The 56311-nt window shown below is 51.8% G+C and overlaps 4 protein-coding genes across 4 annotated transcripts; all 4 read left to right on the top strand.

Moving 5' to 3' along the window:
* Positions 1–22426: 22426 nt before the first annotated feature.
* Positions 22427–25317, top strand: LOC117015138 (protein S100-A7-like). The gene is made up of 3 exons (XM_033093556.1): positions 22427–22526; positions 24042–24199; positions 25100–25317. The coding sequence occupies exons 2-3, from the start codon at positions 24059–24061 to the stop codon at positions 25262–25264; spliced, it is 306 nt and encodes a 101-aa protein (XP_032949447.1). The 5' UTR covers positions 22427–22526; positions 24042–24058; the 3' UTR covers positions 25265–25317.
* Positions 25318–32799: 7482 nt separating this feature from the next.
* Positions 32800–36109, top strand: LOC117015245 (protein S100-A15A). Its single transcript, XM_033093772.1, has 3 exons — positions 32800–32956; positions 34165–34390; positions 35813–36109. Exons 2-3 carry the CDS (start codon positions 34241–34243, stop codon positions 35987–35989), a joined length of 327 nt encoding a protein of 108 aa, XP_032949663.1. The 5' UTR covers positions 32800–32956; positions 34165–34240; the 3' UTR covers positions 35990–36109.
* A 5588-nt stretch (positions 36110–41697) lies between these two features.
* S100A8 (S100 calcium binding protein A8) lies at positions 41698–42811 on the top strand. Its single transcript, XM_033093199.1, has 3 exons — positions 41698–41851; positions 42340–42502; positions 42609–42811. Exons 2-3 carry the CDS (start codon positions 42362–42364, stop codon positions 42735–42737), a joined length of 270 nt encoding a protein of 89 aa, XP_032949090.1. The 5' UTR covers positions 41698–41851; positions 42340–42361; the 3' UTR covers positions 42738–42811.
* Positions 42812–53267: 10456 nt separating this feature from the next.
* On the top strand, positions 53268–54988 carry S100A12 (S100 calcium binding protein A12). Its single transcript, XM_033093065.1, has 3 exons — positions 53268–53423; positions 54123–54281; positions 54765–54988. The coding sequence occupies exons 2-3, from the start codon at positions 54144–54146 to the stop codon at positions 54903–54905; spliced, it is 279 nt and encodes a 92-aa protein (XP_032948956.1). The 5' UTR covers positions 53268–53423; positions 54123–54143; the 3' UTR covers positions 54906–54988.
* The last annotated feature ends 1323 nt before the right edge of the window (positions 54989–56311 follow it).

Here is a 56311-nt window from a genome sequence, read left to right as displayed (position 1 = left end):
TTTCTTTTTGCTGTTACAATTGGGTGTTTTCTACTACTTTGTCTTCCAAATCACTGATTTGATTCTCTGCCTCATCTAGTCTTCTAGTGATTCCTTCTAGTGCATTCTTCATTTCAGTTATTGTATTCTTCATTTCTGACTAGTTCTTTTTTATCGTTCCTATGTCTGTTTTTATGCTTGCCATCTCTCTGTTGAAGTTCTCACTAAGTTCCTTGAACGTCCTTATAACCATTGTTTTGAACTCTGCCTCTGGTAGTTTGCCTGACTCCATTTTGTTTGTTTATTTATTTATTTATTTTGAGTTTTCTTCTGTTTTTTTCATTTGGGACTTATTTGTTTGTTTCCTCATTTTGGCTGCCTCTCTTTGTTCCTATGTATTAGGTAGGGCTGCTATGTTTCCTATTCTTGACGGGTGGCCTTATAGTAGGTGTCCTGTGGGGCCCAGTCACAGTCTCCCTGGTCACCTGAGCCAGGTGCTCCAGGAGTGTCCCTTGTATGGGTTGTGTGTGCCCTCCTGTCTGCTCTTGGCATGTCAGTGGGTGGGATTGACCCTCAGGCTGACTGGCTGTGAGATTTGGCCACGTCCACAGCTTATAGGCTGCTGTGCAGGGGGCTTATCTCATGGAGCAGGATTTGCCCCAGCAGGTTCTGGTACATGTTCAGACTTCCCTTTGTGTGTGCCTCTTGTGGAGCTAATTGGGTGGTGCTCTGCTGTGGTCTGAAGACAACCTCCAAATATATTGGTTCTGGGGCCACTTGGGAAGGGCTCCAGTGCAGGCCCAGGTCAGCCACTGCCTGAGACTGACCAGGGACTACCTGGTAGGAGCTACAAAGCAATCCACAGTTGGTCACTGCCTGTGCTGTACCGAGGATGGATGCCACCAGTACCGGGTCTGGGGTAGCTCTGCAAAAAGCCAGGACACTCTGAGGCCTGCTGCCACCTGCCAGCTCTCATAAGGGTTAGCAGCTGGTAAAGCCTCCTGCTGTGCCAAATTGGGTGAGGAGGGTCTCAATGAGTCAGCAGGGTTGAGCATTGGAGCTCAACAGGCCAATCCGATTCAGATTTTGCCGGTTGGGGGCGGGCTCAATACAGGAAAGATGGCGCCCGCCTGCAGGCTGCATGCGAGGAGGACCCCTCACAGGAAAATGGGGACTGTCCCTCCAGTGCTGGCTCGAAGTTACACCACTCAGTCTCTCACCATATGTCACGTCCCCCCGCTGGAGCCCAAGGTGAGTGCCTGCGAGCGAGTGAGTCTGTGCAAGGGCAATTTAAGAGGACGGCTGGGTTTTCTGCCGCCTTCCGTCCCACCTGGATGGTCGGAATCCCTACTGTTTTTCACAGCCAGATGTTGTGGGGGCTCCTCTTCTAGGCACCAGTACTCTGAGCTCGGGAGCCTGGTGTTGGCCTGGGGTCCCTCGCTACTTTGTTGGGAACTTCTGTGGCTGAGATATCTCTCCTTGATTTTCACCGTCACATGCAGGTATGCGGCTGGTTCCGTGTCTCCGCCCCTCCTAGCAGTCTCCACATGGCTTTTTCTTTATATTTTTAGTTATAGGAGTTCTGTTTGACTAAACCATAAATGGTTTTCCAGGTTGATTGTTCTATACTTTAGCTGTAATTTTGATGTGTTCACGGGATGAGGCAAGAACAGTGTTTACCTACTCCGCCATCTTGGATCTCCTTCCTTATGTTCTAATTTATGTGCTTTTGTATAGTCCAGATTTTCTGTACTCAGGATGGATTACTTTTTATAATTAATGAAAGAAAAGAAGATTGAAAACATGAAAAAAACCTCTTATGATCAGACTAAATGTCAGACTGCAACTCTGGGAGGGCAAAGATCCTGTCTTTCTGTCTGTATTTATTTATTTATTTATTATTAATTTCAGGTGTATAAAACAATGTAATAGTTAGACATTTATCATTTATATCCCTCACACAATGATAAACCCTTTCCCTCCATCTGCTACCCCTCTGACATTGCATATAGCCGTTACATTTCCACTATGTCCATTCCTAATGCTGTACTCCACTTCTTGTAACTATATATATATATATATATATATATATATATATATATATATATAAAATTATAGTTGACATTCATTATTGTTCAGCTTCAGCTTCAGGTGTACAGTGCAGTGATCAGGCATCTACATCATCCCTGAGGTGGTCTCCCTAATGAGACAAGTGTCCGTCGGATACCCTACAAAATCTTTACAACATTATTGATTACATTCCCCAAGTTGACTTTCGTATCCCCGTGGCCATCTTGTGGTTACCAATTGTGCTTTCTGATCCCCTCACCTTCCCCCTTATCCCTCCCCCATGTAGCAACCCTCAGTTTTTCCTCTATGTCTCTGAGACTGTTTCTGGTTAGTTTATTCATTTATTCTTTTCTTTAGATTCCAGATAGAAGTGAGATCATATGGTATTTGTCTTTCTCTGTCTGACTTATTTCACTTAGCATAATGTTCTCTAGGTCCATCCATATTGTTGCAAATGGTAAGATTTCATTCTTCTTTATGGCTGTGTAATACTCCATTGTATAAATGTACCACAGTTTCTTAATCCAGCTGTCTACCTGTCTGTCTTGATGTCTCTGCTTCTCCAGTGCCGGGGGCAGCCTAGCCCCCTGCAGGTGCTACGTGAATTGAATGCAGGAAGACAGACCCTGGGAGAGCAGGCATTTGGGAGAGAAGGGAGGCAGTGATGGGCCTCAGCTCTCATCTGAGTTGGCTGGAAACTTGATCCCTTCCCTGCTGGCCTGTCAGAACCTCCAAACTGTTTTGAGGTCTTTGGATCCTCCAAGCTGGATTTGGGGGCGTCCTCTTGCTGAGATCCCTCAAAGATCCCTGGTATCTGTGTCTACCATAGCCTGTGTGGCTGATTCATGATGTTTCCTGGGAGCATAGACTGATATGGCGGAGGGGATGGAATGGGAGTGGGGGTGAAGCACGGGCCACTGGGGTGACAAAGGCACTGGGCCCTCGGGAAAGGTGAGCTCGGTGGCTGCTCTCATGGGAGGTGGGTGGGGAAGCCACAAGCACTCAGGGAAGAGCTTACATGCTTCACAGTTTAATAATGGGACTAATCCCTTAGACAAATCCAACACACCTTGGGAGTGGATCCTCTTTGTCTCAACAAAGTTCAGAGCAGGTGTGACCCCAGCCTGTCCTTGGGACCAGCCCGTCCTCACCAGCTGGGATCCTTCCTACCAGGTTCACCTTCCCTTGCTGCTGGACAGTTGACGGGCAGCCCCTCTGTTCCATTGGCTTTCCCTTGGTCAGCCTGAGGAACCAGAAGGAAGGTGATGGCTTTAACCACAGGGTCACCCGCAAGAAGCTAAGGGGGGAGAGCTGAGTCCTGCCCTGAGCGGGAGACAGCTCCTGTCCCCTGGAGTTGCCAGTCTAATGGTAAGATAGGGCTTGTCTCTGGGTCGGTCAGAGCGAGCCCAACATGGATCTCTCCCTTGCCCTTCCAGTCTGATGCCAAGAAGATAATGAAGTGTCCTTGGCCTTCTGGGAGCAGCAGTTGGAGGGTGGGCTGTGTGTGAGGGGTAGGGACATGAGCCTTTTCAATTCAGAAAGCAGGCAGGACAAGGGTAGTCCCGGGCCATTGCCAAGACAGGCCAGCAGAGGGCAGTAGTGCTTCTTTGGAAGGAGGGAGGGCAGGTGCAAGAGGGAGGGGAAAAGGCGGGAAGTTGGTTCAGATCCCGGGGGCTCTCAGGAAGAGGGTGGGGAACGGTTTGGTGGGGGCTGGTAGACACAGAGGTGAGCTGGGCTAGCAAGGTGCCCCTCCTGATTCACATCTTGGCCTCGGGATGGGTGGGTTGCATGGTTTTCTGGGCTCTGTGCACCAGAAATGCATAGTCTCTGTGTTACGGGATTCCAGGTGGGGGAGGTTGACTTTTCCTCCGCCTCCACCCACTCCTGGTGGCACCTGGTCCTGATGAAGAATGCACTCTTCCAGTGCATTCTGACTTTTCTCTCAGATAAGCTGGTTGGCTTTTCTTTCTTGACTGATGAGATCGTTCCCTGAGACGCTCCCTTCCAAATATTTAGCAACGTCATTTACATGCACGAGTGCTTTGTATGGCTTTCATTTGTTGCTGTGTTTTGTTTGGGGTGGAAATTGAGGAAAAGGTTGCCTCTCACGTGTGACTCATGGTATAGGATATTTCGTGCGTGAAAACAGGCCCCAGAGGCAGAGATAAACAAGAGGATATGAAGTCTCCTAGAATTTGTAGGAATCTCGGAGAGGGCTTCGAACATATGTGGGGTGAGGGGGATGGAATCCAGACAGGGACAGTCGTAGCAATGGACAGGGAGACCCCTGTGGACAGCTAGGTAACAAATGCAATTCAGAAATTTTCATGTACAGATTCCGCTTGGGGAAAAATACATAAGACTTAAAATATTTTGGCGTAAGTGCTGGAAAAGTTTGAAACGGCTGGAGATGGTGTTTGTGGTGTGTCAGACCCGTGAACAGCAGATGCCAAGCTGTCCTGGTGTGTCAGAGATACTAGGTGTCATTTTTGGGATGTGCTGCTTTGGATGATGGCAGATCAGGACTGCATTGGGAAGGTTCGGGAGAACGTGTTGTTTCCAAACACAGTTGTTGCGAACCTGTCCTCCTTTGAGTCAGAATTGAAACAGGCAGAGCCTGCTCCATAGGCTGGGGAATCTGCAAGCCAGGGTGGTTTCTATGCCCTCTGTCCTCTGGGGCCATGACTCTGGGAGGAGGGTCCTGGTTTTTGTGACAGGCAGTGGAGGTTCATGGCAGTGAAATGAGGATGATTGTACTTCTGGCCTGAGCGATATGACGGAGGAAGTAAATCCCAAGCCTTGGTGGAAGGACTTGGTCAGCGGGGTTGCTGGGGTGAGGGAGGCTGCAGGGAGCCAGCGGGACTTGATCCGAGCTTGGGAGGTGGAGGCCCGTGGGTGGGCGAGAGCAGGAGGAAGGACATGCGTTCAGGGACACAGCCTGCAGGAGGGTGTGGGTGGGACCCCTCACACCACAGCAGAGCGAGCTGGGGTGGGCTGTGGAAGAAGGCCTCAAATGCAAGGACAGACGGGAGTTAGAACTGTCTGGTCAGAAGCAATGATCTCAGAAGAAGAAAGTTCCAGCGGGAAGCGGTCACATTTAGAAGATAGTAGAAATACACTTACATTATTTAGAAGATAGCAGAAATATGACACCCAGCTGCGTCTGTGGAAAAAGCCCAACGGGGCACCATCTCTGTCTCATCTCCCTGGACCTCCCTTTGGGATCTGACGATCTGATCCAAGGCTCAGGTTTCCATGTGTTTGCTCAGTCTTTTTCTTCCTTTAGTGACACAACCAGGGGGCCGAAGTCCAGCCCCAGGGGGTCCCTGGGCCAGAGCGTGACTGGGTGGGACTTCAGGATGATGTCTCATTTCTGGCAGCTACAAGGAGAGCGGCTGGAGATTAAGTGTGCCTTCATCGCTGGCCTTGGGAAGAGGAACTTCGTATCAGTTATGGGGAGCCCTTTGATTGCAGAAACACAGCGTAACTGATTTATAGTGACTTATAAACAGAGACTTATTCTCTCCTATAACAACAAAATCTAGATGTCAGAGGTTCCTGGTTTGGTCCATTCTGCTGCTCCGCCATGCCAGTTTCTCTGTAATTCTTTCCACTCCCCTCAGGAAAGGTGCTCCAGTGACAACAAACATAGCTCCTCCAATGACAACAGCTAAAGGGGATGTTTTCTTCCGGCATCTTTTTCTTACCAAGGCAGGAAATCTTTCTCATAAGCTTCTCAGAAGACTTCTTCACATCACCGGTTCGGAGGGGCCACTTCCAGATACAAAGGAATCTTTGAGATGTTTTTGGCATTTTCAGCCTTTGTCATGGAAGGTGGGTTCGGCCAACACGGAGAAAGGATAGGGAGGGGACTGGTGGATGGTTGGTAAAGATGGAGACTGCTTTTACCAGAGGACCAAGGGCAGTGGAGTGGCTGCCCAGGAGGGGAAGAAAAAAGACCAAGTCCTTGGGGCTTGAAGAAAGAAGAGGAGGAGAGCTGTTAGGGCTAAGAATGGCCTATGTGTTGGGGACCAAAGCGTAACCTCGGGTTGAGCTGTGGGAGTGAGGGATGCCCCACCCGGACCGCACCGGTGCTGGGATTTACTTGAATGTGAGATCAAAGCCACCTCAGTCCCTGCTGGTTTCAACCGCAAGGACTCACCTTGAAACCACAGGGCGGAGGCTGGCATTGTACCATTGTAGCCTCCTCGGTGGGGAAAGCCCCCCCGGAGGCCAGGCACTCCTGGAGGAGGGTGGGAATGAAGAACTGGGACCGGCACACTGCTCTGTCCTGATGTCCCCATCAGAACAAGTGCCCTTCGCAGCCGCGGGAGGAGATCCGTGCAGATGGTGAAGAGCCTGCCCTCAGCCAGTTTCCACCTTTGGGAAAGCGAGTGGCCTGGGCTGGAAGTCAGGGGTGTCACCGCGGGGAGGCTTTGGGGGGATGTGAGTCTGGATGGGGGTGCTCAGCAGAGAAAAGGCCTGTCGGGGGGGATTCAAGGAACGGACCCAAAGGGCTAGAGGAAGAGTTTGGGCAGCAAAATAGCAAGGCTCCAAAAGTCAGCCCATTTTCCCACCTCAGGCGTTCCCAGAGCTCCTGTGGGGCCAGTGGGTGCACCTTACTGTCACTGTCCTGGGCAGGGCTGAGCACACAGTTGGATGGAGGTGAGGTGACTCACCCGAGGCTTAAGATGGGGCTCGGCAAGCATGTTTGGGGGTGAGCATGCATTTTCCTCCAGAACACGACCCCATATGCTGGGATCTCCCACCTTGAGGCCACACCTCAGGGTCTCCTCTCCTTGGCCTGCCAACTCAGGGGTCAGCACATTGCACAGGTGTTGCCTCTCTCAGGAGTACATAGAGCCCCCCACTCCCCTAAAGAAGGCTCCTGGGTCTGGGTTCAGGAGCCCCGAGTTGAGACTTGGTTCTGTCCTCACCAGCAGTGTAGACTTGGGCGAGTCGCTTGCTCTCTGCCAGCCTCCATCTCATCACCTGTAAAGCAGCAGCGAGCGTCCTGGGCTGTAAGGGGCCTGACTCCAGCGGGACCCGCCGCGCAGCCTGTGAGCTGCGTGGCTTCAGACAGACTGGCCTGTTGGTGCACGGCTTCCTCACATGGGGTTGTTTCGAGTTAGAGCGGTGCCTCGCACGCACGCGGTCGGCACTCACTGACCGGGGGCTCGCCCCCTCTTCCTGCTGAGTTCTTGTTCCGGGTCTTCAGCCGTCTCCACCTGTGAGTTGGGCTAACTTTGGCCAGGAGCAGGGTTAACAGCGGCCGCCGCAGCAGTGCCAAACCAACACAACACGGGTCACGACTCATTCAGTGGTGAAGAGGGATTAACATTTAAGTGTGGAGCTGGCTGGGAACCAGACGGAGTTAAATCACCCCTCTGACTATTGTCATGAGGCTTAAATGGGATTAAGAGGGTTTGGAATCCGTGAAAGGCATGGGGACAGATGGAAGAATTAATCTCCAGGAAAGAGGCCCAAATGGTGGCATTTCAGACAAGGTGATGGTGATTGATTGTATTCTCTGCTTGGCTGAGATGGAGGAGGAATGTGGGGTGGGGTGAGGAAATGGGGAAGCAGCTCTCGGCCCCTCATGTTCTCTTTAGCCATGTTCTCCACCCAGCTGCACTTGGCCTGGTGGGTTCTGCACCTTCTCCTCTCTGGGCCCAGAAGAAAAAGGACAACTGGACTTTTAGGGTCCAGGGAGAACTTCCATGAATTTCAAGTTTCGATTTTAGAGCCCTCAGGTTTGGCCGTTTCACTCTAGTGGTTGAATGTCCCCGTTCATGTCCTTGAACTCTGATTATGATTTACTCTCTTGCCCCCACCATCCAACTGCCACCCACTGCCACTTCTGCTACTGTGGCGTCGTGGCTCCCAAAGAAGGTAGCATGAGACCTAAAAAGAAGCATAGTTACCATAGGTAGCAGAGGCCAGCATTAAGAGCATAGACTCTGGAGCTAGACTGTCCGAGTTCAAATCCAGGCTCTGCCATTTACTGCCTGTGAGATCTTGGGCAAGTTACTTACCCCCACTGTGCCTCAGTTTCCACATCTGTAAAGTGGGGGTGGCCATAACAGTTCCTACCTCTTCGTTGTGAGGATTACATGAATTTGTATACCTACAAAGACGTAGGATAGCACCTGGCACCAAGTAAACCCTACTTAAGTGTTAGCTACTCCTGTCCTTGGACGCCCCTTCCAGAATGCTGTTCCATTGGAGGCTGACATACTGTTTCTCAACAAGTCTAACACAGACCTGGATTTCAGCTGTTGAGAAAGGTGGCCGTTTCCTCAGAGGAGCTCCAGGTGAGGTCACTTGGCTGGGGTTGGGGTGCCATGTTGCATGACGGAGACGTTTCTTTATCATTGATGACATTCTCTGTTCATTAAGATGACCCCCGCCCCCCCCCCCGTCCCCCACGGGAATCAAGGTGACCCAAGGAGCTGTGGTTTCCCTTTCTTGTCTCACACCTGGGCAGAATCTCTAGCGCTATTTTAATTGGCTCTTTCCTTAGACATAGATGGAGTTGAATGGAAGGCTGATGACATCATACCACCCTGTTATTGTTGCCACAATTCCACCGCACATCAGACCATCTATTGAGGGCTCCCTCTGTGCTGGGCGCTATCTAAGTGTCGCCTTGTTTAATCCTGACCAACTCTGCAAAATGAATATTGCTATCCACATGTCACAGGTGAGGAGCCCAAGGCTCAGAGAAGTAACTTGGCAAGGCCACATAGCTAGGGAGTAAAGGAACTAAAATTCAAACCTATGTCTGCTTGGCCCCCCCAAGGCCGGTGCTGTTCGCCGTGAGGTCACACCCACCAGCTCGGGGACAGTGTCCCCATGTCGTTTCATCACACAAAGCCCTTATGTCATGAGCCTGGCACTTGACACGTGTGATTTTAATACAGTGAAGACATTGGTACATCTGGGCTTGCTTCCAGAGTATGCCTGCTTTCCAGAGTGTTCTGATTGTAATTTCTATAAAATGTTCAAGCCCTTGCATCAGAGGCCCAACTCCGGGTTTCTTCTTTCCTGGTGACTCCGTGGGAGGGGAGTGTCATCCTGTCCACACAGAGGTCAGGTTCACCTCTCTGAGTCCCATCATTTGGGAAGGGCTTCTAGCTCAGCGCTGTTGGCGTTCTGGGTGGTTAGCTCTCGAATGGGGGCAAACACCCCCATGCTTTAGATGAGACATGCCCGCTACTTGCTTTTACCTCTGAGACAGAGAAGCAGGTAACTCCTTCAATAAGATACACACAAATTGATTCCTAGGTAGAAGAACCCGAAACCTTTATGGATAGTTTGACGAGACCTCATCTCATATGGTCCAAGAAAAGGGGGAGGACACATACGCACTATGGCAAATAGCACAATGAATGCCCAGTTACCCACCAGCTTAACACATAAACCATTGCCAATGACCTAAATGTCAGAGCTGAAACTATGAAACTCGTAAGAAAACATGACACGGGGGAGCTTCGTGACATTGGTTTTGACAATGATTTCTTGGATATGACACCAAGAGCTCATGCAACAACAACAACAACAAAAAAATAGATAAATGAGACTACATTAAAACTGGCATCAAAGGACACAATCAAAAGAGAATGAAAAGGTGGGGCCGCCGGATAGTTCAGTTGGTTAGAGCGTGAGCTCTGAACAACATGGTTGCCGGTTCGATTCCCACATGGGCCAGTGAGCTGTGCCCTCCACAACTAGATTGAAGGACAACGACTTGGAGCTGATGGACCCTAGAGAAACACACTGTTCCCCAATATTCTCCAATAAAAAAAAAAATTAAAAAAAAAAAAAAAAAAAAGAGAATGAAAAGGTAACCCATGAGACGGGAGACAATATTTACAAATCACATATCTGATAGGGGGTTAGTATCCAGACTATATAAAGAAGTCTTGTAATTCAACAACGACAAAACAAATGAAAAATGGGCAAAGGACTTGAAGAGACATTTCTCCAAAGAAGATATGCAAATAGTCAACATGCATATGAAAAGATGCTCCATATCATTAATCATAAAGGAAATGCAAATGCAAATCCAAACCACAATGAAATACTACCTCATACCATAACGATGGCTAATATGCAAAAACAAGAAAAACCAAGTGTTCATAAGGATGTGAACGAATTGGAACTCTTACGCTCTGTTGTAGGAATGCAAAATGGTGTTACATTATTTTTCATGTTAGTGTGTAGGAGTTATTTCTCTATGTTGGATATTATATCTATGTCAGTTATCTGTGTCACACATATTTTCTCCCAGTCTATGGCCTGTTTTTTTTTTTTCAATGGTATCTTTTGATGGGCATAAATTTTAAATTTAAATGTAGTGAAGTCCTTTCTTTTCTGGGTTATGTTCTTTTTCTCTTTGCTTAAGAAAACCTCACTGCCCTGTAGTCCTAAAAAAATCTTTTCTTCTATTTTCTTTTAAAAGCTTTCAAGTTTTCTTTTTTATATTTAAGTTTTTGTATATTAAGTGATGTAGATGGAATCCAGTTCTATTGCATTTCTCCATGGGGATAATTAATTATTCCAGACTGTCTAGACTGTCACTTCTCATTGATTTACAACGTCCTTCTCTCACAGATCAGGTTTCCATTCATGTGGGTGTCCGTTTCTGGGGTCTCTGTTTTATTCTGCTTCTCTGTTTTGGGATCATTACTTCAATTTCTTAATGATCACTGCTTTATAATAACTCTTCTCTCTGGTAGGGAAGCGCACTATCTTGAACCCCTTCTTCGAAATTACCTATGCTTTTCCATATACATTTCGGAATTGGTGTTTTTCTGTTTAGGTTGATTCCTAGATATTTAATTTGTGTTCTAGAACAAATGGCATTGTTCATTTCCCCCCAACTATGCCTAGTATTTATACAGCTGCCCTGCACCTTGCGGGGTACGCTGCACTTATGTCTGCAGTCATGCAATTGTGAGGTGTCTCTGCTCTCCGGGGGCGGGGGAGAGGGGGCTGCTGGAGGAACGGAAGTCCTGCAGGTGACTTTTGGCTAGGAATGGCAGTGTGGTGAAGGGCCAGGGGGTGGGGAGAGAGATATGGCAGTGAGGGTCCTGGATGAGAGAGCTGGAGAGATTTTTGTGCTGAGTCAGTGGGGTTTCGGGGAGAGGCAATGGCTTCTGGTAAAAATTTCTGGGAAGATTTCTTTATAGTACTTTGGGTAAATCCCAGGTTGAGCCCTTTAAGAAAACCTATAGCTGCCCCTGTAGTCAGAGTTTTGTCTCCTCTGACTGTAGCTGCCTGCAAATCCAGCCAAGTTGGTGAGGTGGGGTGTTGAGGAAGAGTCAGTGCTAATTGGATTGGACCTGGCACTGAGAAGCTTGTCAATCATTGCTGATGGAGCGATCCCCTCTTTGTCAGTCCTGGAAAGCTGGCTGCTCATCTCCTTTCTTTGCTGGAGTGATGGGGTCCTCCTCCCCACAACCTTTGATCCCTGAGACGCTAGGATGAGGGCACTGTCTCCTTTCCTGGGCATTCTCTACCTGGAGGCCTGAAGCAGGGCCTAGGAAGGGTCAGAGGCAGAAGAGGTCCCCAGGGACCCCCCAGTCTGAATGGGGAGCCTGAACCCTGCCCTGAATAAGCTGCCAGCTGAGGAGGGACACAGCCCACTCCTGAGGACCACCCAGGGAGCGCTCTCACCTCCCAGGCCACCTGGTGGGAGGGAGAAGGCAGCCTCTACTGAGAAGGCATGAGACGAAACAATCTGGGCAGCAGGGCAAGCAGGGCAGCAGGTGGGTGTAGGTTGGGGGCCGGAGGTCATGAGCAGAGCTCCTGGAGGGGGCACAATGTGGGGTGGGGAAAGGCTGGAGCAAGGCCTGGCTGGGAGACACATGGCTGGGAGGCAGCAAGGGGCTGAGACTGGGCGGCACAGTGGCAGATTGTGCTGAGGTAGTACGAGCCTAGAGCTCACCAGCTTCGGTGCCAACATCCAAGTACTAACCTTTCGCAAGAACCCCTCCCAAGTCGGGTGGGGCCTGTGGCGTGGCAGGTCTAGCCAAGATGCTGGGCTGCACGCAATGGTGTGGAGGGCCAGGGTCCTGATTCCCAGGGTGAGGAGGGTTTTAAGAACTGCTTAGGGGTGCCAGTGGTTTCTCCAGAGTCCTTCTTCCTACAGTAGAGCTGAGGAGGAGGCAGAATAGCTCCTTGGACCCCGCCCATCTCTCCTTTCAGGACCTCCATCCAATCCCCTCCGCACCCCCAAACCTGCTGTGTCTTTCCAGAGCCTTGCTGTCACCTGGATGCTAATTCATCTGCACCAAGTGTCAGCAGACAATAAAGGAATATTTATATTTTAATGATTTAGTTAATTCAGCGAGTGACTTTGATCTCACTCTGGGGCAGACCCTCTGCTGACTGCTGGTTAGTTATACAGCCAGGAAGAAACAAGATACTCTTCCTATAGACAGGTCCCCCCCAGGAGTCTTTACTAGAGGGTGGGGTTTCAGGGAAGGTCCTCCCGACAGATACCTAACACACAGCTTAGCCAGGAAGGAGGGAGGGTGGAAGAGTGTTCTGGGCATGTGGAATAGCACGGGGGTGCCTCTGCTGTGGGAAGAACATGGTTTGTGATGAGGGAGCCGGAGGAGGCCAGAGCAGCTGGAGTGTGGTGGGGGTGGGGGGCGGTAAGGTGGGGGGAAGAGAGACCTGAGCCTGGAGGGCAGGGGCCAGATCACCCTGAGCTTTGAACGGTGTGGGGTTTGTACTTTCCTCAAAGAGGGATGGGAAGCCTGGGCATCTTTTTTCCGGGGGGGTGACCAACTCATTCTGGTTTGCTGGGGACGGTCAGGTTTTGGCAATGAAAGTCCTGTGTCCGGGAAACCCTTCAGTCCCCAGCAAATTGGAATGGCCTTGATTGATTAGGTTTATGTTTCAAAAAGGTCACGCTGATGGAAGGATGAATAGTGGGATTGAAAATGGCAAGAGAGGATGAGAGAGAGCACGTCAGAAACTGGGGAAGAGAAGTGGGTAAAAAACATCTAGTACTTATTAAAGTTTGTTATGTGTCAGCCGCTCTTCCAAGCACTTTACATTCATTATGCTATTTAATATTCAAAAAAAGGCTACAAGCCAGGTACAATTTTCATTTTTATAAATGAGGAAAAGGCTTAGGGAAGTTGGGTAATTTGTCTGGGGGTTGGTTATGGGAGGTGGGACCAAACCAAGTTGGTTCTGTACTCCAACCTGTGCCGGATCCTGACATGAAGGGTCTCAGACCCATGGGTGGGCTGGCATGGCATGTGGCAGCTGAGAAGGAGGCAGGTGCAGTCCCAGGGTGGAGGCGCTGGGGGCAGGGGAGACACTGAGGGGGCTGGGCCTGGGCTGGAGGAAGAGGAGGACACAGGGGGACTGCACGAGGAGGAGTGGGGAGCGTCGGCTCACATAAATGTGTCCCAAAGGGTCTAGAACCATGTCCGGTACAGAATAGGTGCTCAGCGAATATTTGTTGAACGATCGCATTCTCGCAAATTGCTGCAGTGTTGCTTTCCAGTGTGCCCTCTAACCGTGGACCCGTCTCCTCCATCGGAACAAATATTTGCCTAGCGAGGAGATGCGTTCACTAAATGTTATGTTTTTAAAACTTGTTATGTCCTAGGAACCATTCTAGAGTTTGGGGATACAGCAATGAACGAAATAGATAGAGATCGCTGCTCTGGCGTGGTGTTCTGTCTCAGAGAAAGTAGACGAGATCGGAGGGCTTAGCTCACTTAATCCTCTCAGCTACACGGAGGAGATCCTGCTAATTCCCCTGGCTTACCGAAGATGCAGCTGAGACAAAGAGAGGTTAGGTAACTGCTCAAGGTTACGCAACTCATACACACGTGGCTGGGATTTGAACCGGGATGTCTGGGCTGCAGGGCCGAGGCACTCCTGCCACCGCGCTATATGCCTTTGCAATCTTGCTCCCCTTCCCCAAGGGGAACAGGGAGGGGAGTTTCTAACACAAACCCGCCACAGACTCCGCACTGTGGCGCCCTGTAGGGGAGAGAAAGCCTGTGCACCTGTCAGGGGAATGGAGAGAAGGGCTAGGTGGGGAGTGGAATTGCTGGGCCCATCAGCTGCTCACTCCAGAGAATGTGCACAGCCCTCTCGCTACAAATCAAACCCTGATCTTTACTCCTGCTTCTCCACCGTGCTGGGGGAAATGGGCACATGCCTTAGACGGAGGAAAAAAAGCAACTCTCGGCTCGATTTCATATGGACAGAATTTGGGCGCTGACAGTACTCGAAGGGCGGGATTCGGTGTGGAGAGCAGCACAGTTTATAATTTTCATGGTAATTTCATTGTTTGCCTCCGGCTGATTTACACAAGTGCTTAATTGGGGAGCTCACACTGATGAGTAGGCTGGACTAGGGACGCGGCCGTGTGCTGAGAATAATCCAGGAAGTCAAGTTCACCGCAGGGCTGAGCTCTGGCCTCAGAACAGTCGGGGTTGCTGGGCTCCAGCTCCGCATTGTTTGGTTGACATTAATCTTTCCATTGAGTTGCTGTTACACCCTGTGGAAGCTGAAATTGCAGTGCCACCGCCCAGTTCTGTAAACGGGGTTATGGCCGGTGAGGGGAGAACTTCACTCCGTGTTTCTTCCAAGCAAATCTGAATCTTTCGGCAGTCATCATACCGCCCCCTATACGTAAATAGCACTTTCTACCTTCCCAGGTGCTTCCACAAGCCATTATCTCTGTGAAGCGGGTAATTCGTCTCGCCATTTGGCAGATGAGAAGACAAAGACTTCTCAGAGACAAAAGAAATATGGATTTTGCCCGGTGTCACACAAACAGAACCTGCTCTCTTGGTCCCAGGGCCATTGTGTTAGCACCAGTCCCTCCATCACCCGGCCAGCCTAGCTGGCCGCCACAGTCCCATTCCCTGTGACTGTGAGACCCCAGAGAGCCCCCTCACCCCTTCTGCCATGTGAAGACATAGGGAGAAGACGACCGTCTGTGAACCAGACACCAAATCTGCCAGTGCCTTTACTTTGGACTCCCCAGCCTACAGAGCGGGGAGAAAGAAATGTTCGTTGTTTAAGCCGCCCGGTGGAGGCTGTGTTTGTCGAGTTGACCAAATGGACTAAGAGAGGTCCTCACCGCATCCGAGCCAGACTCTGATTCCTCAGATGTGAAGCCCGGGTGCAATATCTGCAACGTGAGGGGAACTGCCTGTAGGAACAGGTCGCGAGCCTGTGTCAGCTCACCAGCTCTGTCAGCAGCTAGGCAGTGTGACCTCGGGTGAATCAACCCCTCCCTGTGCCCCAGTGTGTTTATCTGTAAAATCAGGGTGTTGGGCTACACCCGTCCCAGCTCAGAAGTTGATACGATGAGTCTCCAGTCATGGGGAGCCGCTGGGGAAATGCCTTCGATAGGAGCTGAGTTCACAGCCAACATAGGATGAGCAGTGTTCACTAACCTGCCTTCCTCCTTGATTTTTCTCAACATCCTGGGCTTGAGGTTTACCAGAATTCCCAGGGAAGTACTTGGAGGCCAGCTCAGTCGTTCTGATATTCCCACTTGCCCCTAGCTTTGGGGTCCCTTAGCTCTTTGTCCTGGCCACACTCTTCCTTGTTCTAGAAAGAGGTCAGTCCACAAGCCTGTGAGGGCAAGACCGCATCACTCTCTAGGCACAGATTCTTGTTCTCCCCACGTGACTGTGAAAGTCACCTCCTCAGGAGGGTCCTGGATCTTTCCTCCAACTGAGTCACCAACGTGTGGGTTTGATTCTCTTTGGGAAGACATTTTGTCTGTTGTCAATTGTCCACACTCATGACCCGAATGAAAAGAGGGTGCTCTCGTAGGGAGCTCTTGGGGATCAAGGTGCCATTGTTATTTTTCTTTCCCTGGACCCAGCCCAACCTAAGTACTCACCAGTATCATGTGGTATAATCACGTACACACATCTCCGTAACAACCCGCTTTCCTGAGTCCAGACGAGAGGCTGACCCACTTGAAAGCCCGGTGTCTGGGAAACTCCTCAGTCCCAGGCAGAAAGGATAGTTGCTTCTCCTAGCAGACCTTTTCTTAGAACACTTAGGCCTTTGATTTGGCTGATGGAGAGGAGAGCAGAGGCAGCGGTGGTTGACCGAAAGGTGTCTGAGCCCTCTCCCGGGTCAAGACACTTGGCATGCATTTCTTCTGATTTCCAGTCTGGACTGAAGAGCGGTTACGACCTCCCTTCAAAGCGTCATGTTTCTCCTTAGTGTTTCTAGAATGTTTATTCCTGCTCACACTCACGCACGACAGGAGGCAGTCAGACCACTGAAGTGCTAGTTGTGTGGGGTGGGGGCTGCACCAAAGTGAGCCGTGCTGCTGGTGTGTATGCGTGTTTGTGTGCACGCGTGTGCACGAGTATGTGTGTTGGGAGGAAGAGTTCCAGGAATCTCAGGGGGCCGGTCCGTCATGGACCGTGTCACATTCCTCAGGACTGTTCCTTGCTGGGTCCATGAGACACCAACCCTGGCTTTCCAGACGGTTGGGGAGATTTTGCTGCCAGACCTGAGCGTCCAGTTGGAGAGGACATGCAGTGCTGGGCTGGAGAGCTTTCTCCTGTGTTGTTCACCACGCATTGTCCCAACACCCTGCCTCCAGAGCCCTGCAGGCTCCCACAGTCCACAGGACGCCAGCTCTCTGCCTCCTTTGTGCATAGAAAGCGTCACCGCCTTCCCCTGCGTCACCCCAGGGGCCTCAGGGGGCTCAGCGGTCCCAGCTCCCAGGACAGGGCCTAATATCGTGCCCTGCCAGCACTGCATGTCTCTCCGGGCATTACTTAACCTTTGTTCTCTGTGGAGCAACACGAATGATATTGTCCCGAGATGTGCAAGGGGGGTGGCCCTGCTACTCCCCCTCATTCATTTGGATCAAAATTAAAAATAAATTTGGTTCAGCTCTCAGCACTTCCCTCCCACCTCTTACACCCTCCTTCTCTCAAGATCCTTGCCGACCTGTTTTGTCCATCAACCTTATTCTCCCCTTGCAGACTCACACCTTGTGAAACAACAGTTTATTATTTTGTCCAGTAGCCCTTTGGAAACAAACATGAGCAATACTTACGAGAAGTTTGTGATGGTATGATTGGTTTATTTCACAACATCCAAGAAGATGGTGCACCGGCTGTCAGCTCTGCTGAAAATGATGAAGGAGAATTCATTTCCCGGGATCCATGTGGGTTTTGTGAGCGCAGGTCTTGCTAGGGCTGAGGCTGGGCGAGATGGCAGGACAGGAAGGACCCACAGGCACCGGTGGGCTGATCCTGAACTTGGTGGTCCCTCCCTCACTTACCTCCCTCAGAGTGACATCGTGGTGACCAGATGGGATGAGCAAGAGAAGGCTGTTACTCTGGATCTTGGGGAGACACATGCTTCAAAGATTCGGGGACCTGCTGTTCTAGTTAAGTTTTTAGGGGTCCAGTGGTCAGGGGGTGGCCCGGGGTATCTCATCCAGAATAAAAGACAAATTGCTGCATCTTGCTTCCCCCACTACAAACAAGGAAACACGTGCCTGGTAGGCCTCGCTGGGTTCTGGAGGCAGCATGTTCCACGCTGGGGAATATTGCTCTGGCCCATATAGTATGGAATACTGAAGGCCGCCAGGTCTGAGCGGGCCGGGGTGGGGGGGGGCCTGTCTGCGGGCGTCAGTCGTGGGGAGGGCGGGGGTCCGGGCTACAGTGCGAGGTCATATGGCATGTGGGCCATCTGATCTGGCAGACCCTAAGATATTAGAAGTTTCAGAAGTGGGAAAAGACACGATGGTGCTTATGGGAGAACTGCAAGGCCGGTCCTTTGGATTCTGGAATCAGGCTTTGCCATCCACAGCAGAGAATTCTATGTTTTTTGGGAAACAGCCCCTGTCACGTTCTTGGGCCCTGTTAGTGATGAATATCTGACCGTGGGACACGAGATGATGATGCAGCTGGGACTGCCCACCGTGGGCTGTGTTCTATTGGACCTGGGAAGTCATCAAATGGGCCCAGGAGCACCCATCACAAGATAGAAATGGTGCATTCCGGACGGAGTCTCAGCACCACCGGAGGGCACGAGCCGACCTGTTTTATCCATCAACCTTATTCTCCCCTTATTCTCCCCTAGGCTGCATGGCACACAGCCCAGGACTCCGTGTCTTCCGGCAGAGCTGCACCACCGCCTCTCCCTCAGCTCAGACTTTCAGCTACGTGGGGTGAGGGTTCTTGTAGGATCAGTTAAAGGAGGACAAGGCCTGAGTGTGGTTTGTGGGCGTTCAGCTCGGGACACGAGTGGCAGCTCCATTAGAGCCACATTCCGGTTGGCCTGGAGAGACAGTCACCGAAATTCTTCCCCAGTGGGTAAACATGTGAGCAGTGTACTTTGTCACCCACGAGCTAGTTTCACTTTGGAAAGCAAAGACAGAGGAATAGGCACGGAAATGATGGAGGCTCTGGGGGTGCGTGGGGGTGAACGGCACTCACGTGGTAAGCGTTAGGGGGCTGCTGGTGAAGAACCAGGAGGTCTCTGGAAGAACTGGGGAGGCTAAGAAAAAGGTCCCAGGTGGAAGAAGATGCCAGAGGGTCCCGGGCAAATGACTATGAGAGAGTCCACATCACAGGAAATTGGAGGGTGATGCTGAGGCAGAGACGAGAGTGGGATCCAGCCCCAGAAGGCTTTCGGCCACTCCCGGGAGCAGTGAGAGAGCTGGGCAAGGCTGAGGGTGGACGCCTTCAGGAAACTGTCCGGTAAATGAGGGTCCTCTGCAGGACAGTTAACCAAGCTACATTGCTCACAGAAGGTTTCCTGACCTCCAAGTCTCCGAAGTCAGAAAGAGATGATAGATAGATCACTCAAATGAGTACAAAGAAGTATCATAAAACTGGCCTGGGAGAGAGAGATAAAGAGAGCGTGTGCATCATGGTGGACCACAGATCAGGAACGCTGTCAAGGGCTCGTGCGGTCATGGAATAAAGCAAAGGAACCAGCTGTTTATTAGGACACACTGAACGTGTGAAAGCCATGGATTCGTAATGATACAGAGACAAAAGGAATGAGGGAAAGAGGGAAGGAAGGTGGGGTTGGGGGAGAGAGAGAGAGAGAGAGAGAAGACTTAATGTATACCAGAATATCACTGGACGTTGTTAGGTACCAACTCAATACTCTGGAAACTGAGAATTAAAGGGAAGGAATTAAGCATTTCTTTCTGCTTCTCTGGTATGAGTTGTATTTCAGAATAACCAAATATCCTAGTACTGGATGAGAGAACGTTTTTCTATTCAGAAGAATCCTAGATCATAAATGTGTAAAGAATGATATAATTACGAATCCCCATTTGGAATCTCTAATAAAAAAAAACAGTTCCGGCAGCGACGTCCTTGGACGCACCCTTCATCTCTGCTCTAATCTATAGTCTTCTGTTACTTTTACTCGGTCCCTTGGGGCTTGTGATGGGACAAAGGTTTTGGGTGAGTTGGCCCCAGGCGGAGCAGGCACTGGCGGGCCCTGAGGTCCTGGTGGGAAATTCTGGGCTGGGCTGCCATGCTCTGGGAGCCAGGTAGACAGCCAGGGTTCGTGGCCGGAGGCACGAGGCCAGCTCTGAGCCTCACAGAAGATGCTGTTCTTTTGCCCAAATCCACACTTTCCTTGGGTCTTTCTGCTCCTCTGGCTTTGTGACGGGCTGGTGATTAGGGTCTGCCCCTTTGCTTCGTCCAGTGTAACACTCGAGGCGCCAGCCTGCTCTGCTGCCCACTCAGAAAGTGCAACGATACTCTAAGCTCCTACCTTAGGAAACTCAACCACTGGCCCCGTACTGATCGTCAATGGTGGTTCTTGTATTATTAGCTCCATGCCTGGATGGGGGACCAGAAACCATCTCCCTTCCCAGATCCCCAAAGCTTCAGAGATGGTTCCAAGATAGTCTGGCCTGGATGTGTAGCCCAAGGTGACAAAGGCCTCTTTGCCTAAGGCAACAAGGAAAATTTCTAGAGCCCTTCCGGGGGAGGTGAGTGATAAGGGAGATGTTGGCGCGTTGGCTTTTGTCACAATGGCTGCAAACACTGACCTCTTTGCCTGCGAACAGGGCTGATGTGGAATTGGTCCCTGGGCTCTGTGTCCTGAGGCTCATCCCTTCCTCATTCCTGAAACACTCAGGACTGTCACAAGCAGGTCCTGCCCTGGGCCCTTCCATACACCTCACCAGAAAGGGTGACTGGTCCCTGAGCGGCAAACCATCTCAGAGGACAACGAGACAAGAGTGAGTGGTATCTGAGTCAGAGTTGTTGCAAATCATGTCACATTCATACAAACGCATACTGTCATGGAGAAAGCCGACGGATTCCACAGTGAGCAAAAGAAGGCAGACGCTGAAGAATGAAAAGAGTAGGTTTCCGTTCATGCAAAGTTTAGAAAGCTAGCAAAACGGCAGTGTTTAGGGATGTATGCTTAGGGGGTAAAATAGAAAGAAAATGAAGAGAGAGCCTTCTCCTGACCGTTCAGATGGTGGTTGCGGAGAAGAGGGATAGGCAGGGACGGCAGGGGGTGGCGGCCATGATCTGTTGTCTGACCTGGGTGACAGTCACGGGCGTTAGACGTAGTTCATTGGGCTGTATATTATTGTTTGTTGTACTTTTCGGTATGATTGATCAAATAAAAAGCACAAATAGAAGATGAACCAAAAGAACTATTCATATTTGCAAGAATGCATACAAAGAAGCAGAAAAAAATATTGCTTCTTTTTTGGGGGGGAAATTGAATGGGGATGGAGATTAGAGGAAAGTCAATGAATAAATGAGCGACCCGACCACAGAGCCGTAATGTTGAGATTCTGGGAGCTGAAGATTCTGAATAGCTCAGCCTCTGAAACTGAGGCTGCGAACTGAACAAAAGCAAAAGTTAAATATAAAAATTAAGAACTGTAAGTCTTTGGACATGGTTCGAAATTCAGAAGCGACACCAGGGCTAGGGGGGGGAATGGAATCCCAGGTTCCCTACCTGAAGACACCCCATTCCCGTTTCCTGTGCATCCTTTCTGGAGGTGTTGAGTGGGGTGAGAATGGATTACATGGGTGAGTCAGGGAGGGCTGGCGCTGGAGGGAATGTGGCATCACTGGGGAACGAAAGTCCAGGCCGCGGCGTGGAAGTCCAGGGCGTTGGGAGCGCCTGGCCCGGGCTCCATGTGGGGCTGGTCCCGGGGCGTCTTGCCTGCAGTTTCCCCACTCCATGGGAGGGTGTCCTAAGGGGAGCAGAGAGCAGGAACAAGAAGTCCTTGTGAGTCAGCAGGGCAGATCCCAAAGATCCCCAGGCTTCCTCCTGACCTCCAAACTCCTGTTTCCTGCGCCTGAACCAGCCTTCCCCAGCAGGTTGGGACATAGCCGACCCACGGGCGTGGCCACTCACTCCTGAGGAGACTGTTCTGCTTTGAGAGGAGGAAGTCCCCCGAACTCTCCATGGGAAGTCAGTGTCATGGGTGGGGGGCCCACTTTGCCCAGTCCCCGGCCTGATGGCTCACTCTATGGCGGTCACCACCACTGAGTCCACACAGTGGGGCCCTTGGTGCTCCCAGGCACCCCTGGGGCTGTCAGGTGAAGTTCACAAATGTGGGGCTAACGCCAGGACTCAGGGTTCTGAGCTCGTACCTCCCCTCACCAGCAGGTGATGAGCTGAACCCACCACCCTCTCTGTGTGCTCTCAATGTCACTGTGGCTCACGACACCAGTCACCCTCCCGGGCTCCAGTGAGGACCCGATGTGAAGATGGCAGTGAGGTGACCCTGCCTCCCTCCTTTGACTTTGGGTCCCCAGAGGGAGGGCCCTGAAGTCACCTGAGACGTTCAGTGGTGGGTTAAGAGGAAGGTTTTGAATGCGGTGTTTTCGGAATCAGACCTGACTTTGCCATCTACGAGCTGTGCACACGGCTTCGTGTCCTCACGCCTCAATTCCCCTGTCAACATGGGGGTAACGACATCGTCTCATGAGGTTACAGAGCTTAAGGGGGATGGCGGATGGCAGGTATCGTGATGCCTGGTACATCTGAAGAGCACAGTAACCAGTGGGGTAGTTTCTGGAAGCCGTCAGAACAGATTTGTGGAAGGACTGGGTGAACGAGTAAACACACAACACGCCGGCTTTCCAATTCCAACATTCCATCGTCTTTAGGTCCAGAAACCCGGTTTCCCTGACCACATGTCCCTCCCTTTATGACACATCCCACAGGCTTCCCAGCCCCTGTTCAAGTTTGGGAATGGAGAAGGTTTTAGGTGTTGTCCCTGGGAGGTGACTGGGGTTTTGCTGGAAAATGCTGAACACGCCCTCCAAGGTGTGGTCCACCCACCTGAATGGGGCAATGCTCCTGAAAGCACACGGCACACGTGACCCAGCACACTCAGACCCTGAGACCAGCCCAGCTGAGCCTTATAAAGGGACCGGTCTTTGCCCAGATGCACACACATCCCACGGGTCCTTCTGCTCAGTGACACCTCGTCAGCTCTGGTAGGTCTGAGCCTGCATTTTCCAGGAGGAGCGTGCAGATCAGGGCCCGGCTGCTCTGCCGTCTGCAGGAGCAGGACAAGCAGGGATAGGGGAGGAGGGGGGAAGGGGGTTCGGGAGCCTGGGTCCTGCTCACCTCTGCGTCCAGCGGGCTGTGACATCACCCCTCTGAGGTCCTCATCTACAGCAAGATGATGGACCAGACTCTCCCCATTGCTCTTGGGCTCTCCTGTGATAACTCCCATGCAAATGTCCCCTGTGGGCACTACTCCCCCTCTTTTCCTTGGCTTCTCTTCTCTCTGGACTCGCCTGCCTATCAGGCCCTGGGTTGATGAGGACCCACTCTGTACCCCAACCTTGTGGCAAAGTGGGTGTCCCTGCCAAAGTCTCGAAGGTTCTCCTCACCCCCGTCCTGGGGTACCCACTCACCACTGCCCTGGTGAGAAGACCTGCACCTACCTGGGTCAGCCAGTGATCAAGCCGGGGGATGTCCAGTGACCTTCTGGGCACAGGCTTAGCTCTGGCCCCGGCCAAGTGGACAGAGGCCTTGGTGGTTCCACGTAGCGATGTCACAGCGCGGAGCTTTCTCTCAGATCAGGAGACGCCCACCGTGTGAGCCCTGGGCATTTTCTGGGTGCTTTGGCCCGTCTGGGATATGAGGGCCGCACTGTCCCATTTCTCTGGCTCGGGATTCAGCATATTGGGGAAGTAACCAGCTTGAGGAAGTCAGGTCTTCTCTTTATTTAATCACAGTCTAGTCTTGGAGATCCAGAGAGCAGGGAGGCACGAAGGGCAGAAAATCCCCAAAGACAGACAATCCGGAGGAGCCCATCTGCCCCCATTCCACCGACAGCCTAGTAACTAGGGCAGATATTTTTCTTCGTTAGGAATCTGAGGCTGTCTGGTCCCCAGGCCCCCTCTCTCTCCTGTGGGGATGGTCCAGGCCTCAGGCCAGGGCGTGTGTCTCGGCTCACACTCACCATTCTCACGCCCACGCCCGGGGGCTCCCCAGCCCCTTTCCTGCTCTGCTTGCTTTCCTGTCCTGGCCTGGCCCCAGGGGGTCTTGTTTCCGAAGCAGCCCGGGAAGTTTACACCAGATCAGCAAGGACATTGTCTTGTCCCCAGGACTCTAAACCTGATGTTGACATCGGAGGAGACGCATCTAATGCCATTTGAAGGGCAGGGCTGTCCAAGTGCTGAGTTTGACTTGGGTCCCAGCTCAGGCTTCGTCCTTTTCAGCGTGGTTGACCCCTCGCCTGTCCTGTGGCCCTGTCCCCAGCGGGCTTCTGTGTTCTCCGCCGGCTCCTCTGGAGCCTGACCTGCATGGGCCCTGATCCCAGCTGTGGTCCTTCCCTTCTTTTAAGTACCTCACCCACCTCTTAGGGGACCAGGGCTCCTTTCCTCCACCAAAGCCTCGCTTCACGGAGCCCTTATGCCCCCCCCCCCCACATTTTCCTAACTCAGAGTCCTCACCGGGGAAGGATGATAAAGGTCACTCACTGTCTTTCTCTCTGGCAGCTTCTTCAAAAGTCAAGATGAGTCCCAGGAAGGCTGAGAAGTGCGTGATGGACTTGATTGACTTGTTTCACAAATACACGAGCCCCGATGACACGGTTAATAAGGAGGGCCTGCAGGAGATGCTGAAGGAGTATTTCCCACACTTCCTCAGGGCCTGTGTGAGTTGCGAGGGGACGGGCGTCTCACGTTGCTTGGGCCCTGGCACGGCGGAGGACACTGTCGTGTGACTGCACAAGTCACTCCCGTGCTCTGACCCTCAATATTCTCATTTGCAAAAGGGCCAGGGAGGACTTCACGTCCCGGCTTACGATCAGGGTGTAAGAGGTGACATGTGTGGCAAAGTGTGACGATGTATGGATAGAAACGGGCCTTATGAGCCGGTCCAACAGCGCTACCGCTGGAGGGCAGTGACTGGGTCCCGTCCCACCTGTCACGCTCCTTCCGGGAGACTCAAGCTCACATGCTCAGGCTTTGTCTCTAGAGGCTCCCATTCGATTCCCTGAGATCAGAGGGAAGGATAGAAATTCCGTCACTGCTGAATTTAACACCCCTCTTTACAACGAGAAAGCTCATTGGCAACCAAATTTAATCTGACAGAGATTTAATCTGAACCGATTCTAAAAAGAGCGGGTAACTGGGTGACACAGAGACTACGTGAGCAGGAAGAGGGAACCCAGAACGTGGAAGATTCTGGAAGCCAAATAGAGGACAGGAGAGGAAGGTTAGGAATGAAGAGGACAGGGGTTAGGGCCCATTTTGAGTTTCTGGGTAGAATTTAGGCAGGTGGTGACCTTGAAGGGGTTGGGGTGTGGCTGTGGGGCTGGGGACACCCAGAGCTGATTAGTGCAGCTCTGGACAGAGCCCACTCTCCACCCCCAGGGGGTTCATTCACGCTGACTCTTGGACTAAGCACTGTCCCTCAGTGAACTGCAGGGAAAGGCTAACACACCGCCGGCAACACGCCCTCTACGCGCCCCCACCAGGTGGTGCTTTCCTGGCTCTGCCTCCGCCTCCTCCCTTGGGACTGAATTGGTCTTGTTTTGTGTCTTTTTCCACAGGACAAAATGGGCAAGGATTACTTGTCAGGTGTCTTTGAGGACAACGACAAGAATCACGATAAGAAGATTCAGTTCTCCGAGTTTCTGTCCGTACTGGGGAGCATTGCCACAGATTACCACAATCACAGCCACGGAGCGGAACTCTGTGCTGGGGACGACGAGTGACCCAGCCAGCCAGACGCCTGGAGAGACCCCACCAATCAATAAAGTGCGTTGCCCCCCAGACACTGCTTATGTCCTCCTCTTTGGATACTTATGCTGTCAAAACTGCCACTGGTGGGTGCACCTTTCTGTGGAATCTGCACGGGGTGGGTTGACCCAGGAATATGGCAACAGGATGCCCTGCTTGTGGCCTCCAGCATAACTGGCCACCTCTCTACGGTGGGCTTCTGTCCACCTCTGTCCCTGCTCCCTAGTGCAGCCAACATCTCCGGCTACAGAGGTGAGCAATACAAAGCGTTCTGCCAGGCCCCAGCTGTGCTTTTCCTTCTCAGCTGTGGGTCAGCATCTGGGCCCAACACAACGCAGGATCAGGAGCCGAGGTCTCGGCACTGTGCTCCATGCCCACTTGCTCCTGCCCCAGCATGGCCCCAAGGCCAGAGAAGAGATGGCACCAGTGAAATAGGGCTTGCTGGGAGGAGATCGGGGACACAGGGTACTTGTCACTGAACGGGACACTCAGCAGTGACCAGAGGACTAGAAGCCTTGTCCTGTCGCCTGGGCACCTGGGCTGTGTCCTGGTCTGGCTGTGTTTCAGCTGGGTGAGTGTCCCTGTAGAGGTCAGAGAGTCATGCTGTCTGCTGAGCTGACCTCATAATGCTTGTTAAATGCCAGACGCTGGTTGTCTGGGAAAACCCACCTGATGGTGGGTGGTCCAGGTATGAGGAGCTCAAGCTAGTCCTGGAGTCCAGCCACCTCTGGGCACCAAGTGAGAAGATGGGATTGAAAAGGGTGCACACAAGAGAGGCCACTGAGGGATCAGAAGGACAGCTCATGCTGAGCGCCGTGAATGACAGCATCCTTGATCTGCCATGGGAAGGGGCATGTCACTCTCCTTGGGCTCGTGGAGGCCAGCCAAAGTGCTAGGGGCGGAGGAGTTAGAAACAAGAGGGCACAGGAGCTGCCTCAGCAGAGCCCGGCTCTCCCCAGAGATAGAGGTCTCCCCACGGTGCCAGGCGGCCGGGCCAGCACTCATCTGGATCTGCAGTGACACGTCCAGACATGTCCCTGCAGCCTCCATCAGCACCCTCTCCTGCAAACTCATGTCATCTGGCCGCGTCACCTCCTACCTCCTCCTCAGTCTCCTACCAAGCCCTTCATCAGGAGAATGTTCTTCAGGGACAAATTAGGCAACTGTCTCCAAGTCGCCTTCTATCGCGCTTGCAGGAAACACATAGCATGAGTTCTTTGTCCATGTGGTGACTCATCCACTCCCTACTTTCACTGTTTCTTGAGCACGTCGGTTCCCAGATCATTGCTCCGTCCACCTCAGGGACATCCTTCCCTGACCACCTCTGCACCCGTCATCATTTGGGCCACGTCTGAGCTTCCCATCCCCTACTTCTCACTGTCTGGCCACTACTGTCTGTTCCCTCCCTCCTTCCTCTTCACCTGCTCTCTAACTCAGAAAGACCTGCTTCCCTGGGCCTTTGCAGGTTCTCTCCTAGGAGACCCCTGCTCTGTCTCCATGCAGCCTGTACCTGGTGGTCCGTCACAGCAACTCCCCTCACCTGACTAGTGTCTCTGGTGCCTGCTTTCCTCTGGGACACACCTTCCCTGTAACCCTTCCACCCTGCACCAATCCCTCCACTTGTCCTTCCTCTTCCTGCACCAAGATCTCTGTCACTGTTAGGGACCATCGTGCCTGGGCTCCCGTGTGCTGGTGTGTGGCTTCCTCTCCACCCACCGCTCCCTGTACCTGTCCTGGGAACCTAGCTCCTGGTGGTCCCAGTGCTTGCACCCCCCACGCCAACACACATTATTATGTCCTGTCTCAGGGTCAAGTTTTCTAACTCCTCCCTCCCTCTGTCTGAAATGTCTTCTAATGCTTCGTCTGCCTGGTTAAAATAATATTTCACGCCTGAGCTTACATGTCAACGTCTCTTATCGATTCTTTTTGAAGTGAACCCCCCAACCCTCCTCCCCAAGGTGATCTTCTCTCCCTCCTTTGTGCCTCCCCTCACCCTCATCCCACTTCATTATAGCAACCACATCACATCACTGTCCCCATTGGTCGGTCGTCCATCCAGACTTTGAGTTTACGGAGGGACAACATTTATTTAGCATCACTGATCCCCAGCACCTAGTGGTCCTGGCACGAAATGAGTACTCTAACGTCATTTTTTGTTTAAGTGTATTTGTGCAAGTTCTGGTCCATCCCATCCAGTGTTATCCGCAATCCAAAACCTCCAGTCCCAGAGGTCGGCTGTGAACCTTAGCAAGGGGCCCCAGAGAGTGGAGCCAGGCTAAAAGAGTGATGTCAACCAGCAAACAGCTTTTGTTGGGACTCTAGCCATAACCTCCCGGCAGCGATTTCTTCTCACACCCTAAGGCTAAACAAGGTCATGTTCCCAAAGTTTCCAACCGACACATTCAACATAAACTGCAGGGCTAGTGTAGGGTCCCGTTTCCTTCTGCGTCAGAAGTTCTGGAGAGGTGGACACAGACATTCCTTTCTCCTCTAGGGGTTGTTCTCCTTGAGGATTGCTATGTCAAAGTTCGGTACTCACATCTGAGCTCCAGATGTCCGTCAGCAACAACCATAGAATCTAGAAAGGCATGACCGTGAGACATCTGTCCCTAGGAACCTCTCTCCTCATAGGTCCACACCTTTTTATGGTCTGGCCTATTTTCTGTTTTTCTGTAAAACACCTGTGAGGATCCCTTGACTTTGTAATTAGCAAAGGTGGTGTTTGTGCTCTGAGTACTACTGTGAAAAAGAAGATAACCCACTGTACTTGGGGGTGGGGTGGGCGGGGAAGAAGGGCCTTCCTATAGAGAGGGTTGAAGAGGTGTGAGTCAGAAGAACGTAAACGGAGGGAGGAGTGGGCAGTGTGGGAAGGTGCCAGTGGATTCAGTACCTCGGACAGCACAGCGACAGTCGCTTGTGTTTATCCATATTGCAAAAATCAGTGGAGTCTTGTGAGGCCAGGATATCCGGAGACCTTTTGGAGTCCAGAATCTCTCTCACTGTTACCTGTCACACGAGTGCAGGCACAGTTGTCAATTTTCTTCCCTTTTTAATTCTGACACAACACACAGTAGCTACAAATTACACTTCAACGGATTCCAGTTTAGTATGTTCCTGAACAAAGATTCAATTCTGGTCAGTATAATTCTAAAACTCATGCCATTAGGCACTGTTCCATATTGGCCTTCTGCTCGAAAATGAACATGGGGCCCCCACTCTGCCCTTTGAAATACTTTGAAAACTGGCTAATATCAGCTCAAGTTTCAATCTGGTGACAGTTTGGCACTTTGGGCTACAGTGGCAGAATTGGGCTGGTTTCTCCCGGCACACCAGGCCTCTTCGGCTCTACACCACCCTGGTGAGAATGGACTAACACACTTTCGTGGCATCCTGCCATAGCCCAGGCTGCGGTATCTCAGGGCAAATGGATATTAAGTTTGGTCCCTGCGTTCACAACCCAGAAGTCCTCTCAGTCCCATTCTTTTGGGATTTGATGGAGGCTTCATTGCGTAGGCCTCAGGATCGGCCATTAACTCCATTTTCAGCCCTTTTCCCTTCTCAAGAGATTGGGGGTTAGGCCTGAAAATCCCAAGTTTCTAATCCTGGCTTGTTCTATCAATGACCAGCCCTGAATGAGCTGCTTGTTTGGATTTTGTGAAACTTTGTGAGATTTTAGGAAAGTCTGCAGCATGAGCCAAGGCAGGTGGTTTGCGTGGAAAAGCCACTGGAAGCGGCGTGGGAGGGCTCGAAAGTGGGGCGGGGCGGGCCAGGTTGATGGAGACTCAAATATGACGGCCACCTGCGTCTGCACGCAGCGAAGGGGGAGGGCTCAACAGAGAAACACTGGCTTCCGCCAGCTCCTGTCTGGGAGGACGCTGCCCCTCCGGCCCTCACCCTGTGCCAGACAATTCTGTTCCTCCCCATCTGTCCCTGGTGCCTTTCAAGCTGCTGCCCCAGTGCTGGAGTGACTCCATCAGCAAGTAAGTCCGTGCGCGGGCCCTTCAAAAGGAGCACCTGGGACCGCATCTTCCCTCCGGCTCACACAGCCACGAGCTCCACTGGTTTTCACAACCAGAAATTATGGGGACTTATCTCCCCAGCACTGAAACCCTGGGCTGGGATGCCTGGTGTGGGGCTGGGACTCCTTGCTCCCCCAGGGGGAACTCTGCAGCTGAGATATCCCTCCTAATTTTTAATGGTCACACGTGGGTGTGGGACCAGCTCATTCCGAGTCTCTGCCCCTCCTACCAGTCTCTAGGCGGCTTATGTCTGTAGCTGTAGGGCTTTGGGTCAGCTAGACTTCACTTGATTCTCAGTGATGGTTGCTGTGTAGTTTAGTTGTAATTATGATGTGGTTGGGGAGGAGGTGAGCACAGCGTTTACTTACTCCACCATCTTGACCAGAAATCCGATTTCGCTTTTTTAAGTCCCCAACCAAAGGCCACTGTCCATATGAATTTTCGCATTGTCTTTCTATTTCTGTAAAGAGTGACATTGGGATTTTGATAGGGATTGCTTTGAAATCTGTAGATCACTGTGGGTAGTAGGGACATTTTGACAATGTCAATTCTTCCAACCCATGAAAGAAAATGTCTTCCCATTTATCTATGTCTTTTAAAATTTCCTTCATCGGTGTTTTGAAAATTTTCATGGACAAGTTTTTCACCTCGTTGGTTAAGTTATTGCCTACGTATTTTTTCTTGTTGCTATTATGAATGAGATTGTTTTCTCAATTTGCCTTTTGGGTAATTTGTTTGTGAATAGAAACTCAACTGATTTTGTATGTTTGTTTTGTATCCTGCAACTTTACTGAATCATTTATTATTTATAACAGGGTTTTTCTTGTTGAGTCTTTAGTGTTTTCTATGTATATGATCATGCCATCTGCAAATAGAGGTACTTTTATTCATGCCTTTCCTATTTGGATGCCATTTATTTCTTTTTCTTGTCTAATTTTATTAGACAAGATCTTAGAGAGAAATCTTTCAGTTTTCCCCCATTGATTATGAAGTTACCTGTGTGCTTGTCATATATGGCTTTTGTTATGTTGAGATAAGATTATTCTGTACCTGTTTTTTTGAGAGTTTTAATGACGAATGGGTGTTGAACTTCGTCAAATGCCTTTCCTGCATCTATTGAGAGAAACATGTGGGGTTTTTTTTGTTTGTTTGCTTCATTTTGCTAATGTGTCATATCACCCTGATTGATATACATATGTTGCATCCCTGGGACAAATCCCACTTAGTCACAATGTGTGATCCTCACTGTGTATTGTGACAGTGTGTGTGGGGGGTCGTTTTGGTCCCAGATTGAACAAAAGGGTGAAAGGGGTTGCAAGATGACCTCCTCCTCCCAAAAAGCTATGCGTCAAAAATAGAGTTCCTCACCCTAATAAATTAAAAAAAAAAAAAAAAAAGGGGGCATCAGGAAAAAAAAATATGTAAGCACTGACATTCAGCTGTGTCCGGGATAAGATATTGAACTTGGAGGATAAACAAAGACTTCTCAGACATTCAGGTAGAAGAAACCTACAGGGGAAAAGCCAGGTGTCCCAGACTCATTAAGAGAAGACAATGGAGCAATGTCTAGAACGTTCTGAAGGAAAGAAAGCAAAATCCAAAAATATTCAACTGATGGGAGTTGTCATTTAAGTAGAAGAGCAGCAGGCAGACACTGGAGCAGGAAAGAATTCAGGGTCTCTAGCACCTGTGAACGCTTCTGGGAAAGAGTCCAGCCAATCAGAAAGATAAATTTACATATATGTGTTTTCACGGGATGTAAAGTACAGCATAGGGAACACAGTCAGTGGTATTGTAACAGCTTTGTACGGTGTCAGATGAATAGTCGACTTCTTGGGGTTATCACACTGTGAGGTGTGTAAATGTCCAATCATTATGTTTCGTACACCTGAGACTAATAAAAAAGAATGAAGGAAAGATGAATTAAAATGAAGAACTTGGACACACAATGCTCTTAACGAAAACTGGGAGGTAGAAGGAAATGAGTTCAAATTTCCAATTTCTTTTAAGAATAAAAATCAAAATTAAAGCATAAAAATTTGAAAAAAAAATAGAGTCCCTTTTGAGTGACGAATTATTATGTAGTAATTGTCCAAGGTTATATTGGCATACCGAATTCCTTAATTAAGTGGTTTCTAGGTTTTTATTTTTGTTATTTGTCTATAGAGATTGTGTACTGGTAACCAATGTCCTATTTATTGCTTTTTAACATCTGTTTAATTCTTTTCTGGGGATAAATTTCTGGGAAATGATGGCTGACTACAAGGTATTCAATAAAATTCTCTGTGACTCTAGCTTGGCATTGCCAAATTGTTTTACCTTTTAGAAGTTTGAGCCATGTTTTTATTTAGTGTATTGATGAACCTCGTATTTGCTGAGGCAATCGTTATGTTGGGTGGATGGAGGCTCACCAAACCTTCAGGATGCGGAGACAGTTTCTAGTTCAATTACCCGTCCTTTGGCACCCCCTTCTGGGAGATCTACTCACCAGCTTGTGCAGCCTCTCCCAGGGGAGATGGGTGGGCTCAGGTAGAAAGGGCTCCCTGACAGAAGGCTTGAGATGGGCAAAGCAGTTCACCTGTCACTCAGAGGCCCAGGTGGCACCTGGATGGAGACCAGGCCTACGTATCTGGCCTCCGTTAGAGTAGGGTCACTGCCACATTGCAGTCGATTATTTCCTTATAACAAAGCTGTTCCTACCACTTCTCTCTCACCTGCCACTCATCCCCCAACCCTTACCATCTTCCCGTGCCCAGGACAAAGTGGTGGCTCTGGCTTGGCACACAGGACCCTTCCTGTTTTTCTCCATCCTCCTCTCCAGCCCTGCTTCTTCTGAATGCTTTGGACTCCTTTCCCAGCAGGCCACCACCCTCTTTCATACCACCAAGCCTTTGCCTGTGCTGTTTCTTCTGTCTGGAGTGCTGGTTCTCCACGCTTCTTCTTGCAACAAAAACCTTTTCTTCAAGGGCCCCCTCAAAGACCACCTTCTAAGGAAATCTTCCTCCACTCTCCAGGCAGAAGGTATCCCTTCCTGGGTACCCAGGGTACCCTGTTTGTGCCACTAAATTAGCAGTATTCACAGTGTGTGTGACTCTGTCCCCTCCCACCCTGTGAGCTGGCCCTGTGTCTTACTCATACTGCCTAGAGGGGCCTGGAATACTGCAGGTACTCGAGAAATATTTGTCAGACAAATAAATGTGCTTCATGATTGTGGAGTTTGGGGGCTTCCCAGGAAGGAGAGCATCCAAGGAAGATGTATTTAAGTCGTGTGTCTGACCCCACCCAAGCCGTGGAGCTGGGAGGATGAGCTCTGGGGCAGGGGGATGGATAAAGGGACCTTGTGTGGATCCGAGAGGCTTCAGATCAGGCTCTGAGGGAAGGTGGGTCCCGGAAACTGGCTAATTGTAGGAAGCAAGTGTCATGTGATTCATCTCAAGAATGCAATTAAGTCTGAGTGTCCCTGTGGGAAATCCTGTGAGAGTCACAAGACTGGCTGCCATGATTAGAGACACCGAGGACCGGGCAGGCTGTGGGACTGGTGGCGGGGCTGATGCTCACACAGCTGCCTCCTGCCTGAGTGCTGGGGAGTCTCTGGGATAATCTGCAGGCCAGGACTGCCCTTGGAGCAGCCTCTGCCCAAAGCGACAGGTCAGCCCTTCTTCCAAGGGAGTTGTGAGGGCGGGTGGATGGCGGTGGGTCTGTGCTGGTGCAAAAAAGCAGAGGTGGGCTTCTTCCTTGTTTTGGAGAGTGTGCGCCATGTAGATGGATGTCCCAGCAGCATGACTGTGGCCCAAAGGGGTTTGGGATCCAAATTAAGAGCACGTCTTTGGGGTCGTTCCCAGAGACATTGGTGTGAATCCAGCGCTGGGTGGGTCAGCTGTGTGATCTTGGGAAATTTATGTGACCTCTCTGGGTTTCATTTTCAACTCAGAAAAGTGGGGGTAATGGTGCCTACCTCATGAGGTCATCGTGAGGACTCCTTGGGATACTGTGTGTAAAGGGCCTCGCCCAGGGCCTAGCCGGCTCCCTGAGAGTTGGAACCAGCAGTTGTTGCGAGTCTTATCTGAACAAGCTCCCTGGAGGATGCTGGCCTGACTGTCCTGCCACCTGAAAACAGGAATCTCACCTCCGTAGCAAGTGGGAGGTCTCGGCACTAGTTCCTCACCTCTGTGCAGAGCACTGGGATGGGTGGCGTGGGGTGACCAGGACAGGCTGCAGGTGTCCCCACCTGCCCCACACTGGCCAGCCCAGCGCATGGGGCCTGGGAGGGCCGTGGGAAGCAGGGATGAAGGGACGGTGCAGACGGCAGGTACACTCCTTTAGACACACGGCAGGGCAGCCACAGCCACCACGCTGGGACCCACGTGTGGGCTGTACGCTCCGTCGAGGAAGGGAAACACCACCACTGGCGCAGAGCTGGGGCTCTGGGTGGTATCGTTATTTTACTGTTTCATTTGTGCTACACAATAGTCTGTGGTGGTGGGGCTCTTGCCTTCTCAAGGGGCTTAAAAGCATTTCCACTGGAAAATGCTGTCTTGCTTCGAGGAGTGTAGTTTCTGTTCAGTCTTGACTTCCGGTGACTCCCACGCTGAGGGCAGGCTTGTAGGGGAGAACACAGCGCTTGTCCTCAGAAGCCATAGTCCCAGGGAAGGGACACAGCCAGGGTCCTGAGAGTTCGCAGCAAAGCCCCCTGTAGGGCAAAGAGGCTGAGGCAAGTTTGTAAAGAGTCGGAATGAGGGCAGGGAGGGACCCTGACACAAGGGGCCGGACGGTGGGCAGGAAGGAGGGGGAGAAGGTTCTTGGCGAGGGGCCACCGCTGGGGACTGGCCCAATGACGTGCTGCTCTCTCCTCCCAGCGTCTCCACTGTCCCCAGCGTCTCCACCCCGGCATCTCCAGAGTTGCCCCCTGTCCCGAGCCGGGGTCCAGCCGCCATGACGGACACGCCAGTGGAAGAATCCCTCTTCCAGCTCATTCACTGCTACCACCAGTACGCGGCCCGGGAGGGGGACGTGGAGACCTTGTCACTGGAAGAGCTGAAGGCCCTGCTCATGGACAGTGTGCCCCGTTTCATGGGGAGCTTGGTGGGTCAGGGGGGTGACGTGGGGGGCTGGTGTGTGGTTGGAAGTGAGGGTGTTGGTGCAGGGAGCATCCCCCAGGAGGATTTCACTTAGCTGGGGGCAGAATCTGTGGCCAGGGGGAGGATGGGCCCTGCCGGCTTTTCTCCTGAGGCTCCCAGCCTGGCCCCACTCCAGCCCAAGCCTCGCTAATCCCCCAAACTCCATCCTAACTCCAAACCTGTTTGTTCTCTCCTGTCTTGATTCCCACAAGAACAGGTCCTAAACCTTTTCCCTGCCCAGAGCCTGTCAGGCAGCCCCTTCTCCTGGGGTTTCTGTCCATGGCCGACTGGAGTGGGGTGTGGGCGGGATAGGAAATGTAGCTTTCCCTGCCCCCTCTTGTCCGCCGGGCTAACAGAGTCGTGGGCCAGCCTGAGGGCCCAGCCCTGAATCCAGGCGACCCCTGGACACCCTGCTCAGGCCTGCACATCTCCGCCACCAGGCCGGGCCCTGTGATGGAGCGTCTGTGGGACGCTGCCTTTTGTCCTCTGTGCCGAGCCCCAGGGTCTCTGGATGGTCATATCCAAGGACTGCAGGTCCGTGTCCTGCCCCAAGGCCACTGCAATCCAGGAGGAGAGCGCCTTGGTCCCTAAGCGTCTCCCCTTGCCTGCCTTTGGGGACATCAGACAGGAGAGTCTTGCCCTCAGTTTATTGGAGTGTAGCCACAAGGGTCACAGCACAGGGACTGGGCTGATTGTGTTTCGTCCCCTGTTTCTAGGGAAACCTTTTCCTTACCAGGGCCATCTGCCTACACGGCAGGGCTATGCAAAGACCACCAGGCCCTGCCACTTATCGGGGTATGGGCCCCCCAGGGACAGATGTCCCAGACAGCTGCAGGTCCCGTGGCTTTGTTCTTTCCCTCACTCTGCGCTTTCTCTAGGTGACACAGGCCACGTGTCATAAACAATCCCTGGGCAGATGCCACAGCACACGGACACCTGACCCCACTCCGCACTGGCCTCAGGGTGCAGGACATGCACACATGAGGGGCCGGTGGGCTCTGCCTGGGCGAGTCCCCAAGGGAAGGCCCTGGCTGGGCTGTCCCTGCAGAGGAGTTGTAGGTCATCCGGGAAAGACAGGCTTACAGAGCACCGGCTGACAGCCAGACGCTCAGCCCCTGCAGACCGTCCGCCAGCGAGTGGTGCTCAGTCTGCACTGTCTGTCTGCCCCACGTCGAGTTGTCCAGCAGCCCTCTGCCTCTTCTGGCTGATTTTGCAGCACAGGGTGTCCTGGCCACTGAGTAGGGAGCTGCTTCCTGCGAGCCCCCATCCAGCCGGCAAGGCTACACACAGTGCCCGTCCCATCCCCCTCCAGCGGGCGGGCGGTGGGGAGCCTGGCCACCTGCAGGCCCAAGCCCCTGGGTGGTGGCTGACGCTCTGCCCACTGCAGGGCCGGAAGGAGCCATACTTCATTGCTGAGCTGTTCCGGGCCGCCGACAAGAATAAGGACAACCAGATCTGCTTTGACGAGTTCCTCTACATCGTGGGCAGGCTGCTGAGGGACTACCACCTGCAGTACCACCGGCAGCTGTGTGCCCACTACTGTGCCCAGCACAACCTCTACTAGAGGGAACGTGGGCAGCCTCCCCGCGGGGGCCGACGGTGGCGGGTGGCGGAGGGGAGCTCTGCCATGTGTGTCTGCCCGATGGGTGTGCGCACGCATGTGCGTGTCTGTGGGAAGGACAGACGGCTGAGAAGAGAATAAAGCGACTGCAAACAGTTTCTGGTGTCACTCAGTTCACGGAAAGGGAGTCGGCGATGAGTCCAGGAAGGGGAGGTTTTGATCCCCCAAGGTAGGGGACCATCCCTGTTGGGTAAGAGACAGAGCCCCTGCCTCCAGGGGCCCCTGCGTGAGGAGGACACAGCCCCTTTGTCGGAGAGGAAGGCCTGTCTTCCGTTGGGGAGCTGGCCCTCTGACAAGTGATGTTTCGATCATTCTTTCACTGCACATACATGATGGGCCAGGAGCCAGGAGGGCAGAGGCACACTCGACATGGACCCTCACCTTGAAGGTGTCCTGGCGCTGGGGCAGAGCCCCAACAGATCAGTGTAGAAAGGCAGACTGGCCTGTGAGGGGCCCGGACAGGGGAAGGTGGTGCTGGTGGGCCTGGGGTGGGCGTCCGGCCAGGCTGAGAAGGAAGCCGAGTGGTGGGTTCAGCGCATGCTGAGTCAGACCCAGCAAGGGCAAAGCCAACGACCCAGTCTGTTATGGGGAGGAGCCATGAGTAGAAACTCAGTGATTGTCAATCAGGGAAGTCTTCCTGGAGGGAAGAAGGGCTGCGTCTGGTTTTGACCAGTAAAAAATGATGATGAATATGGGTGTTACTCCAACTCAGGGACACCTGTGAGTCACTGCTCCAAGTCTTCTCGTGGTCCCTGACGCCTCCCAGCTGAGACCTGCCCCTGCCCTGTTTCTGTGATGTCTGTTTTTTTCCTCTCTCTCCCGGGGAGCCCAGGACTCTGACGCACACTCCTGGGAGACGCTGGGAGGGTCTCCTCTGCCTTTAGGCCCTGCCAGGGCCCATCCTGGTGGGCTTCTTCTCTGAGGATGGTTTGGGACCCCGTGTCCTGAACTTATTATAGTAGAAACAATGAGTTTTAAAAGAATGATGGGCGATCCTCCGTGTTGCTCCCCGTGCTAACAGGGGCTGACATTTAAGGGACATGGTTTGGTCCCCTCCCCCAGCTGGGTCTGTGTGCCACATGAGGGGAGCCGCGCCCTGCGGGCTGACTGGGGACCTTTGTCTCTGATCAGACAAGCTCTGAAGCCCGATTTTGCCCCACTGTCCCCCAGGTCTCCCCTCCCACACTTGCCGGTCCGCCAGCGTTTGCCTTTTGGGCTCAGCTGGGCTTCACCCTTTTCCCTATGGACTTTCCTGTGCCCCGTGGGGCCTGTGCAGGTGGGTGCCCTGCCGCGCCGTGGTTGGGTGTGTGGGGTTTGCTGTCCGTGTCCTCCCCCAAGGGGACTGTGTCTTGGCATCTCCCTTTCCCCCGGGGCCCGTGTCAGCACAGGCACTGCTCAGTGGTGTTGGAAGAAGGAAAGCAGGAAGGAGATTGGGATCCGCTCACCCCGGTGTGTCCTGCATCCGTGGCCTCTGGGAGATGGGAGACAGTTGGCGCCAGCCCAGGGGAGGGTTCTTCCACCTGTGTCACCTGAACCGACGTGGGTTCCACAGGCCTTTGAGTACCAAGGGGGCAGCTCAGCCCAGTGGGCGCCTTCCTCCTGCCCCTTCCTGGGGGGTCTCTCCACCGCCTGCCTGCGCCGCCCTCATTTCCTCAGCCGAGGCCCGGCCTCCTGGGCTCTAGTGGGACACTCACAGGACCGCGCTCTTTTCTGGAAACAGGGCTGGGCTCCACGCCCCCTGGGTTGCCCCACATCACAGTGTGATCACAGGCTCTGCCTTCCCCCATGTGCTTACCCAGTCCCCGACATCCTCTCCGGCTGGGGCAGCTCAGCCGCTCGGCTCGCCCTGAAGCCCCCAAGGTGCCTGTCTGGGGGATTGTCTCTGCTGGCCTCACTGGTCAGCGGGCTCTCCTGAAAAGCACACCGTCCTCCTAGGGGCTCGGGGTTGGCGGCTGCCTTGAGTCTCCCTCCCTGGACCTGGGGACTGCTTCCCTTAACTCTCTGCATGAAGAAAGCTGTCTTCACAGGGACCATTCTCAGGGGGTGGCTTTAAGGAAGGCATCTCCCGAAGGTCAGGGTCTGGCACGGTGTCCTGAGCTCCATCTCCCGCTGGCCAGCAAATCCTAAGGAGAGCCTCAGAAAAACCAGCTTGCTTGTTCTAATGTGTGCTTTTTGGCACCTAAGCACCAAGACAAAGCAGAACACATGTCCACAGTGAGGAGCCTGAGTAACCTCCGTGCCTCAGTTTCCTCATCTGTCACATAAGGATAATTGTACCTGTAATACCCAGTTCACAGGGTTAGTGGATGTAAAACCACCCCGCAAATATGATGTGCTATCTGGGGTAAGGTGTTATTATGCCAGGTCACATAGGAGAGGACCTGGTGAATAATAGGTACGTATCAAACGCTTCGTCACCGGTTGAAAATGTGTCATATTATAAGTCAGAAATAGCCCGATTTTCCTGTCAAGAAGTTGAGAAAGAAGTTAGACTGCATTTGGTTGGTGGATTTATATCTTGCCCTGTTCCCAAAATGGTTTCAGGGGGCTGGTGTGATAAAGGGAATTTCTGTATCAGACAGGGGGTAGGTCAAGTATTCAATTCCGCATTCATTGACCCCCTAGTAAATATTAATTGAGCGCCTGGTATGTGCCAGGCCCAAGGGTTGTGATGTGGTTTCTGTTCCAAAGAAAAGGCAGGTGAGAAACAGATGAGCAAAATACAGCAGGGCCAATGGTCTGATGCACAGGGGTTTGCAGAGCAGGAGAGAAGAATGAATTCAGTGTCCACAGTGGTGGGGACAGACAGGGACGGCCAGCAGATGGTGCCCGGGCTGCATCAGGAAGGACGAGGGGACTTTACCGGCAAAGAGGCATTCCAGGCAGGGCAGGAAGTGGATGATGTCGCAATGTGGCATAAGTCATCCAAATCACTTGATGCACTGAGTGTTGTGTCTCTCTGTGGGCCTCAGTCTCCTCATCTAGAAAATGGGAATTATGAGAGTCCATAGCGCATGGAATTATTGTGAGAATGAAATGGATTGTTGTAAGTAAAAGCACGTACAACAGCAACTGGCCCATGGGAGAAGCTCAATAAACATTAGCTACGCTTTTGCTATTATTTGTTGTTGCTGTTATTGTGTGTGCCAGGCGTGGTGCTGGGTTCTGGGGAGGCAGAGATGCATGGTCTAGGCTGGGTCCTCGAGGGCTGACAGCCCAGCTGGGGCGTCCGGGGCATCCATGGGCAGTGATTGTGTGCCCTGCTAGTGAGGCACTGCTCTGAGCACATGACAGTGTTTGTGTAAATTTTTTATTAAAAGATACGAATACATATTAAGAAAAGTCCACAAATCACACATATTTTGCAGCTATTATTAATCCTCACGATAACACTATGAGGTAGATTCTATTTATTTCTAGGATTTTTAAAAATTTAAAAATGTTAACAAATTTTAATCGTGGCAAAATACTCATGATGTACAACGTACCATTTTTCAGTGTACAGTTCAGTTGTAAGTACATTCACATTCAGTCTCCACAACTGTTACCATTTTGTACCTGAAACTCCATGCTCAGCAAACAATCCTCACTCCCTTCCCCCAGTCCCTGGCAACAACCATTCTTCTTCCTGTCTCTCTGTACAAATCTCATGTAAGTGGATTTGTACAGTCTGTGTCTTCTTGGGACAGGCTTCTTTCACCCAACATAATATCCTCAAGGTCCATCCATGGTGTCGCATGGGTCAGAATTTCCTTCCTTCTTCAAGGCTGAATAATATTCCATTGTATGAATAGACCACATTTTATTTATCCATCCATCCGTGGATGGACTTGTGGGTTGCTTCCACATTTCGACTACCGTGAATAATGCCGCTGTAAACCTGGGTGCACAAATATCTTTCTGAGACCTGCTTTCAATTAATTTGGATATATAACCAGAAGCGGAATTGCTGGATTGCATGGTAATTCTGTTTTTACATTTTTGAGGAACCACTGTGCTGTTTTCCATTCTGTGTTCCCACCAGCAGTGCACAAGGGTTCCAATTTCTCCACATCCTCACCGACATTTGCTATTTCCTCTTTTTGTTGATAGTCGCCATTCTCATGGGTGTGAGGTGATACCTAATTGTGGTTTTGATTTGCATTTCTTTGAAGATTGGTGATGTTTGGCATCGTTTCATGTACTTATTGACCGTTTGTATATCTTCTTTGGAGAAGTTCTCTACTCAAGTCCTCTGACCCTTTTTCAGTCAGGTTGTTTGTTTTTTTGTTGTTGAGTGGTGGAAGTTCTTTATAAACTCGGGATATTAACCCCTTATCAGATATATGGTTTGCAAATATGTTCTCATATTGTGTATGTTGAAGGTAGACTCTATTTTTAATCTCTACTCAATAATTGAGGTAAGAATAACACAGAGAGGGTAAGTAATTGGCCCAAGGCCACACAGCTATAAAGTTACTGATATAATGAAGCCCAAAGGATTGTGGAAACATGAAGGAGAGAGTGGCTAATCCCATCTGCTTCCCCCAGGCGGCGATGATGGCCTAGGTCTGGAGGAGCACAGGGTACATATTTGTCGAATGCTTGAAGGAAGGTGAGAGGAAAGGGGTTTTTCCCAGCGGAGTCAGGTTCTTGTCAGATCAGCCTCTGGAGCCTCCCAGATCTGGTCTGGCGGCAGACGCGTCAGACTGGGAAGCTCCTGGGGCAAGCACTTCACCTCGTGCCCTCAGCTCCCACATCTGTAGACTGGGTGGGATCTGTGCCCCACCTTCCTGACAGGCATGGTCTGAGGCTCCTAGTAGATTATATGGATATGAAGTGCGTTGTACCAAGAGAAATGAGCCACAAATCTTCGGCGCTGGAAGACAATCCGAGTGGCATTTTGTTGGGGGACGGGGATGCTGCTTGCTCCTCCTGAAATCCTAGAGGAGTTGGCACCTCCTCTCCTCTTGGGCACCAAGCACTTGGCTTCTCCAAAGAACCCCTGCCCCACCCACCCCACCCCCACGGAGTGGGTTCCTCTTCAGCCCAGGCTCCTGGGGTCACAGGCACACAGTCATCCCACAGAGGGGAGAAGGGTCCCACTGCTGTGCTTATGCAGAGGCTCAGTGCCTCCTGCACACAGAGGGACCCCAAGCCAGCCTCTGCGTCCAGGCACAGTGCACCCCCGACTTCACAGAGCAGCAGAGGTGGGGAAGGGGGACGGCAGCAGGAGAGAAACTGATTGGTCCTTAGCAACACACTCACAGAGTCCAACCACCCACAAAACAACAACACCCACTAAACAGCAACACCGTCATGGTCAAAACCCAGCAGCAGGACGCGTGTGTTAACCTGTTAGGGGGTCTTGGGACCCTTTTGAGAACCTGATGAAATCCACAGAGGAATGTGCTTCTGTGCACACTCAGAATGATGCATTCAACTCAGCTCCATTTCTGAGACGCACAGACAGGCCATGGTTCATGAGATGGGCAACAGTGGGGTCTACGGGGGGAGCCACCTGGTCCCCCAGCCAGGGAATGGCAGTCCCCAGAGGAGGCCTCACCATGACCTCTTCCTGGTCTCTACTTCCTGGCACACACCTGCCCCTCCCTTCCCCCCCCATCGGAAATCTTCATTGTGCAGTGACTGCCCCACTCACCTGGTTAGGAAACCAGAGGCTGTGGCAACCCCGGAAGGGAGCAGCTGCCACGGAAAGGCCTGCGGCCCCGGGCAGCTGGCCAAGCCCAGCCGCTATAAAAGGGAGCTGCCACCCAGCCCGCTCATCCTCGGTCTACTCTGTCAACTCTGTTTCAAGGAGACCTGGTAAGCGGGACTGCCCTGGTCTGCCACGCACTTTGAGCTTCCCCGAGCAGGGCCAGGCCTGGGGTGCAGCGGCCTTGTCTGAGAGAGGGGAGAGAGAGCATGGGGGTCTGGAGCGAGAGCCTGCACTTCTGGGGGAGGAGAGCTGGGCAGGGACCAAGAAGGAGCCAGTCCTCTAGCACGTCTGAGTAAGGGCACATTTGTTGCCCAAGCTGGGCCTTTCTGGGGCAGAGGGTGAGGGCATGGGAGAGCTGGCAGGCACTGCGTGTGTGTGTGTGTGTGTGTGTGTGTGTGTGTGTGTGTGTGTGTATCCATGTTGTCCCATCACAGCTGTAGCCAGCTGCTGGGTTTAGTTAGTTATTCGGGAGGTACAGGCCAGGACAAAGCCATTCCCTGGGGTATGAACCTTTTGCGGGTGCCCTGGTCTGCAGTGTGCTGTGGGCAGAGGCACCGTCCCCACCGTGGGCTTCCTCCTGTGCTCCACCTTCCAGGTGGGGCAAAGTCTTGGGCACCATGCTGACTGAACTGGAGAGCGCCATTAACAACTTCATTGAAATCTACCACAAGTACTCCCTGGAGACAGGGAACTACCACGCCCTCTACAGGGATGACCTAAAGAAATTGTTACACACAGAGTGTCCCCAGTACATGAAGGTGAGGAGGCGCTGGGTGTGGCCGGGTTCTCTGCCTGGCTCTGATGAGCCATGCCACCGCGCTCCCTGATATCTTTACACTCTGCTTCTTTCCTCCCTCTTGACAGAAAAAGGATGCCGACACCTGGTTCAAGGAGTTGGATATCAACCAAGATAACGCAATCAACTTTGAGGAGTTCCTGACACTCGTGGTGAAGGTGGGCATCACAGCCCATGAAGACAGCCACAAGGAGTAGCAGGGCTGTCCCGCCCTGGGGCTGGGCTCCTGGACTTGTCCCTGAAAAATAATAAAGTAGCTGATACCTCAGGCCTGTCTTGGTCTCTTGCTTTTCTCTTGTGGAATGAGGTTCCTGGGGGCTGGAGTGGGGGGTGTTGGGGAACGCACAGGAAGAGAACCAAACCTCTGTTGTCCCCCACGCCCCACCTCTCACGAACCTTCAGCGCTGACCGTTTGTCTGGTTTCCTCCATGCGTGCCTCCCAAACTGTTTCTGACTCTTCCAGCCCCGGCCCTGAGTCACTGGTTCTAGGACTTAAGGATTCTAAAAGGTCCCTGACACTATAGCTGAGGATTTTCTTACTTGTCCCCAAATGGGTGACCTGGGAACCGAGTAGTGGAAGGAAAACTTCTACTGTTCTCTGAGCTACACGTTTATTTCCTGCTAAATGTCTTAGAGGTGACCCTTCGGAAATTAGGGAGGTAACTGGGTAGAAGTGTGTGTGTGTGTGTGAGTGTGTGTGTGTGTGTGTATGTGTGACAGACAGACACACTGGCGTTACACGCGGTGTGACTGCAGGCAGATGTTTAGCATCCTACATTGATTAATGCTAACAATAACCCCCGGACCCCACACCTGAAATTTCTCCTTAGAGATTTTGGAAGCCTTCCTTCCCTCGTGACTCCCAATCTTCCAACTCGATTAAATAATAAAGGAATGGGCAGACAGGCCGATACATCAATAAAACTCAGCTCAAAGAACAGGTGCTCAGATGCTGCCGCCCTGTGGGGTGAATGCTCTGGTGATCAATGAATTGTCTAAAACCACCTCCCTGTCATTGTCACTTTGGATTTTCCAAGGCCTCCTAAATGGGAAAGCCAGCACCCAGCCTGGGAGTTGAGTTTCCATGCTGTGCCTTGGGAAGTTTTCTGGTATCCCCATTTGGGGGATGGTGTTGGGGACAGAGAGGGAGGCAGGAAGCTGTGACCAGAGTCTCTAACCCAGGGTTCTTCACTTGGTCTGTTAGGCGTCCCTGAAATGGAGCTGAGTTGAATGCATCATTCTGAGTGTGCACAGAAGCACATTCCTCTGTGGATTTCATCAGGTTCTCAAAAGGGTCCCAAGACCCCCTAACAGGTTAACACACGCATCCTGCTGCTGGGTTTTGACCATGACGGTGTTGCTGTTTTGTGGGTGTTGTTGTTGTGTGGGTGGTTGGACTCTGTGAGTGTGTTGCTAAGGACCAATCAGTTTCTCTCCTGCTGCCGTCCCCCTCCCCACCTCTGCTGCTCTGTGAAGTTGGGGGTGCACTGTGCCTGGACGCAGAGGCTGGCTTGGGGTCCCTCTGTGTGCAGGAGGCACTGAGCCTCTGCATAAGCAAAGCAGGGGGACCCTTCTCCCCTCTGTGGGATGACTGTGTGCCTGTGACCCCAGGAGCCTGGGCTGAAGAGGAACCCACTCCGTGGGGGTGGGGTGGGTGGGGCAGGGGTTCTTTGGAGAAGCCAAGTGCTTGGTGCCCAAGAGGAGAGGAGGTGCCAACTCCTCTAGGATTTCAGGAGGAGCAAGCCCTTCCCTTACCCAACAAAATACCACCCAGATTAACTGGCTTTCAATGTAGAAGACTGCTTACTCAAGATCCCTGGGCTTTTGGCTTGTAGTAAAACTTTAATCATACAAAAATGCAGATGAGCAGGGAACAGGAAGAGCTTACACCTTTATTTACCAACCAAGGATTTAATTACCAGCCAGTTTTTTTCCCCCTTCTTCCGCCTCCCCCGCCAACCCCGGTTCAAGCCGTTGTTTCTCAGTCTAGTTGTAGGACACAGCTCCCTGGCCCATGCTGGTATCATGAGCTTTGCATGCCCCCTGGCTGACGCAGTCAGTCACCAGTTGTCGGCCGGCCGCTCACAGCAGCTCACGGCAGCTCTTGCCAGCTGCCGGCCACTCACGCTGGCCTCCGGCTGTTCCTGGTAGCATACGGTAGCCCACGGCAGCACACAGCAGCCTGTGGCAGCTCATGCTGACCTCTGGCTGCTCACGGCAGCCCAGCTCCAGGGAGAATGGTTGTTCACAATCTTAGAATTGAACTGGCAACCTCGGCGTTAGGAGCACGGTGCTCCAACCACCTGAGCCACTGGGCCGGCCACCAGCCTATTTTATTATCAGCTAACATATCAGTGAAAACGGTTGGCAATCAGGGGAGAATTAAGATTAGGACCTAAAATGGGATGAGAGTTGTCTAGTCATCAAACATGGAGATGGGTTCCTGCTGGACAAGTGAGAAAGCCAGGGACAAAGCTGCTTCCTTCTCTCTTGGTTCCCCTGAATGATAGCTTATCCATTCCCCAAAGTGTTTCCAGTCAGTCAGGAGCATACACACCTTCTGCACTGCGGAAGCAGAGATTATGCAGGTCTGAGGGACATCTTAAAGCTGTGCTGCTGGCCCAAGTGGCCCAGGCAAGAAACGACCAGAAGGATGCATCCCAGGCCTCACTCAACCTTAGGGACTATAATGGGAGAGTCCACAAAGCACAGAGTAACCGTCAGGTATCCCCGTGGGCGGTGGTGATGGTGGTGCCGTGGTACGTATGCACATGTGTGTCTGGGTGGGCGTGGGCAACATACCCCAGTGCCTTTGATTCCCGTTGAAGATACTCTGTTGGGCTTGCTGTTAATGGATTCTTTGCCTTTAGTTAACAGTCCAAGGAGTTTGGGGCTCTGAGCGTGCCCATGGGGAAGGTGGCCCAGAATGCCCTTTGGAATTTCACCCTAAGTGATGGGCACTGGTTGTGAAGAATTGCGTTGACCTTGAGCTATCAACAGTTGATACCTGAGCTCATGGTTGGACAGGGGAGGAGGCCCCATGGACACCGGCGTCCTGGAGAAAGAGGTGGAGGTGAGAGGGGCGTCACCTCCTCAAAGGTCCATGGAGGAGGCAGGCTTGGAGATGGTGATTTGCAAACAAGACTGTGCCCATTACAGGAAGCCCTGGGCAGAGTCAGACGCGGCTTGTAGCCCAGAGCAAGGTGCTTTGGTTTCCTGTTTCCCCAGCTACAAAAGAAGAACAAGGCAGGGGGAGTTGAGAAATAAGCATTCAGCAGGAAACCTCGTGTAACATTTGAGCCCCCAGAGGGGACCTTGGCTCACCAACGGAGGCAGATCTGGCCACTGAGATTTCCGGAGCCAGTAAGGATGACCTGTCTGAAATCCGATTCTCCACCCAGGTTCTCCACCCAACCAAGCCTGCTGACTCCAGCCAGGTTCCTCATGGTCGTGGCAAAAATCCCAAAGGGCATGGAGAGGACCTGGAATTGGGCAATTGACCAAAAGAGCTTATTCCAATGGAAAGGACTTCCTCATACATCCCTCCACTTGGGAGCCAGAACCATTCTGTTGGGGTCCAGATACCAGCCTGTCTTCTGGCCTCTTGACCTGGGGAATTCAGCCTAAATTCAAATGGGCTGAAGAAGGAAGGGAAAGCTACCGACACTTACTGAGCTCCCGGTGGGTGTCAGTGCGAAAGGAAAAAAAAAAAAATCATCTCAAATCTGGAAAAAGACAAAATGGTGATTGCTTAACTCTTTGATCTCATGCTAGAGTCTGTCTGAATAGAAGGAAGTCCTTGCCACTTGTTAATCTTCCATCATCTGACACTTTTGGGAAATAAATGTAAGTGGTGGGCACAGTCTATTTGATGAAAAAGTCCCAGTGGATAAAATCAGTTTACCTGACGGGGTGACATGTTTGTACAGATTGGTAGAGACGTTAAACCCCCAACTGTTAGGGTTTTCCTCACCCTGTTGAAAGTTACAAGATTCTTGTATCTAACGTAAGGGTCTGACTTAGGCATCCCTTTCCTGACTGTCTATATTCTCAAATATTCTTCAAACCAGATTTAAAAATGTCTATTTGTTGATTCTCTCCTTAAGGAATTAAGACACGAATTTTGACTTGGGCCCACTGTTTGTCGATAATTTTGCTTCTCAGCACTCGACTTTGTGATACTGGATCTTATTTATTTCTCGTAAATAAGAGAGAGAGGAGGAGACTCAGAGAGGTTAAGAACCTTGACAACATTGACGAATCTGGCAAGTGGCAGAGTGAGGATTCGGTCTCCAGGTGAAAAAACCCTGTTAAGACACGAAAGCCCCCTCTTCTAGCCCGTCTCCATCCAGTGTCTGCCGAGATCCGTCCTTCCTCTGCTGGCCTCTCTGGCCTCTTGGTCCTCACTCCCTGCCGGGCCTCTGCCATCAAGGGGTATGGAACAAGGCACAGCAGATGCCACCATGAACTTCTCTCCCAGGCGCCTCTCCTTCCGGGACCCACTGGGTGCCTCAGAGCCTGAACTTACAGGTATTTTCCTGGTGTGAGTAATCCTCCAGACAATAGAACAAGAAGATTGGCATTTTTTTTTTTTGCAGGGGGCGGTGCCCACCACCCCTTGCGGGACTCGAGGAGTTGAACCGGCGACCTTGTGGTTGAGAGCCCACTGGCCTCCAGAGTCAGGAGCACGGAGCTCCAACCGCCTGAGCCACCGGGCCGGCCCGAGAAGATTGGCATTTTGATCTCCCTAAGCTCTTAGGTTGTCCCAGGAACAATGGCCCCTCCCTCTCGGGTTGGGGAGCCTTCCTGCCAGTCTTAGGAGCTGTAGAATTTCGCACGTGAACCATTCTCTCGTTTCCGAAATCATGATCTGAACCAGCTGCTAAGGTCAGGGCACAGACCTTTAGCGACTCTTTCAGGTGGTCGGTCAGTGGATAGGAGTCTCCTCCTCTTCCTGCTGACGAAGCCTAATTCGCAGCAGAAAGCGTGGAGCTACCCTGCAGGGAAAGCCCACCCAGAGGGTCAGCATCCCGCCCAGGCCAGCAGGGGCTCCCTCCGGTCCTGCGGGCTCAGCATCTTGTTTCACTCTGCTTTCTAGAGCAAAGGAGTTAACCAAAATCGGATGCTCTGGATTCCTTTCCTGCTTTGGTCCTAGACCCTTTGTGATAAAGTTATCTAAGACCGAAGCATAATATCACACTCAGCCCCTTCCCAGACCTTCAGAGCTTTAGACGTTCCCACGGGACTAATGTTCTGAAGGAACTGAGTCCCAGCTTGGTGTCTGGGCCTGTACAGGGCCCTTGCCGCTTCTGAATCAGCCTCAGTGACTCCAGTGAAGCTGGCAGCCCTCAGCGTCGAGCCCTCTGTGACAGGTGGCCCAGCTACGGCCCGACCCTGTCGAGCCTGGGCTCTGGAGCCTTTTCCAGTAGTTTCCAGGTTCTAGCAGCACTGATCGTCTTCCTACGTTTCTTGGAAATCCCACTGGGGCCACATAACTCTTCCACACTTTGCTTGGCCTGTGTGTCTCCCCACGGTTGTGCAGGCGCTCCTTACGTGAAGCCCATGGGGGTCCCGTGGGGCATCTCATGACCTCCTCTACCCGTCCCTTCTCTGGCGTCTGTCACTTTTACAATTTTCAGCCTGCTCTGCTGGGCCTGTCAGGTCAAGTGCTGTCAACCACACTCCCTCCCGGCACCTCCTGGGCCCCACCCCCCCCTCTAAGGGTTGGCCCAGCCTCTCCTTCTCCAGGAAGAGGTTCAGCGTCTTAAGAGATAAAGAGTCTGAGGAAGAGATGCTAAAAAAAAATCATTTTTGAAGCACACCCCACTACTCGGCTAGCTTGTCTGGGGACTTTCAGAGAATTACATTTTTCAGCAAATAGAAAATTCTTTATTTTCCTTCTCTGCTGTCTGGAATATTCTGCCAATCGGCTGGTATCTGTCCAGGGTCCTAAAAGCATCCTGTAAAGTCACAGCTGTTTGTTGTTGCATTTCATCTTGTAATGAACATCTACGCTGCATATGGTCTGGTGTATGTCTCAACATGACACGAGTGTAACAGTAAAGGAAGGGAAACAACAAACAAACAAATAAACAGGAAGCATCCTGCAGGGGATCTTAAAGCACAGTGTCATCTTCTTTGACTGGAACCCTCAAGGGCAGCGGTGACCATTATTGCTCAATGGGTAGAGAGTTGCAGTTCTACAAAATGAGTAAGTTCTAGAGACCTGATAGTCAACACAGGCCTGTGGTTAGCAATGCGGGATTGTGCATGTAAACATTTGTGAAGTGGGTAGATGTCATGTTATGTATTCTTGACACACACACACACACACACACACACACACACAGCAAAAACAAAGGGACTTGGAAATGTTGGGAGGTGATGGGTGTGTTTACTAGTGTGGAGATGGTATCACAGGTACGTGCTGTGTTTGTCCAAACTTATCAAGTTGGATGCGTTGACGACAGGTAGCGCTGTGTCTATTAATTATACCTCAACAGAGCTGTGAAAAATAGAGTTCTTTTTACCTATCAGAGCAAAAAGAAAGGTAGCAGTGACTTGGACAGTCTTTGCCACACCTGATGACCTAATAGGATCACCTTGTCCAACATGTCATCTGATTCTGGAGGAACAAAGCAGCTCATGATTCTGAGTAAGCTGGATGGGACAAATATAATTGGGGCGTGATTCATCGGTTTGGGGTAAAAATGACATGGCTCTTATTTTCCCCATCAGCTGCTCATGCTCCTGCCTGTCCAGTTCCTCCTCTTGCGGCCTCCCCACCCTCGAATTATCCAGTCACCCCAGGTGCTTTCTTACTTCATTGTGGGGCCCTGTTCCGTTTCCATGTGCCAACGGGCAGGGAGCTGGGGTCTCACTCAGTTGTGTTTCGAGAGCAGCTGTGTCTCATGCCTGCAAGGTGTGGCCTCTGAGGTCTGGCTGTGCAGTTTTCGGGATGAACCTAGCCCACGGCGGTAGGGACGCACTGCAGGGGTTCGTGTCCGGGTCTCAGTGGTGCCCCATGGGGCCCCGAGGCTTTCAGACCATGTTGCCATGGTAACTGGGCCAACATGCCCTGGAGTCTGTAGGACTGAATGGAGGTCACCAGGTTCGACTTAAACATTTTTATCTTAGAGGCCTTGATAGCCTCTTTCTACCTCAGGCAGTGAACAGTGTCATCCACCTTGGCAGGTCTTTCTATCTGCCACGTCGTCGCGGACTGTGACAGGAGCGTGGAGGAAGGCACAGACGGATTGGTGTCTCACTTCCTGAAAACCCGGTGATCGGCTTTGCATCCCAGAACAACTTAGGGAGAGGACTCCCTCCCCTTAGCCTCCCTGCCCCCACAGACGTAGAATCTTTACGTTGGTATTCCACATGCCAGAACTGAGGGGAAAGCTGGTCATGTACTTTGCTGAAACAACAAGCCACGTTTCTCGTTTCTCATCTCTGCACCTCCCACCTCTCTCCCTGCCTCACCCGGCGCTTGTTCAGATTGTCTCCTCCCCAGACTGTAAGCTCCTCGAGGGTGCGACTGTGTCTGTACTGCTCATGGTGGTCTCCTCCGGTGCCCGGCCAGCCAGCAGCTAGCAGACACGGAGGGTCAGGAAATGTGTGCCAAGTGGAGGAAGCCCCGTCCCCTCTTCCTCACCATTGCTCAGAGATCAGAGCTAATGTGAGGCTGTCTCCATATCTCTAGGGTTGGAATTCCTTTAGACCCAGAGTCTCCCAGACTTTAAAGCATCGTCACCCTCTGTGTGTCTCTCCTTGCATACGTGGCAGTTCATTTCCCCCCTGGAGAGGCTAGCTTTCGGGGAGGTGCCTCTGTGAGGGCACTCTCTGGGCTCACTTGGGAGTAAACCCACCTTGGGGGGTTGCCATCCCCGCCCCACCTTAAGCTCTGGGTGTGCTCCTCCCACTTCTTGGGTGTGACGAACAGAGTCACGTGGTTGCCATGAGTACTTTTCTGGGGGTAGCTTTTAATTTTGATATAATTTCAATTTGATGTAATTTAGCGTGATGGAATTCCAAACGGACAGAAAAATTGCAAGTGTAATACAAGAAACTCCCCTGTACCGTTTATGCAGATGTCCCAGCTTAATCCATTGTTTCTTTACATTGTGAAAATCTGACGTTATCTCGACATGCTTTTCAGGATATTTACATGATCCCATGGAGTTCAGTTTTCTTGAAGGTGAAGGTCTGCCTTCTACTTCCGAGTACGCATTTATTTCTAGTTGAAGTTGGAAGAGTCAGGATGAATTCATGTTTTCACTAGTGAAATTGTTTTCTAATGTGTTCTGTTTCCCACTGTTGTCATGGCCTTTGACTGACTATACAGGGAGTTGTGAGAGTGAATCTGTACCAGTTTGGCTCAAAATTTATTTGAAAAGTTTATTTCTTGCGCGATACGCTATTACTATTTGTGCATAGTGACTTGAGATGCAGCGGTATTTTTTTTTTAATAGAGTAATAGTACTAGAGTAATGTTTTAGAGGAAGTTGTAGGGTTACAAAAAATTGAGCAGAAAGCGCAGAGTTCCCATGTTCCCCCTGGGCCCTCCCTCCCCCATCACCCTCCCCCATCTCCCTCCCCCATCTCCCTCCCCCATCTCCCTCCCCCATCTCCCATCATTAACTTCTTGCATTACTGTGATACATTTGTTCCAGTTGATGAATGAACACTAATATGTTATTATTTACCAACGTCCACATTCCCTTCACTCTTTGCGCTGTCCATTCGGTGGGTTTTGACAAATGCACCATGGCACGTATTCAGCATTGCAGCATCGTCTGTGTCCAACCGCAACAGAGGAGTTTCCCATACTTCCATCCTCCTTGGCCTTGAGGAGCTCCCGCGAGGAGGGGAGGCGGGACTGGACCAGGTGCCAGCCAGGAGGCCACAGGTCTCAGGGACCCCCTTGGGCTCCCCAAGGACAGCAGCAGGACACTCAGCTGTGGAACAGGAGCCTTTCCCCTTGGGGCCAATCCTACCTTTTCATTGGGGTGGGACGAGGGAGGAAGGTAAGGCAAGTGATGTTATTCGGTGTGCCAGGAACCGTGCCAGGCCCTGCTGCATGTGGACTCCTTGTCTTCTCAAAGGCCCTGCTGCCTGGCACAGATGTGGGCGGGTGCTGGGTGGGGGTGGGGCGAGGGGCGCTTCCTGGAGGAGAGACGGGAGTGGAGGCCCCTCCACCGCGTGGCCGCTGTCAGGACACCAAGGAGGAAAGTCTCTTGATCCCTTTAGGAGCCAGACCCCCGTGGCCAGTGGCCAGGCCCCTGGAGGGCCAGCTCTGGGCTGAATGACCCACACCCATGCTGGGTGGGTCAGGGCAAAAGAAAAACAAATTTAAACCTCACACTTGACTGTTTTCAAGCACTTTCTCACATGGTCTCCCAGTTGAGCCTCATAACAAGCCTGGGAGCTAAACGAGACCAGTGAGATGACCACACAAATAAAGAAACAGGCTCACAGAGGTCAAGCGCTGGCCCAGGGGTATAGAGTTGACCTCCCCACCTACCGCCTTCCACTGTGGCCTGCAAAGCAGCCATGCATGAGACCCCATCCCCCTTTGGAATCTGGGTTGCTGGCCTTGGCATGACTGGCAATCAGTGCTCCCCACTTTGCCCATGTGGGGTGAATCCCCTGTGCTATGACTGAGAAGGCGTCAGTCATATCCCATCCCAAGTTTCAGGAGGGCAGCTACAGGCTACGTGTTTCCCTGTCCCTGAGCCTAGCACTGGGCTTCCCACACGGTGATTCCGGGTGGGGGTGCGGAGAGGGAGCACGGAGGTGCAACAGGGAAAGCATCTTTACAAAGACCAAGCAAGAATGAACAGCATTAGGGAAAAAGCTGGAGGCAAAAGCTCAGGGTCTGATATAAGTTTGTCTACATCTACCGAAAATTATGGTGTTTTTTTTTTCTTTTACAAAAACTATGAGCAGGAAGTGTGTTTTTTATCACAACAACAACAACAACAACACCCCAGTTCTTATTTTAGGGGAAGAGTGACAACAATGGCAAGCGTTTTGAAAGCAGACAAATTAGGGTTTGGCACTTCGGAAAGTTACTTAACCTCCCTGAACTCCTTTGCTTCCTCTGCAGATGAGTGTACCTTGAGCCGGCCGCCCCAGGGGCGCTGTCTGGAGAATTACGAGAGGGAGGGTTTGTGTAAAGCAGCGTCTGGGCATGTTGGAAGCGCTTGACGCGTGCTTGCTTTTACAAACACGTAGACTATTTGTTAGAATAGTTTTAGAGTTAGGGAAAAATTGAGACGGTAATGCACACATCTGCACACAGTTTCCCCGTCACGAACACCTGACATGCGCACGGTCCATTTATTACCTTTACCAGAGCACTCCTGATACAGGACGAATAACTGAACTCCGTACTTTCTTCAGATTTCCTTAGTGCTAAGCCATTTCTGTCCCTTTTCTGTTCCATGTCCACCTTGTCTGCGTTTTAGTACCATTGTTATTTTTGCTGTGACAGATGCTTGGTAAATGCCGGTCCCAACTCTTCCTTTCCCTGGTCTTTATTTGCATACAGGGGACAGAGCTAGACCTGGAGGCTGGGTCCGGCTGAGAGCCGAGAAATGTGTGGGTGGGTGGGGTGGGGTCGGGGGTTCTGTTTCGGGCTGAGCAGCGGGTGCGAAGGGTGTAATCTGAGCTTCTCATGTTGCAGTCAAAGCCACAGGTGTGAAGCTTCTTTTGAGCAACAGATCCTGGTCTAGCAATTGCATCAAGACAGTGAATCAGAAAGGTTTCTTCACTTGAGGTCAAAGGTGAAGCCTGCGGGCCCTATAAAACCTCCCTGGTTCAGCACTCCTCACCAGTGCCAGCTTCTTGTTCCAGCTCCGTGCTCCTGTGTCTTGAGAAGGGTAAGTGTGCTTTCCTTGGCCGGGCCCTCAGCGGGTCTGTAGTGTGGTGATCGCAGTGGCCCCTTTGCAGGCTGTGGGAAGCCACGAGCCCCAGCTTGCCAGAGCTCCTCTGGGCTGACTGCATTTAAAAATTTTTTGAATTTTTATCTTTTAATTACAGTCGACATGCCATATTGTATTAGTTTCAGGTGTACCACACAATGATTAGACATTTATGTATCTTATGAAGTGAAGGGCTGACTGCATTTTGGACCCAAGGAGACCAGCTCTTGCTGTGCTGGGTAGACCTAATCTCAGGACTTAGGGATGGCAGAGGTGGGTGGGCTAGTGAGTGTCTGTAAGGGACCTGTGGCCAAAATATTGTCACCTGGGGAAAGGCAACAGCCTGGGCAACCACAGAACTCTTCCCAGGTGAGCGTGAGTGAGCAGCATCCTGTGAATTATGCTCCCCAGGAGATATGGGGACATGGAACACTGTGGCAGCTGAGGCTGATTCTTGTCAATGTTGGAGGGTGTTATATGTCCTCCCTCCATCCAATCCACAACTGAAAGGTCACCATGGGTCAAACCCCGAGCAGAGAGGACACAGAGCAGATGTGGGGGAAGTTACTCCTGTCTAAACTGTGATGCAGGAAGAGAGGAGAGAGGAGCTGTGGGGCGGGGGGAGGGCCTGCCCCTGACTGCCCTTGTCTCCTGAAGGTTAACAGTGACGTTGGGAAGATGACTAAGCTGGAAGACCACCTGGAGGGGATCATCAATATCTTTCACCAGTACTCAGTTCGGGTGGGGCATTTTGACACCCTCGTCAAGAGTGAGCTGAAGCGGCTGCTCACAAAGGAACTGGCCAACACCATCAAGGTAGGTCAGGCCGCAGTCCGGGAACCGGCTCAGCCCCCTGCGGAGGGCAGTGGCCAGGTCTGAGCCATGAGGGACCGTATTGTGGCTCCAGCCCAGTGGGAGTGCCTCGTCCCTGCTGAGGTTCAGGAGCCCCACCTCCCTCTCTTACTAATCCGCTTTGTCACCTCAGGCTCTCCTCACTTCCTCCCTCTGGAATCCGTTCCCTTTCAAGGAAGTGGAGAAAGGCAGGGTGGGGACAGGGGGTAGATTAGTGAGCTACCGAGAACCTTCCAGGTCAAGATCTGCCTGATTCTAGAATGGCTCAGGACAATTGCTTCTCTCCGTCTTCTGTTTTGTCACCCCGGATTCTCCAACACAGTTTTGGCTAAGGAATGCATGTTTCTGGGTCTCCCTGAGCTGTGCCCTGAGGGATGAGAGAGGCCTGGGGACAGGGGTGGAAGGGAACAGTTCCAACTCACTGCCTCTGCTGTCCCCTTCTCCTAGAATACCAAAGATCAAGCCACCATTGACAGAATATTCGAAGGTCTGGATACTGATCGAGACGGACAAGTCACGTTCAGTGAATTCATAGCCCTGGTGGCCAGCGTGCTGGAGACTGCCCACGAAAATATCCACAAAGAGTAGGAAGCTCGGAGAGGCTTCTCCCTGCGATGTCCCCAAGAATAACCAAGTGGAGTGAGAGTTAATAAATGTATTCTTGAACCGTTCTTGACAGTGTCTGCCTTTCTTTCCTTTCAATACCCATGGCTCCCAGGCTTGATCGCAACCCACCCCTACTATTCTGACTGCCTCAGTTAGACCCCTGAGATCCCCTCCTCTGTGTTCATTTGTTCACCTATTTAGTAAATGTTCACTACTTGTGCATTCGTTCATGCCACAAATATTCACTGGGCATCTATGATTATAGCCAGAGACCCAAGACACAAAGCTGCTGCCGTCTTGGGGCTGGCATTCTACTGGGGTGGGGATAGAAAATACATAGGCAAACAAATAAAAATGTATCCTCTGATCCCCAGGTAGGCAATGGTAAGATGTGACCAGAGTTAAATTGGGGGAGTAAGACTGGGGGAGGACGGCTGCTGGCTTAGACAGGATGGTCAGGAAAAGCAGGTGCGCAGAAATCGGAAAAGGAGGCAGGAGTGCAGCTGGCAGATATCTGGGGCCAGGAATTCCTGGCAGAGAGAAGCAAAGGCCCTGAAGCGAGCGTGAGGATTAGAAGACCTAACTACGCAGCGGAAGCCCTTAGCACAGCACCCGACGCTGAGTGAGCACTCAGCCAATGTCAGAATTAACAGTAAGATGCTACTTTATACAGGAGGTGATCACGGTAGCTGGTTAGCGGCTATCTCTGCTGCAGCCACCACAGGCGAAGGTTGTTTTCAACCAGAGCAAAGATTGAGGTCAGTTTTAAGGGGTCACTTGGACAGTTAAAGTGGACCAGTGTTTGACCAAGGGGACAAACAGGTACAGTCTTTCTCAAAAGGCCCTTACACCAGACCAAGCTGTTGTCCTGCGAACTGGGATTCCTGCTTAACGCGCGTCTGTGGCTGCTTCTGAGGGTATACGGTTGTATTAGAATCTGGTAGAAAACAACAGCCAGCCGACGAGAACACAACTCAGTGTGTTTGCCATCATGAAAACATTCCCCAGCCGCGATTTTGTTTAAAAATGGCCAACTGAACCACACACTGGACTTAAATCCTATTTAGAAAAATGTTAAGGGCCCCCAGAACTTGGTTAAAATCTGTCAGTCAGAGGCACCCGAGGATGAAGAAAAGAGCCCTCAGCCCGGAATCGGATGTGCTTGGTTAGCCTCCCAGCTCCATGGCCCCTGGGCTCTGTGAGTTGGAGCCAGTGAACCCTGCTTCTCTGAAGCTCAGTCTTTTCATCTGGAAAGTGCGATGTTTGGACGAGGTGATCCTATTTCTTCCATGAAAATGCACAGCCTGACGGTGGCAGGTACCACAAAACAATCCAACACACACGAGGACTGTTAGAGCCAGAGGGCCGCAGAGACTGGACCTGTTCTC

The sequence above is a fragment of the Rhinolophus ferrumequinum genome, chromosome 22, assembly GCF_004115265.2.
Source record: "Rhinolophus ferrumequinum isolate MPI-CBG mRhiFer1 chromosome 22, mRhiFer1_v1.p, whole genome shotgun sequence".
Taxonomy (NCBI): domain Eukaryota; kingdom Metazoa; phylum Chordata; class Mammalia; order Chiroptera; family Rhinolophidae; genus Rhinolophus; species Rhinolophus ferrumequinum.
This window is presented reverse-complemented; position numbering and strand designations above follow the sequence as displayed.

Excerpts from the sequence above, each read along its gene's own strand:
- S100A8 (XM_033093199.1), top strand. The coding sequence starts at position 42,362 with ATGCTGACTGAACTGGAGAGCGCCATTAACAACTTCATTGAAATCTAC. Across the intron at positions 42,503-42,608 it reads AGTGTCCCCAGTACATGAAG|AAAAAGGATGCCGACACCTG; the intron begins GTGAGGAGGCGC and ends CCCTCTTGACAG.
- S100A12 (XM_033093065.1), top strand. The coding sequence starts at position 54,144 with ATGACTAAGCTGGAAGACCACCTGGAGGGGATCATCAATATCTTTCAC. Across the intron at positions 54,282-54,764 it reads AACTGGCCAACACCATCAAG|AATACCAAAGATCAAGCCAC; the intron begins GTAGGTCAGGCC and ends CCCTTCTCCTAG.
- LOC117015245 (XM_033093772.1), top strand. The coding sequence starts at position 34,241 with ATGACGGACACGCCAGTGGAAGAATCCCTCTTCCAGCTCATTCACTGC. Across the intron at positions 34,391-35,812 it reads CCCGTTTCATGGGGAGCTTG|GGCCGGAAGGAGCCATACTT; the intron begins GTGGGTCAGGGG and ends TGCCCACTGCAG.
- LOC117015138 (XM_033093556.1), top strand. The coding sequence starts at position 24,059 with ATGAGTCCCAGGAAGGCTGAGAAGTGCGTGATGGACTTGATTGACTTG. Across the intron at positions 24,200-25,099 it reads CACACTTCCTCAGGGCCTGT|GACAAAATGGGCAAGGATTA; the intron begins GTGAGTTGCGAG and ends CTTTTTCCACAG.